This window comes from Nicotiana tomentosiformis, chromosome 7, assembly GCF_000390325.3.
Source record: "Nicotiana tomentosiformis chromosome 7, ASM39032v3, whole genome shotgun sequence".
NCBI classification, from domain to species: Eukaryota; Viridiplantae; Streptophyta; class Magnoliopsida; order Solanales; family Solanaceae; genus Nicotiana; species Nicotiana tomentosiformis.
Genome location: NC_090818.1, coordinates 16,018,194 through 16,089,316, shown reverse-complemented (window position 1 = coordinate 16,089,316; position 71,123 = coordinate 16,018,194). Strand labels below are relative to the sequence as shown.

At 40.1% G+C, this 71,123-nt stretch overlaps 5 protein-coding genes across 5 annotated transcripts; 4 read left to right on the top strand and 1 right to left on the bottom strand.

The window, feature by feature from the left end:
* The first annotated feature begins 31,069 nt into the window (after nt 1-31,069).
* Nucleotides 31,070-33,736, top strand: LOC138895291 (kinesin-like protein KIN-7O). The gene is made up of 4 exons (XM_070179967.1): nt 31,070-31,179; nt 31,799-31,944; nt 32,031-32,240; nt 32,817-33,736. The coding sequence occupies exons 1-4, from the start codon at nt 31,070-31,072 to the stop codon at nt 33,734-33,736; spliced, it is 1,386 nt and encodes a 461-aa protein (XP_070036068.1).
* A 4,401-nt stretch (nt 33,737-38,137) lies between these two features.
* LOC104086498 (peroxidase 3-like) lies at nt 38,138-39,720 on the top strand. The gene is made up of 4 exons (XM_009590772.4): nt 38,138-38,493; nt 38,590-38,787; nt 38,874-39,036; nt 39,150-39,720. The coding sequence occupies exons 1-4, from the start codon at nt 38,278-38,280 to the stop codon at nt 39,566-39,568; spliced, it is 996 nt and encodes a 331-aa protein (XP_009589067.2). The 5' UTR covers nt 38,138-38,277; the 3' UTR covers nt 39,569-39,720.
* Nucleotides 39,721-50,661: 10,941 nt separating this feature from the next.
* On the bottom strand, nt 50,662-52,075 carry LOC108943428 (ATP-dependent helicase rhp16-like). Its single transcript, XM_070179966.1, has 7 exons — nt 51,982-52,075; nt 51,758-51,862; nt 51,510-51,662; nt 51,253-51,341; nt 51,099-51,183; nt 50,851-50,854; nt 50,662-50,756 (listed from the first exon to the last, which is right to left on the bottom strand). Exons 2-7 carry the CDS (start codon nt 51,842-51,844, stop codon nt 50,662-50,664), a joined length of 513 nt encoding a protein of 170 aa, XP_070036067.1. The 5' UTR covers nt 51,845-51,862; nt 51,982-52,075.
* Nucleotides 52,076-53,118: 1,043 nt separating this feature from the next.
* On the top strand, nt 53,119-53,544 carry LOC138895290 (uncharacterized). The gene is made up of 2 exons (XM_070179965.1): nt 53,119-53,207; nt 53,268-53,544. The coding sequence occupies exons 1-2, from the start codon at nt 53,119-53,121 to the stop codon at nt 53,542-53,544; spliced, it is 366 nt and encodes a 121-aa protein (XP_070036066.1).
* A 3,912-nt stretch (nt 53,545-57,456) lies between these two features.
* On the top strand, nt 57,457-59,517 carry LOC138895289 (secreted RxLR effector protein 161-like). The gene is made up of 2 exons (XM_070179964.1): nt 57,457-57,799; nt 59,387-59,517. The coding sequence occupies exons 1-2, from the start codon at nt 57,457-57,459 to the stop codon at nt 59,515-59,517; spliced, it is 474 nt and encodes a 157-aa protein (XP_070036065.1).
* The last annotated feature ends 11,606 nt before the right edge of the window (nt 59,518-71,123 follow it).

The window sequence follows — 71,123 nt, the reverse complement described above, 5'->3', positions numbered from 1 at the left end:
TATAATTAAAAAAATAAAGCCTTCCTTTTTTCCTTTCTGATGAAGGGATCTCTTGTAAATATTGTTTCTTCGCATCATTATATCCTTTGCTTTGAGTCAGTCCTTGTCAAAACAAGTAAGAAAGGATTTCAAAATCTGCTACCAGCTTTTCAATTGCACAAAACTAATTCTGGCTAGAACATTCAAGATAACATTATCGGAGAATTAACATGCACACACAGTTGTTACAGTCGACAGGTCTTGAGGATTCGTATAATACAAAGGTTCCCCCAAAAGATATTTTTGTCTGCCTACTTGTCAAAAACAAGCAAAGAAAAGATCGCAAGATTGATTACGGATTCCCTGTAATACTGAACAGAAACTATGAAGTGTGCACATCATGCAAAAGGTGCATACCCTGTGGCGATTCTATGTGACAAACAAATTGCTCGAAAAGCAAGAAGCCATTCAAGATATCAGAAAAGGTCACCTAAGCAAAGATCTCCAGTTGGGATAAGGCTGATTGAGCCACAAACACAATCAGGGTTGGTACAGAGAGCAAAAGCCTCTTGAAAGCAACAACAGAGTCTACCAGCAGTGTAGCCAACTACCAATACAGTCGGTCTTCCTGAAGCGAATGCGCACAAAGCCAAGCTGCCAAAGATATCAAGGCCACAAACGGACCACCACTTTGAAAACTCACAAGTTTTCTTTATTTGAAGTAGGACCAAAGCAGTGCAGAGTGGCGATTATCAAAGGACGAATGACATCAAAGGTAAGTTCCTCAAAATATCCATTTTTCTTTTATTTTCAGCATGCGTCACTACTATTCATGCCTCTCATTTTCGTAGCTTAACCCAGGTAGAACCTTGTCGCCTAAGGGGATCCAACTCATATTTTCGGGTAGAAGTACTCTTCACTCAGGCTGTTTTACGTAGCTTAACTAGGGTAGAACCTTTTCGTCTAGGGGGATCCAACTCATAATTCCGGGTAGAAGTACTCTTCGCTCAGGTTGTTTTACGTATCTTAACCCAGATAGAACCTTTTCGCCTAGGGGGATCCAGCTCATAGTTCCGGGTAGAAGTACTCTTTGCTTAGGATGTTTTACGTAGCTTAACCCAGGTAGAACCTTTTCGCCTAGGGGGATCCAGCTCATAGTTCCGGGTAGAAGTACTCTTCGCTCAGGATGTTTTACCTAGCTTAACTTGGGTAGAACCTTTTCCCCTAGGGGGATGCAGCTCATAGTTCCGGGTAGAAGTACTCTTTACTCAGGGTATTTTTACGTAGCTTAACTCAGGTAGAACCATTTCGCCTAGAGGGATCCAGCTCATAGTTTCGGGGTGCAAGTACTCTTCGCTCATGATGTTATATGCAGCTTAACCTAGGTATAACCTTTTCGCCTAGGGGGATCCAGCTCATAGTTCCGGGTAGAAGTACTCTTCGCTCAGGATGTTTTACATAGCTTAACCTAGGTAGAACCTTTTTTCTTAGGGGGATCCAACTCATATTTTCGGGTAGAAATACTCTTTGCTCAGGATGTTTTACGTAGCTTAACCCAGATAGAACCTTTTTTGCTTAGGGGGATCCAACTCATAGTTCCGGGTAGAAGTACTCTACGCTCAGGATGTTTTACGTAGCTTAACCCAGGTAGAACCTTTTCGCCTAGGGGGATCTAGATCATAGTTCCGGGTAAAAGTACTCTTCACTCAGGATGTTTTACGTAGCTTAACCCAGGTAGAACCTTTTCCCTTAGGGGAACCAACTCATAGTTCTAGGTAGAAGTACTCTTCGCTCAGGATATTTTGCGAAGCTTAACTCCGGTAGAACCTTTTCGCCTAGTGGGATCCAGCTCATATTTTCGGGTAGAAGTACTTTTCGCTTAGGGTGTTTTACGTAGCTTAACCCAGGTAGAACCTTTTTGCCTAGGGGGATCCAACTCATAGTTCTGGGTAGAAGTACTCTTCGCTCAAGATGTTTACGTAGCTTAACCCATGTAGAACTTTGTTACACCCTATATTTTCGTACGTAAAAATGCGTCGTAAGCAAACTAATGTAGGACTAAAAATGAGTTAATATTTAAAAGTATATAAAGTAAGTTAATCATGTTACCTCTGAGGTTGCAAATATTGAAGATCATGAACAACAAGTACAAAGAGGGTTGGACAGTTTAGAAGCTAAAGCAATTGAATAAAACAATGTTTCGTCGAAAGTCGACAAGTTGGGAATGTTATAACATGTACCTTTGGGGTGAGACTAGGGTGATTAACATGATAAAGAGATTATGTTATGATTTATATTAGTCGTATGACATCCGTGTGTTATGTTTTGAAGTCAAGCGAGTTGTGGAACAAAAGTCGATGAAAGTCATCACAAGTTACATTCATAAGTTTTACTGAAACTTTGGGTCAAATATAACTGCAATTTTCTCCCAATATACTTAGAGTTATGGGGTGTTCCACCCATCAAATTAAAGATCTATGAGTCTATTTTCCAAAGCATTAAACTGTTTGTCAATACGATATTTGAGTAGAGAGATATGGGAATTTTTTCAATACTGCGCAAGCTGCTAGGTGACAAGTAGGTGTGTCACCTACTTGCTTAAATGAAAGCCCAAAAATGGGCCATTTCGGGTCGTCCAAAGAGGCCTTTTAAAGGATCATTTTCTTCATATATTAGACTTAAAATAGAGCATAATAACCAGACATAAGCTCTGCAAAGAACTCTCCCAAAAATTTCCCACAAACCCTAATTGATTTTCTCTCCCTTTCAAGTTCTAATTAGAGGTAAAACCTAAAGTTTGAAGAACCAAGATAGGAGCTGAGTTATCCAACAAATAAGGTGAGTTTACTGCTCTCTTTCATCCATTTGTTCTTCTATAAATTCATGGCAAGTCGTTCTATACTTGTAAGAACTCACGGGACGGTGATCGGAAGCCGTGAGTTCGAGTTATTCACTTGTAGCAGACTGTTTTGTGGACTGTTTTGTGTTGCTGTTGGGCTGCGTGTTTTGCTACTGTTTTGTGGAGTTTTGGAGGAGGAAGGAGGTGTAGAAACACCATATAAATGTAGGGTGGTTGGCTGGTCGTTCGTCATAACATTTTCGGGTCGTTTGACACTACTACGGTGGTCGTTTTGAGTATGAAGAGATTGGGGTATGTTGGGCTGTTTTGTAGTGTTTGATGGCGTATATATGGCTGGAAAATGATGTATTTATGTTGTTATTGTTCTGTTCTTGTATTGTTGGTGTTATCTTGAATTTGGAGGAAGTAAGGATTATAGGGGAGATGCTGCCCGTTTTAATACAAAATAAGTTTGTCGTTCGTTGTGCGATAGTTGTACCTTTCGTAACTTAACGATAGTATTATTATCATTCTTGTAGATTAAGGTGCAAAGAGGTGAGTTCAACTTGGTGATTGGAAAGATTGTGATAAGGTATGTTAAGGCTAAGCCCTTCCTTCATTTTGGCATGATCTCGTAGCTACATGTGTTAATAATGAGACATAAAGAGAAGTTCGTATTCATGAATTTATTCACATTATTCTAGTCTCATAAGTTACAATATTATTCCTTATCGAGACTTCATATTCAGTTTAGTTTTGTCTTTATTCAGTCAAGAGAGCAGAGGGTCTATATATATATACAGTATTACATATTTTCACCACCATCGAGCTATAATCGGTGGGCAGGCCCCTATTGGGCAACCTCTGATCAGATGGTAAGTTATATATACCGAGCCTACTGTGGCCGAACGCCTATGAGCGAGCCCGGGATGGCCGAGGTACAGATGCCCAGTATGGCCGAGCGCCTATGAGCGAGCCTACTACGGCCGAGCAGTTACCTTATGGGTATGTCGGGGCCCTGTTCCGGCAATGTTGTAGCACTTATGTTCTTTTAGAGGCTCATAGACAGGTGTCGACTCATGGTAGCTCGTACCTTATATATAGTTTCTTGACAGTCTTGTCGTCCCATGTTATGTATGTTCATGACATTATCTTTCATTGTTGGATGTTCATGATCCATGTCTACCATTTATATTGATCTTGTCGGCCCTTAAAGATAATAAGGAAGGTTAGATAAAATGTACGTTGGTGCTCGGCAAGTATGGCCCGGGTGCTAGTCATGACCCTCCAGTTGGGTCGTGACAAACTTGGTATCAGAGCAAGTCTGTCCTAGGGGTTGTCTATGAGCCGTGTCTAGTAGAGTTTTGATTATGGATGTGTAGCGCGCCACATTTATAATCAGGAGGCTACGTGACATCTAGGGTTGTTACCTTCTTCCTGAATCTAGATCGTGCGTAGAGTTGAGTCGTAAGTGTTCATATCTAATATTCACCTTGTTTTCTTTTAGCGATGCCTTCGACTAGGAAGCAAGCGATTAGTAAACGGCTTGATACAGCTGTAGGAGAGGGTAACATTCAGGTGCCTCCAGCCATAGCAGGCCAAAGTGAGCCTCAGAGTGAGATGCCGTCTCATACCTCTCTGTCTCCTCCAGAGGATATTAGGAGGCACCCAGTACATCCAGTTCCTCCGTCTGGCACTACAGACCACGATATGCGCAGTGCAGTGCAGTTGTTGAGTAGCTTAGTAGCTGCTCAGGCTCAGAGGCAGAATACCGGTGCTGCTGATAAACCGGTTAGTGCAGGAGTTCGTGATTTTATTAATCTAGACCCTCCAGTGTTTACCGGATCAAGCCCCAAGGAGGACCCGCAAACATTTATTGATCAGGTTCATTGTACATTGCGTGTTATGCATGCTAGTGATACAGAGGCAGTAGAGTTGGCTTCTTATCGGTTATGGGATTTAGCGATTTTATGGTATGATAGTTGGGAGAGATCTAGGGGTCCGAACGCTCCTCCAGCCGTGTGGAAGGAATTTTCTGAGGCCTTTCTTCATCACTACTTACCAGCTGAGATACGATGAGCTAGAGCTGATAAGTTCTTGAACCTTCGACAGGGTAATATGAGTGCATGAGAGTATAGTATATAGTTTGATTCTTTATCAAGGTATACTCCCCATATGGTGGCCGAGATGAGTGATAGGGTGACCACATCTGATAAATGAGTGCACAACAGCCTCCTTGGTAGAGGGCATGGATATTTCCCGTATTCAGGCTTATGCCCAGACCCTTCAGGATCATAAGTTATATGCTAAGCTCTCTAAATGTGAATTCTTGCTGAACTCAGTAGCATTCCTTGGCCATGTGATATTTGATGAGGGTATTAGTGTCAACACTCAGAAGATCGATGCAGTGAAGAATTGACCGAGACCTACAACACCGTCAGAAGTCCGCAGCTTCCTGGGGCTAGCAAGATATTATAGGCGGTTTGTAGAAGGGTTTTCCTCTATATCAGCACCATTGACTAAGTTAACACAGAAAACTAAGTTCCAGTGGTCTGATGCTTGTGAACATAGTTTTCAGGAGCTAAAGAATCGATTGACATCCGTGCTAGTGCTCACTCTCCCAGAAGGAACAGAAGGTTATGTGGTATATTGTGATGCCTCAGGTATAGGTTTGGGGTGCGTATTGATGCAACATGGGAAGGTGATTGCTTATGCATCAAGACAATTGAAGAAGCATGAAAAGAATTACCCGACTCATGATTTGGAATTGGCTGCAGTAATATATGCTTTGAAGATATGGCGGCACTACTTATACGGCGTCCATGTTGACATCTACACAGATCACAAGAGTTTACAATACATCTTCAAGCAGAAGGAGTTGAATTTGAGGCAGCGTAGGTGTCTTGAATTACTGAAAGACTACGACGTCGAGATATTGCACCATCCTGGTAAAGCCATTGTTGTGGCAGACGCTCTCAGCCGTAAGTCAATGGGAAGCTTAATACATATTGAGGCAGGTAGACAAGGGTTGACCAAAGAGCTTCACCAGCTGGCCAATATGAGAATCAGATTGTTGGACTCTGATGACAGAGGTGTTACTGTACAGAATACAGCAGAATCATCTTTGGTAGCCGAGGTAAAAGCACGGCAATATGAAGATCCTACCTTAGTAAGATTGAGAGAGGGAATTCAGCAGTGTAAGATTACAGCTTTCAAGATCGGAGGAGATGGGACACTGAGATACCAGGGCCGATTATGTGTACCTAGTGTGGCAGGGTTGCGAGAGAAGATTATGATTGAGATTCACCAGTCCCGATATTCTATCCATCCTGGCTCGACAAAGATGTATCATGACGTTAAGGAGCAATATTGGTGGGATAACATGAAGAAGTCTATTGCAGAATTTGTAGCCCAGTGTCCTAATTATCAACAAGTAAAGATCGAGCATCAGAAACCCAGTGGATTGATTCAGAATATAGAGATTCCGACCTACAAATGGGAGGTGATTAATATGGACTTCATTATTGGATTACCTCGCTCTTATCATAAGTTTGACTCCATCTGGGTGATAGTTGATCGACTTACAAAATTTGCCCATTTTCTACCAGTTAAGACAACTTACACGGCTGAAGATTATGCGAAGTTGTATATCAAGGAGATTGTTAGGCTTCATGGTGTGCCGGTATCTATTATATCAGACCGAGGAGCTCAATTTACGGCTAACTTTTGGAGGTCTTTTCAGAAGGGTTTAGGCACACAAGTAAATCTCAGCACTGCATTCCATCCGCAGACTGATGGACAGGCTGAACGTACCATCCAGATGCTTGAAGATATGCTACGAGCATGTGTTCTAGATTTCAAGGGGAATTGGGATGACCATCTGGCACTTATAGAATTGCCTACAATAATAGCTACCATTTCAGTATTAAAATGGCCCCGTATGAGGCACTGTATGGGAGGAGATGTAGATCACCAGTTGGATGGTTCGAAGTCGGTGAGACAGAATTATATGGGCCAGATTTGATTCACCAAGCCATTGAGAAGGTGAAAGTGATACAAGAGCGACTGAGGACGGCACAAAGCAGGAAAAAGTCTTATTCCGACGTCCGACGTCGTGATCTGGAATTTGAGGTTGGTGATTGGGTTTTCCTGAAGATCTCGCCGATGAAGGGTGTTATGCGTTTTGGGAAGAAGGGTAAGTTGAGTCCACGGTATATTGGGCCGTACAAAATTCTTCGACGAATTGGACAGGTTGCTTACGAGTTAGAATTGCCATCTGAATTGGAATTTGTCCACCCGGTATTCCATGTATCTATGTTGAGGAAATGTATTGGAGACCCTTCTCGGGTCGTCCCTATCAAAGATGTACAAGTTACAAAGGATCTATCATATGATGAACTGCCAGTGGCTATATTAGATCGACAAGTCCGCAAGCTGAGAACAAAGGATGTAGCTTCCGTGAAAGTATTATGGAGGAACAAGAATATAAAAGAAATGACATGGGAAGCAGAAGAGGAGATGAAGTCTAAATACCCTTACCTATTCCGGAGTGAAGATAACGAGGATGTCGGGGGAAAGAAGGACGCATTATAAGGTGAAACGGCTCTATGAGGTAAGCAATAGCTTGTGAATACTCTTTTTTAATACAAAATGGTGATATGCAGATAATGTACATATCCATAATGCTTTGTATAGTCTTGTAAGGCCATAGGTTGGGTTTAACTGCTTGCAAGTTTGGCTAGTGTCCATTTTATGGGGAAAACTCAGCCAGAAATCTCCGTCGGAATCCACGATGAGTTAGACACCCCATAAACCCTTACATTCGAGGATGAATGTTCCTAAGGGGGAGAGAGTGTTACAACCCAAATTCGCATACCATAGATCACGTCGTAAGTTAGTCGATGTAAATCCAAGAAGATATTATCTTTGAGATGATAAGAAGTTAATCCTATTGGTCTTAAACGATACAAGGGTGTATAAGAGTGGTTAACAAATATTAGAAGTTAAACGAATCAAGGATGTTGTAATCCGTATTTTCGGGTAACACTAGAGGTGATTAACTGTCCCAAGAGGTCTTGTTTTAATGTATTTGAATCATATAATATCCGCATCATAAGTCTTGAAGTCAAGCGAGTTATGAAACAAAAGTCGATAAAAGTTGTCGCAACTTAGGTTTATAATTTTACTTAAACTTTAGGTCAAATGTTACTGCATTTTTCTCCCAATGTGCTTGGAATTATGGGGTGATCTACCTATCAAATTGAATATCTATGAGTCTAGTTTCCAACGCATTAAACCGTTCATTGATACGATCTCGGAATAGAGAGATATTCGCATTTTCGCGAGAGTGCGCCAAGCTGCTCTCTATGGGGCCCACAAAGGCGGTTTAAGACATTTGGACATATATAAGATAACTCAACCCCGTTTTAAGTCATTATTTTTCAGTATATTCAGACCTTATAACCCTAAAAACATTCTCTCAAGGTTCTCTCATGATCCAAGACCCAAACAAAGGGCAAACAACACAAATCAAATGTCGGGAATCCCGTGGCGCTAGTAAGTTTCTTGTTCTTCTTGTTGTTGCTGATTTTTGTGTTGTTACAGCTCGTGTGGGAGGTTGTTTTAAGTGTTTTATGTCCTGTAAATATACCTTCAAGTTTTTAATATCAACCCTAGGTGATTTCAAGTCTTCTAAAGTAATTCTAGTGCCGAAAAACCCGAATTAATTGCTAGTTTCGCTTCCTTGTTCTTGTGGCAGAATTGAAGGGATATTTCGTGGAAAATTAAGGTCAAATTGGAGTTGTTCTTTCTGTTTAAAGGTGAGGAACCTCTTACTCTATATATATTTAAGATTATCCAAGTTGCAGCTAAGTCGTTGAAGCTAGAACTTGTGAAATATATATCGAAAAGCTTGGTAGTAATGTTGTTGGTTGGTGGACTGTTTTGGAGGCTCAATATGATTATTAATGATGTTGTTTGGGCTGTTTGGTGATTGTATTGACTTGTGGGAAGTCATATAAATAGGGGAGGTACTGTCCGTTTCATCGTAAAATAGGTTGTGGTCGATACATAATAGTTACGACGCTTAAACGATAATGATAGTGTCATTTATCTTATTGTAGACTAAGGAGTCGTGATATTTGCATAGCTTGAGGTTGGGAAGTATATACAAGGTATGTGAGTCTATCCCCTTCATTCTTTTGCACGACTCCAATTGTACATAATGTAATGAACGAGCTCCCAAAGATACTCTACTCTTAGAAGCTAGCAGTACTTACATTGCTGCCCTTCTTATGAAACGATTGATATTGATGTTACTTCTCTTATTCTTATATTATCAATGTTGTTGGTAGTTCCTGATTCTTATAAGATTCTTGATGAAGAGTTAATCCTAATAACGTGTACGAAGGATACCGACCTTACGTCACTCCGAAAGGTTCAAAATATGATTCCAACGAGTCCAGCATGCATCATATATATGTATCTATTTTACTCTACTGAGCCGCGCTATAGTCGGCCGGGTATGGCACCTATTGTGCAACCACTGATCAGTTGGGTTTTACCGAGCTCCACGTGGCCGGGTACGATTCTACCGAGCCCTATGATGGCCGGGTACGTTTTACCGAGCCTATTATGGCCGGGTACGATATGATGATGATGATGCCCACAAAGGCATATGTTTTAAACGTTTATGTATATATATATATGTATGTATCATGTATTTCATGTCAGTAGCCCTCAGAGGTACCCAGATGTCACAGGTTGTATATTCTCTATCCATGTTTACATTACTGTTCTTACTTATGCTTTCTTGCCTCACATACTCAGTACTTTATTCGTACTGACGTCCTTTTTATTTGTGGATGCTGCATGTCGTGCTGCAGGTCCTGATAGACAGGTAGACGTAGCTCCCCCACCACAGTAGGCTGTCCAGTTCAGCGGTTATTGGCGAGATCCCTTCTCCGGACTTGCCGTGGTCTTGGTATGCATTTTTGTTATAGACCTTATGGGTATGTCGGGGCCCTGTTCCGGCAATGTTGTAGCACTTATGTTCTTTTAGAGGCTCATAGACAGGTGTCGACTCATGGTAGCTCGTACCTTATATATAGTTTCTTGACAGTCTTGTCGTCCCATGTTATGTATGTTCATGACATTATCTTTCATTGTTGGATGTTCATGATCCATGTCTACCATTTATATTGATCTTGTCGGCCCTTAAAGATAATAAGGAAGGTTAGATAAAATGTACGTTGGTGCTCGGCAAGTATGGCCCGGGTGCTAGTCATGACCCTCCAGTTGGGTCGTGACAGGCTATTTGTTAAAAAACATATTTTTTTTACCGCTTAATAGCCTGTTTTTCATCTTATCTGAGTATACTAGCATGTGTAGTTATCCCGTTAGCCTAGAATAGCATGTCTACGTGTTCTAATTGCCTATTTGAACTTTTTGTACATCTTATGTATATCTGTATATATGTTATGGGTAGGTCAGGGCCCTGTTCCGATCACAATATATCTATCAGTAGAGGCTTGTAGACATATCCTGTTGGTTAGTGCAGTATGTCGGGTTTGTAGGCCTAGTATGTATATTTGATGGTTTGTCAGCTGTAGTAGTTATGACGGCCTTGTCGGCCTAGCTTTATATTCATGTTTAGTTAGCGCTAGTTTCCATTCAGTTTTATATTTTGCTTCGCAAATTGTCTTGCAAGGTGGCCCCATGGCCAAAGTATGACATTATATGTTCAGAGTCCCTTAGTTGCAATTTGGTACGCCAGGTTAGGTAGGGCACCGGGTGCTTGTCTCGCTCCTAGGTTCGGGGCGTGACAAACTTGGTATCAGAGCAGTTTTGTCCTAGGGAGTCTACAAGCCGTGTCTAGTAGGGTCTTGTTTATAGATGTGTTGTGCACCACATTATATAAGCAGGGAACTACAGGGCATTTAGGAGTTGGTTACCCTTCTTTGAAATCTAAATCGTGCTATAGAACTGAGTTATAGGAAATTTGAATTAAACTTATGTGTTGGTGTTTGCATGCACAGATGACGGTGACTAGGAAGACTACGGCTAGCCAGAGGAGAGATACAGCAGTAGGTGAGGGGACCAGCAGGGTACCCCCAGTAGATGGGGCCCAGTCTGAGGCTCAAGGTGAGACCCCTACTCAGCCATTACCGGTTCCTCCACCAACTGCAGAGATTCCTAGGGAAACCGCACATCCAGTTCCCCCTCCACTTCCATTAGATCAGGACTTGAGAAGTGCGGTGCATTTGTTGACACAGTTGGTAGCTACCCAGCAACAGGCTAGGGCATCAGCTAGTGCAGGAACTTCTGAGGGATCTGGGAGTTCAAGGGTCCGAGAGTTTATTGCTTTGAGTCCCCCAGAGTTCACAGGGACAGATCAGAGGGAGGACCCGCAGGATTTCATAGATCAACTTCACAGGATCTTTCGTGTTATGCATGCCACGGAGAAAGAGGCACTTGAGCTAGCAGCTTTTCGACTGCGAGATATAGCCATCCTTTGGTACGAGGGATGGGAGAGGTCCAGGGGACGTGATGCACCTCCAGCTATTTGGGAGAATTTTTCAGATGCCTTCCTTGACCAGTACTTACCGCGGGAGATCCGACAGGCTCGAGTCGATCAGTTTCTATCCCTCAAGCAGGGTAATATGAGTGTTCGAGAGTATAGTCTCCGTTTTGACTCATTGGCCAGATATGCACCATCCATTGTTGCTACTATGCGGGACAGGATTCACAGGTTTATAGCAGGGTTAGCCCCAGAGTTAACCGAGGCATGTGCCACCGCTGCATTGCAGGATAGTATGGATATCTCCCGGATTCAGGCATTCGCCCAGAATATAGAAAGGGGTAGGCGTCGGCAGCAGGGTACAGAGAGGGCTGAGCAAGGGCAACGTAAGAGGATGAGATTTCCCAGGTCTCAGGAGCAATCTCAGGGTAGTTATAGGACCCAGTACTTCGGACGGCCACCTAGGCCTCCGCCACCTCAGTTACAGGGTTACGGGTATGACCGCTATACTCAGTCAGGACCAGGTGAGAGCTCACGGGCGTCGGGTTTGCAGCGACAACGAGGTTCTGCGCAGACATGGTCATTTCCTCCGCGGTGTGACATCTGTGGTAGAGGACACTTGGGTCCAATGCCGAGCAGGTTCTGATGCTTGTTATACATGTGGGCGTCCGGGGCATATGATGCGAGATTGCCCAAATAGAGATTCTAGGGGAATGGCACAACCAGCGAGTTCAGCAACAGGATCATCTATGTCCGTGCATCCTTTAGGGCGCGAGTCTCAGTCTTCGGCTGGTAGAGGTCGAGGCAGAGGTAGAGGTTCCAGTTCAGGTGGTAATCAGAACCGTATCTATGCTTTAGCGGGTCGACATGACCAGGAGTCTTCACCAGACGTTGTGACAGGTATATTAACCATTTGCTCTCACGATGCTTATGCTTTGATAGACCCAGGATCTACTTTATCGTATATTACCCCATTTGTCGCGAGGAAGTTTGGTATAGTGCCTGAAATACTAAGTGATCCTTTTGCGGTATCTACACCGGTCGGAGAATCGATTATTGCTAGACGGATTTACCGAGGTTGTACGGTGACAATTTGTAGTCGTCAGACCTCAGCGGACCTAGTTGAGCTAGAGATGATGGATTTTGATGCTATCATGGGCATGGACTGGTTGGCAGCTTGCTATGCCACAGTTGATTGCCGAGCAAAGGCAGTCAAATTTCATTTTTCGGGTGAGCCAGTCCTTGAATGGGTAGGTAATACAGCAACACCCAGAGGTAGGTTTATTTCCTATCTGAAGGCGAGGAAAATGATCGCAAAAGGGTGCATTTATCATATTGTGCGAGTTAGAAATGCAGATGCTGAGATACCTATACTTCAGTCTATTCCCGTAGTCAAAGAGTATGCAGATGTGTTTCCAGATGAGCTTCCAGGTATTCCTCCAGAGCGAGAGATTGATTTTAGCATTGATTTGCTTCCAGGAACTCAACCAATATCCGTCCCTCCGTATAGAATGGCACCTGCCGAATTGAAGGAGTTGAAGGAGCAGTTAAAAGATTTGCTGGAGAAAGGTTACATTAGGCCCAGTACCTCACCTTGGGGTGCACCGGTACTATTTGTGCGGAAGAAAGACGGCTCGCTGAGGATGTGTATCGATTATAGGCAGTTGAACAAGGTAACTATTAAGAATAAGTATCCACTTCCAAGGATCGATGACTTGTTTGATCAGTTGCAGGGGCTAGATGCTTTTCAAAGATAGATTTGAGGTCGGGGTACCACCAGGTCAGAGTTCGGGAAAAAGATATTCCGAAGACAGCCTTCAGGACCCGATATGGCCACTTCGAGTTCCTTGTCATGTCCTTCGGGTTGACTAATGCACCCGCCATATTTATGGACTTGATGAATAGCCTATTCCGGCCATTTTTAGATCTGTTCGTGATAGTATTTATTGATGATATTCTGGTTTATTCCCGTTCAGAGGATGAGCATGCGGACCACTACGAGCGGTACTCCAAACCCTCCGTGATCGTAAGTTGTATGCTAAGTTTTCTAAATGTGAGTTCTGGTTAAAGTCTGTAGCATTCTTGGGGAATATTGTATCAGATGAAGGTATAAAAGTGGACACTCAGAAGATTGAGGCCGTGAAATCTTGGCCTAGACCTACCACTCCGACAGAGGTTCGTAGCTTTCTAGGCTTAGCAGGATACTATAGGAGGTTCGTAGAGGGTTTTTCTTCCCTTTCGGCACCATTGACGAGGTTGACACAGAAAGAAACTAAGTTTCAATGGACAGAGGCTTGCGAACGGAGTTTCCAAGAGCTTAAGAATATGTTGACCTCAGCTCCAGTTCTAACACTTCCAGAGGGTCTAGAGGGTTATGCCGTGTATTGTGATGCATCAGGTGTCGGGTTAGGATGTGTCCTGATGCAACATGGGAAGGTAATTGCGTATGCTTCAAGGCAGTTGAGGAAGCACGGGAGGAATTATCCGACCCACGACCTCGAGTTAGCTGCGGTTGTCCATGCACTTAAGATATGGTGGCATTATTTATATGGTGTTCATGTTGATGTATTTACTGATCATAAAAGCCTACAATATATTTTCAAGCAGAAAGAGTTGAATTTGCGACAGAGGCAATGGCTTGAGTTATTGAAAGATTACGATGTTAACATTCTCTACCATCCAGGGAAAGCTAATGTTGTAGCAGATGCTTTAAGTCGCCTATCTATGGGTAGCTTAGAACATGTAGAGCCCGAGAAAAGACAATTAGCTAGAGAGATTCATCAATTGGCTTCGTTGGGGGTTCGGTTAGTAGATTCTGAGGATGGTGGAGTTGTACTTCAAAACACTGCAAAATCATCCCTCATAGCTGAAGTCAAGGAAAGGCAGTACAAGGACCCAGAGTTGGTCGAGTTGAGAGAGCGAGTTCCGCAGCAGAGGAAGCCATTGTTAGAGCTCAAGGGAGATGGGGTTCTCAGATACAAGGGTCATTTGTGTGTTCCAGATGTAGCAGGGCTACGAGACAAGATTATGTCAGAGGCACATTATTCATGGTATTCCATCCATCATGGATCGACGAAGATATATCATGACATTAAGGATATGTACTGGTGGAATGATATGAAGAAGAACATTGCTGAGTTTGTTGCCCAATGTACTAGTTGCCAGCAAGTGAAGGTAGAGCACCAGAAGCCCGGAGGGCTAATGCAGACTATAGAGATCCCGACATGGAAATGGGAGGCGATAAACATGGACTTTATCACGGGTTTACCTCATTCTAATCGTAAGTTCGATTCCATATGGGTGATAGTCGATAGGCTCACGAAATCAGCTCACTTCCTACCGGTCAGATCTACATATACAGTAGAAGATTATGCAAAGTTATATATTAAGGAGATAGTGCGGCTACACGGAGTACCGGTTTCTATTATATCTGACCATGGGGCTCAGTTTACAGCACATTTTTGGAGGTCATTTCAGAGAGGTCTAGGGACTCAGGTGAATCTCAGCACAGCTTTTCATCCACAGACTGATGGACAAGCCGAGCGCACAATTCAGACGCTCGAGGATATGTTACGAGTATGTGTGTTGGATTTTAAAAGAAGTTGGGATGAACATCTACTTCTTATCGAGTTTGCATATAATAACAGTTACCACTCCAGTATCCAGATGGCTCCGTACGAGGCTTTGTATGGGCGTAAGTGCAGATCTCCTATAGGGTGGTTTGATGTTAGAGAATCTGGGTTACATGGGCCAGACCTGGTTCAGCAGGCCATAAAGAAAGTAAAGCTTATCCGGGAGCGACTGTTGACAGCTCAGAGTCATCAGAAGTCATATTCTGATGTGCGGCGACGAGACTTAGAGTTCAGGATTAATGATTGGGTATTCTTAAAGGTATCACCTATGAAGGGCGTGATGAGGTTTGGCAAGAAAGGCAAGCTTAGCCCACGGTATATTGGGCCTTATAGGATCATTCGGAGAGTGGGCCAAGTAGCTTATGAGTTAGAGTTGCCCTCAGAATTGGAGTCTGTCCATCCAGTTTTTCACGTATCTATGCTACGGAAGTGCATTGGCGATCCTACCCGAGTGGTGCCCACGGATGATGTACAGATTACAGAGGACTTGTCATACGAGGAAATTCCAGTTGCCATCCTAGACCGACAAATCCGCAAGCTACGAAATAAGGAGGTAGCTTCCGTGAAGGTTTTATGGAGGAGCAAGAATGTAGAAGAGATGACGTGGGAATCGGAGGGAGAAATGAAGTCTAAATACCCCCACCTATTTCAAACTGAAGATATGGTTTGAGATGAGACGCTACAACATAGCTCTATGTAGGCTAGCAGGTCATCAGGTAAGCTTTTATTTTTCACTTTCAATATATATGATTTACGGTCGGTGAGGCAAATTGCTGCTATTTATAAAGATTGGCCATGTATGGCATGTATAGTATGTTTTCTGGTTGCGTGCAGGTTGGTTTTAACCTAGTGTACGAAGGATACTCTGGCAAAATTTTCTAAAGTCTCTAAGAGTAAACATTCGAGGACGAATGTTCCCAAGGGGGGAGTATTGTTACACCCTATATTTTCGTACGTAAAAATGCGTCGTAAGCAAACTAATGTAGGATCAAAAATGAGTTAATATTTAAAAGTATATAAAGTAAGTTAATCATGTTACCTCTGAGGTTACAAATATTGAAGATCATGAACAACAACTACAAAGAGGGTTGGACAGTTCAGAAGCTAAAGCAATTGAATAAAACAATATTTCGTCGAAAGTCGACAAGTTGGGAATATTATAACATGTACCTTTGGGGTGAGACTAGGGTGATTAACATGATAAAGAGATTATTCTTTGATTTATATTAGTCATATGAAATCCGTGTGTTATGTTTTGAAGTCAAGCGAGTTGTGGAACAAAAGTCGATGAAAGTCATCACAAGATACATTCATAAGTTTTACTGAAACTTTGGGTCAAATGTAACTGCAATTTTCTCCTAATATACTTAGATTTATGGGGTGTTCCACCCATCAAATTAAAGATCTATGAGTCTATTTTCCAACGCATTAAACCGTTTGTCAATACGACATTGGAGTAGAGAGATATGGGAATTTTTGCAGTACTGCGCAAGCTGCTAGGTGACAAGTAGGTGTGTCACCTACTTGCTTAAATGAAAGCCCAAAAATGGGCCATTTCGGGTCGTCCAAAGAGGCCTTTTAAAGGCCCATTTTCTTCATATATTAGACTTAAAATAGAGCATAATAACCAGACATAAGCTCTGCAAAGAACCCTCCCAAAAATTTCCCACAAACCCTAATTGATTTTCTCTCCCTTTCAAGTTCTAATTAGAGGTAAAACCTAAAGTTTGAAGAACCAAGATAGGAGCTGAGTTATCCAACAAATAAGGTGAGTTTACTGCTCTCTTTCATCCATTTGTTCTTCTATAAATTCATGGCAAGTCGTTCTATACTTGTAAGAACTCACGGGATGGTGATCGGAAGCCGTGAGTTCGAGTTATTCACTTGTAGCGGACTATTTTGTGGACTGTTTTGTGTTGCTGTTGGGCTGCGTGTTTTGCTACTATTTTGTGGAGTTTTGGAGGAGGAAGGGGGTGTAGAAACACCATATAAATGTAGGGTGATTGGCTGGTCGTTCGTCATAACATTTCCGGGTCGTTTGACACTACTACGGTGGTCGTTTTGAGTATGAAGAGATTGGGGTGTGTTGGGCTGTTTTGTAGTGTTTGATGGCGTATATAGGGCTGGAAAATGATGTATTTATGTTGTTATTGTTCTGTTCTTGTATTGTTGGTGTTATCTTGAATTTGGAGGAATAAGGATTATAGGGGAGATGCTGCCCGTTTTAATACAAAATAAGTTTGTCGTTCGTTGTGCGATAGTTGTACCTTTCGTAACTTAACGATAGTATTATTATCATTCTTGTAGATTAAGGTGCGAAGAGGTGAGTTCAACTTGGTGATTAGAAAGATTGTGATAAGGTATGTTAAGGCTAAGCCCTTCCTTCATTTTGGCATGATCTCGTAGCTACATGTGTTAATAATGAGACATAAAGAGAAGTTCGTATTCATGAATTTATTCACATTATTCTAGTCTCATAAGTTACAATATTATTCCTTATCGAGACTTCATATTCAGTTTAGTTTTGTCTTTATTCAGTCAAGAGAGCAGAGGGTCTATATATATATATATATATACAGTATTACACTATTTTCACCACCATCGAGCTATAATCGGTGGGCAGGCCCCTATTGGGCAACCTCTGATCAGATGGTAAGTTATATATACCGAGCCTACTGTGGCCGAGCACCTATGAGCGAGCCCGGGATGGCCGAGGTACAGATGCCCAGTATGGCCGAGCGCCTATGAGCGAGCCTACTACGGCCGAGCAGTTACACGTACCGAGCCTTATAGGGCCGGACATTTATTTTACTTACTATATTGAAGGAGTTTAGTCACTATCAGTAGGTAAGTATATCTCCAGACCATCTTTGACTCCCAGTTAATTTCAGTTATCATATTATCAGTTCAGTTTTAGATTTCAGTTATTTTATTGCCTTACATACTCGGTACATTATTTCGTACTGACGTCCCTTTTCTGGGGGCGCTGCATTTCATGCGTGCAGGTTCAGACAGACAGACGGGTAGACCTCCTCAGTAGGTGTTTCCCGAGTTCAGTCTGATCGGTAAGCTCCACGTCTTTCGGAGTTGCCAGGTCTAGAGTTTTGTGTACATCTTATGTATATCTGTATATATGTTATGGGTAGGTCGGGGCCCTGTTCCGATCACAATATATCTATTAGTAGAGGCTTGTAGACATATCCTGTTGGTTAGTGCAGTATGTTGGGTTTGTAGGCCTGGTATGTATATTTGATGGTTTGTCAGCTGTAGTAGCTATGACGGCCTTGTCGGCCTAGCTTTATATTCATGTTTAGTTAGTGCTAGTTTCCATTCAGTTTTATATTTTGCTTTGCAAATTGGCTTGTAAGGTGGCCCCATGGCCAAAGTATGACATTATATGTTCAGAGTCCCTTAGTCGCAATTTGGTACACTAGGTTAGGTGAGGCACCGGGTGCTGGTCTCGCTCCTAGGTTCGGGGCGTGACAAACTTTTTCGCCTAGGGGGATCCATCTCATATTTCCAGGTAGAAGTACTCTTCGCTCAGGCTGGTTTACGTAGCTTAACTCAAGTAGAACCTTTTCGCCTAGGGGATCCAGCTCATATTTTCGGGTAGAAATACTCTTTGCTCAGGATGTTTTACGTAGCTTAACCTAGGTAGAATCTTTTCATCTAGGGAGATCCAGCTCACAGTTTCGTGTAGAAGTACTCTTCGCTCAGGATGTTTTATATAGCTTAACTCGGGTAGAACCTTTTCGCCTAGGGGGATCCAGCTCATAGTTCCGGGTAGAAGTACTCTTTGCTCAGGATGTTTTACGTAGCTTTACCCAGGTAGAACTTTTTCGCCTAGGGGATCCAGCTTATAGTTACGGGTAGAAGTACTCTTCGCTCAGGTTGTTTTACGTAGCTTAACCCAGGTAGAACGTTTTCACCTAGAGGGATCCAGCTCACAGTTCCGGGTAGAAGTACTCTTCGCTTGGGATGTTTTACCTAGCTTAACTCAGGTAGAACCTTTTCGCGTAGGGGGATCCAGCTCATAGTTCCGGGTAGAAGTACTCTTCGCTCAGGATGTTTTACGTAGCTTAACTTGGGTAGAACCTTTTCGCCTAGGGGGATCCAGCTCATAGTTCCGGGTAGAAGTACTCTTCGCTGAGGATGTTTTACATAGCTTAACTCGAGTAGAACCTTTTTACCTATGGGGGATCCATCTCATAGTTCCGGGTACAAGTACTCTTCGCTCAGGTTGTTTTACGTAGCTTAACTCGGGCAGAACCTTTTCGCCTAGGGGGATCCAGCTCATAGTTTCGGGTAGAAGTACTCTTTGCTCAGGATATTTTATGTAGCTTAACCCAGGTAGAACCTTTTCGCCTAGGGGGATCCAGCTCATAGTTCCTGGTAGAAGTACTCTTTGCTCAAGCTATTTTACGTAGTTTAACCCGGGTATAACTTTTTCGCCTAGGGGGATCTAGCTCATAATTCCGGGTAAAAGTACCCTTCGCTCAGGATGTTTTATGTAGCTTAACCCAGGTAGAACCTTTTCGCTTAGGGGGATCCAGCTCATAGTTCCGGGTAAAAGTACTCTTTGCTCAGGATGTTTTACGTAGCTTAAACCAGGTAGAATTTTTTTGCCTAGGGGGATCCAACTCATAGTTCCGGGTTGAAGTACTCTTCGCTCAGGATGTTTTACGTAGCTTAACCCAGGTAGAACCTTTTCGCCTAGGGGGATCCAGCTCATATTTCTGGGTAGAAGTACTTTTTGCTCATGCTGTTTTACGTAGCTTAACACAGGTAGAACCTTTTCGCCTAGGGGGATCCAGCTCTTATTTCTGGGTAGAAGTACTTTTCGCCCAGACTTGCTTTTGGTAGTTTAACCCAGGTAGAACCTTTTCACCCAAGGGATCCGGCATTTTATCAGTGATAAAAGGTACCAACCCCTGGTTACATTTTCCTTTTGAGTAATACTGGGTACCAACCCCTGGTTACATTTTCCTTTTGAGTAATACAGGGTACCAACCCCTTGTTACATTTTCCCTTCAATAATACAGGGCGCCAACCCTTGGTTACATTTCATTTCAGTAATACATGGTACCAATCCCTAGTTACATTTCATTTCAGTAATACAGGGTACCAATCCCTGATTACATTCTTTTTTTGTAATATAGGGTACCAACCCCTGGTTACCTTTCCTCACCAGTATTAGGGTACACCAATCCCTAGCTGTGTTTTCCGACATAGGGTCTCCACTCCTTAGTTGGTTTTTATTTTTTAGACATATGATCTCCACTCCTTAATCTCCTTACCAGTATCAGGGTACACTCTTCCCATCGCATTTTCCCAACATAAGGTACACCAATCTTTAGTTGAGACACCATTTAGACAATCAGGGTACACCATTCCAAAGAATCATATTTTCCCATGGTACACCAATCCCGACCTTTTAATGCTTTCAGTAATGAAGTAGTATAGAGTTTTGTTACAAATAACTCATGAAAGTTTCCTAGTGAAAACTGGGGCAGAAAAATTTCGTTTGTTTGTTTGTTTTGGTATCTGAGCAGGTTTTACCTTGAGGCACAAGTTCGAGATGAAAAATAGAAGAATTCTCAATGAAGAATAAAGAAAATAAAATAAAAAGAAGTGAATCCAGAATGCAGAAGCGGATGAAAAGATGTGAACTGCTCAAGACATGACTAAAGTCATGAGAATTGTATTTCCCGTCTTCATCGAAAGAGGCCATAGAAGAATGAATTGGCACCTGCAGCTAGCAAGCATCAAGGTTCGGATCAGAGTTTGCGTGAAGAACCGGTCAAGATTCAAGATCAAGTTTTAGAAGACTTATAAATAGGAATCTTGTAACTCATAGCTGATAGGCTTGTTTAGTATCTTTTGATTTTGATGTAATAACATGACCACAGATCGAAGCCTCGATGGAATCTCACTCGACTTTCCAACTCAGAATTCCATCCTTTTCCTTGAACTACACGCGACTTGATTTCCTTATAACCCGGGATATGTAGGCTGTCTAAAATCAGGACTCGGTTGCACTCTTTTCTCTTATCTTTTCCCTTTTGAATAATGGTATAGCCAAAGATTAGTCATATCTCTCATCTTTTCTTTGCCTGAAAATTCTTCATGTTTCCAAGCAAAGAGGGGCATGCTGCGAGCACCTAAATTTTGACTATGTGTGAATTGTTTTCCACTCATCTCACCAATACCTAACTTTCCACTTCCCCCACTCTTACTCTTTAACAATTCACACTCTCACTCTCTCTTACTAATATAAACACATACAACAAAAAGTCAAAAATTGGAGGAGGAAAATCAAAAAGGGGGAAGGAAAGTCAAAAAGGGGAAGAGAAAAGTCAAAAAGGGAGGAGAAAAATTTAAAAAGGGGAGGAGGAAAGTCAAAAAAGAGGGGAGATTATTTGCACAACAGAGAGAAATTTGGGAATATAGATAGAGAGAGACATTGAGAGGGGAGGGAAGATGAAGAAAAGAAGGCACAGATCTGCGAAAAAACAAAAATGCAGCCATACCTCCTCTCTTCTATTTCATCTTTTTCCTATCACCTAAGCACAAACTAGCCATTTTCTTTGATCCATTTTTAGCCATGTGAGATCATCTTTAGCCACTCAAACTCTAGCTGAAAATCAGCAGAAAACCCATTAGCAAAAACACACCAAAACCCATCCAAAACACCCCCAAATGCAGCTGAAAAGCACAACAATTAAAACCCCATTGAAGCCAGTTCTTCTCCTCCAAAAAACAAATCCAGTGAAAAACTCCATTAAAATGCTTCAAAACGCCCCCAAACTTCAGCTTTGAATCACCCCAAAACCACCTTTTACACAGCTGAAACGTCAACCTTTGTAACATCATTTTTTCAGCTGTAAAAACCAGCTTTGAAGTACTGCTTTCTTAACCATTTTTAGCCATCGAAGTAGCCAAAAAACAAAAATGACCCCAAAAGCTGCAAAAATGCAGCATCTCCACCAACAAAAAAGAAGCTCCGACCCTACTGAGACGAGGCTCTTTTTGAGGCCGCTAGTGAGATTTTCCGGTTAAGTCGAGATCGCCGGCGAGTTGCTTTTCCCGGTTCGCGATTCATGTTTCAGATTTTGTTCTTGCTCTTGGTCAACCATGGCTTGTGCACATATGCGATACTCGAAATTTCTCCTGCATTTGGAAGACGATTTGCTTTGCTTAAGGTTATACTCCAACTTTGTTCTTTTTTATTTTAGATCTTATTTCTTATTGGTGTGTGAATAATATCTATCTAGTTTAATTTACTCCATGCTAAATCGAGAATTTATCTTTGTCTGGTATTATGAAGACTAGCTCATGACCATTTTAATTTATTTATAACTTTTACGGCTGTACTTGTTTGGTAGTACACATTGTTTGAGTTGCTTTATTTAAACTAAAATGATAGTATTTAGTTTGAGCATATTTAAAATGTTAAGGAAGTGTGGCAGTGTTATCTTTACTAATTTTGGTGAGTGGTGGGGTTAATCACAATTGAAAGAAATTGGGCTTTACATGATGTCAAACTGAATTCTAATTTTTTTTATTAGACCTGAGCCAAATAATTTAACGTCGCCCAAGGTTTTAAGTAATATACATGTTGCTAGCCTATTTTCACGTCTTCCATACTTATCAATTCATACCATTTCTCCCACAATAATTTCATAATTAATTCAAGCCAAGTTGAGTCAATAAAGCGACCGTGCTAGAACCACGCGACCCAGGGAATGCCTTACACCTTCTCCCCGATCAACAGAATTTCTTACCCGGACATTATTTTCGCAGACCAATAATAAAAGAGTCAAATCTTCCTTTGAATAGAGGTTCAAATAATAGGTGACTTGGAACACCAAAAATCAATTCCAAGTGGAGACTTTGTAAATAAAGTAATCCCTACTCAAGTTTGTCACTTTAATTGAAAAATTTCTTTAACCCACAATCCACAACGATACATAACATACATATCGTTTCGGGGTAAAAAGGGGTGCGACAATGAGGTACGCAATTTTCGATTTATTATATTAGTAGGACCTTAGGTGAGGCCGAGACTAGGTACCCTTTCATAGAAAAACTGGCGCTCGCCTTGCTAAACGGCTCCAGGAAGCTAAAACCATACTTCCAATGTTACCCCATATGTGTTATAAAAACTTACCCATTAAGGAACGTAATGCATAAGCCCGGACTCTCGGGCCGATTGGCCAAATGGGTCATGGAAGTAAATGGTTACGATATTGAGTATTGACCTCGGACCGCCATTAAGTCCCAAATTTTGGCAGACTTTGTGGCCGACTTTACCCCAACGCTAATATCCGAGGTTGAAAGAGAGTTATTGATTAACTCGGGGAATTCCTGGGGAATCTGGACCCTCTTTACGGACGACGCCTCAAACGCAAAAGGGTCCGGACTTGGCATCGTACTAAAGCCACCAACAAGTAATATAATTAGGCAATCTATTAAGACTGTGAAATTGACTAATAACGAGGCCGAATATGGGGCCATGATTGCAGGCCTTGAATTAGCCAAAAGCTTGGGGGTAGAGGTGATCGAAGCTAAGTGTGACTCACTCCTTGTGGTAAACATAGTTAATTGGACATTCGAGGTCATGGAAGAACGAATGCAGAGATACTTGGAAAAGTTACAGGTGACATTACATCAGTTCAAAGAATGGACTTTGCAACATGTACCACGAGATCAAAACAATGAGGCCGATGCCCTCACTAACTTGGGATCGTCGGTCGAAGACAACGAGATCAACTCGGGAGAAGTCATACAGCTTATGAGATTGGTGGTGGAAGAAGGCCATGCCGAGATCAACTCAACGAGCCTAACTTGGGACTGAAGGAATAAGTACGTGGAATATCTCAGGACCGAAAAACTATCCTCGGACACGAAAAGATCGAGGGCCCTACGTACAAAGGTAACCCGATTTAGCCTGTCCGAAGACGGAACCCTATTCAGAAGGACATTCGATAGCCCACTTGCAATATGTCTAGGTCCGGGGGATACTGAGTACGCTTTGAGGGAAATCCACGAAGGTACCTGTGGAAATCATTCGGGCGCCAAATCACTGGTTCGAAAAATAATCAGAGCCGGTTACTACTGTATAGACATGGAAAAAGACGCAAAGGGGTTCGTTCAAAAATGTGATGAATGCCAAAGACACGCTCAGATGATTCATCAACCTGGGGAGCTGCTGCATTCAGTTTTGTCACCATGGGCATTCATGAGGTGGGGAATGGACATCGTCGGCCCCCTTCTATAGGCACCCGGTAAGGCTCGATTTATATTATTTCTGACTGATTACTTTTCTAAATGGGTAGAAGCCCAGACATACGAAAAGGTCAGAGAGAAGGAAGTTATCCATTTTATTTGAGACCACATCATATGCCAATTCTGGATGCCGACCGAGATTGTATGTGATAATGGGAAACAATTCATCAGAAGCAAAGTAACAAAATTCCTTGACGACCATAAGATCAAAAGGATTCTATCGACACCCTATCACCCTAGTAGGAATTGACAAGCTAAATCTACCAAAAAAACCATACTCCAAAGACTTAAATAAAGGTTTACCGACACCAAAGGAAAATGGAAGAAAATGCTACCTGAGGTCCTATGGGCGTACCGTACAACTTCGACGTCCAGTACTGGGGCCATCCCATTTTCTTTGGTTTATGGCACCAAAGCTTTAATACCAGTCGAGGTCGGAGAACCAAGCATCAGATTCTGATATGCAACAAAGGAATCGAACAATGAGGCTATGAGTACAGGTTTGGAGCCATTAGATGAAAGGCGCGAAGCCGCCCTCGTCCGGCTGGCCGCTCAAAAATAGCGGATTGAAAGATATTACAATTGAAGGGCCAACCTTCGACACTTAAATACAGGAGACTTGGTACTAAGAAAAGTTACACTGAGTACCCGAAACCCGAACGAAGGGAAATTAGGGCCGAATTGGGAAAGACCATACCAAATATTCGAGATCACCGGAAAAGGGTCCTACAAGCTCGGAACAATGAACGACGAGCAATTACCGAACAAATGGAATATAACTCACTTAAAGTGATATTATTGCTAAGGTAAGGCCCCGATTCTTTCTTTTATTTTTACATTTCAAACTAACACTAGAAGGTAACAAACAAGGGATGATACGAGATCCTAGGTCTGAAAGCACGCATTGCACTCTTTTTCCCTTAAACCGGCTTTGTCCCAAATGGGTTTTCCGGCAAGATTTTTAACGAGGTAACAAGTAAATCATGCTAACTTAGAATTAAAGGCCAACTACGAACCAGTGACAATGATCACAACATCATTCGAGGCCTCTCTTCGGTTAGCCCCGAACACTGGGGGGCAATACCCTCGGATATCGAATTTAACAAGGAAAGAAAACTTCGTGATTGAAGGGTCTCGATCAACAGGATTTATTGTAAGGGCCAAACAGTCAAATGAACTGTACCCACACAGACTGCTCGAGCCCTGGCACAAAATATGTATACATATACAACTATTGTGCACAAGAATAAAAAAGAAGACTCTTCCTTGCACATAAACATCTTTTCCTTTAAAATGTTTCTTGCATTTTTCAAGGAATTTCCTAAAGCTATCGAGCCCAAGGGCCACCTTAATCCGAGTTCGAACATTCACTCCCACTCGGGGAATGCCGACCGAAAATAATCTCGGGCGGTCCGAGCTATCAGATCTCAAGGGCACAAGACCAATTAGGCAATGCCTGAATTTCAAAGGCCAAGGCCACCCCCACTCGGGGACAGTTATATTAGGCATGCCCGGATAACTCAGAATAGCAAGCCCACTGGGCGACGCCTGAACTAAAAAGGATACGACCATATTAACACAGCTCGGAGACGTCCGAGACTCGTAACAAAAAAAGGCCTTCAAAAAATTCTTTTTTATAACCGGGTCTAAAGGCTACCCTCGACAAACCATAAACCTAAACTATTTTGGGAAAAAGTTTTTGGTAACACCGAATCCCTCCGATGCCTAAACACAAAAAATAATGTTAAAGGCAAGGTTTGTTCGAACCTTAGAATGCAACCTAGTTATTTCATGCTAAGGCATTTCGACCTTTGCGAATACAAATAAAAAAGCGAAGGAAAAATTCAAAAGCTGTGAAAGGGAAAAGCCTTAGATATATATCAAAATTTATTTTTACAAGAGCTGAATAGACCCGATATATATTTTTACAAAGGTCGAACGACCTCAACAAAAAGATAGTACAAAAAACAAAAGGCAAAAATGCCTAAAATGATCCTAAACGGCCTAATCTTCATCGGGGGCCACGTCAACACCTACGGGGTCTTCGCCACCATCAGACTCACCCGACTCTTTAGACCCCTCGGAATCTTCCTCGGGATAAGCCAACTTCCTGGTCTTGGCTATCTCGATTTCAGCCAATAAGTCAAAATTCTTAGCATGGACTCCCTCGAGGGCCTCCCTTCGGGATTGCCACCTCGCATGCTTCACCATGTTTCTTGCTTGGTCCTGAATCGCCTCGGCATCGGCCTTGTGCTAGGCCACCTTATCATCGGCCTCGGCCCTGACCACGGCAACCTCTGACTTGGTCACCTCAAACTCCTTGGCCAGATTCTCTTGACCGGAGACAGCCAAGTTCAGCTGAGACTGAAGCCCCTCGATCGTTTTGGCCTGCACCAAGTTTTCCTCCTTTGCAGCCCGAAGCTGAAAATCAGCCGAAGCCAACTGAGCCCGGCCAGTATCCTTCTTCGAGGCCAGGCGATCCATGTTTTTCCGCCATTCTTTAGCCTCGGCTTTGACCGTATCCACCTTCCCCCAGAGCTGCTCGATCTGGTCAAGCTTATTTTGAACTTGCGAGTTTGGATCGTTAGCCACTATGTCTGACTCATCATGACTAACTTCAAAAACTCTTCTTACCTACTTGACCAGGTCGGTATGCTCATTCCGAGCCACTTCTAGCTCAGCCTGGGATTTCTCACTAAGAAGCTTGTAAGCTTCCTTTTTCTCAGTAAGCTCCCGAGTCTCGACCTCGTGACATTTGAACTCTTCCTGGTATCGAAGAAAAGCCTTGCGATGAAGTACCGAGGCTTGCAAGCACAAAGGAAAATGTTACGATTATTTACGACCAAATCTAAGTATATAATAAAGGGACATTCAAAGTTACTCGATTCAACGCTTGTCGAGCTTCATTGAACATGAAAGGCGCTTCCACCTCATTTATTTTGGCCTGATCCTCTTCAGTCACCAATCACTGAAAGTAACTGGCAATTCCCACGGGGGCAGAGAGAACCCGAATAAACTCTGAAATTGACATAAAGATTGCTCGCTTCCGGGTAGGATCAACACTCGGAGCTGGGAACCGATTCATTAATTTTGGGCTTGAATAAGACCCGCCAGCTCCCGGAGACGGTATCTTCCTTGGTACCAGTAAGTCAACCAACCCGGTGACATCCTCCAAGGTGGTAGAATCTAAGCCATCGAAGAAGTTGTGAAAAGAATCTGTTGCTCCTTGGGGCCCCTCGCTGAGGTGACCTTTCAATGTATGAGCCTCGTTTATCATAGAATCAGTAAACGAAGGAGACCCGGAGCTATCTATCACTTCGAGTGCGTCGTTCGAAACATTATCTTCCTACCAAGAAGTATCGGCCACGGTTTATTTGTCTTCCTCCCCATCTCGGGGCAAAACGTCCTCAACCCTCCCTAGTTCGGGGGCCTCGGCCATTGCTTCTTCATTGGCCTCCCTAGTTTGAGGCAGTTCAGAACCGCTTCTCATGTGGGCCACCAATTCGAATTCTTCTTCTTCTTCTTCGGACTCATCCCTCAACCGGTAGACTGACTCCGATGGGAGTTCTTGGGCACTGGTATTTTCTTTAGGTTTGCACGCTAGCCGCTTCCTCGGTTTCTTTTTTTCGGGGCTCGAGGAGCTCGGAACTTTTCTTCTTTTCTTCTCTTTATCCTGCTTCGGACCAGGGGGATCGGTGAATATGTCATCATCGCCGTACGGATGCCTCATTTCGATACCTTTTGGTAAACCTGCAAAAGAGAAGTAACCAATTCAGAAATCGAGGGCGTAAAAGTAAGGTCGAATGTAACTTAAAGAAAAAAATCTCACCATGAGAATGGGCCTCCCATCGGCCCTTCGAAAGCTCATGCCATGAGCGCTCGAAATAAGATATCTGTGTTGTGATACCCTTGACCCATTCCTTGAGTCGAGGAACTACGTTCGGCATCTAAGCAACAGTTGTACCATCACAAAATATCAATGAAAATGGAGGAAAAAGAAAAGCAATAAAAGAAATCTTAAAGGCAAAGTTATACTTACGTTTAATGTTCCATTTCTCAAGAAATGGCATATCCTCGGCCGGGATTAAATCCGAGGTCTTCGCTCGAACAAAATGGCCCAACAAGCCTCGGTCCCGATCCTTATCGATGCTCGAGAATAGGGCCTTACCGGCCTGACGTGCAAGCTTGATTAATCCCCCTCAATAGAGTCGGGGGCTATACAGGTTCATAAGGTGGTCGATGGTAAAGGGACACCCCTCGAGTTTGCTCACGAAGAATCGAAGAAGAATTACTATCCTCCAAAATGAAGGATGAATCTACCCGAGAGTCACCTCATACCTTTTGCAAAAGGCTATGATAACTGGATCTAAAGGACCCAACGTGAAAGGGTAAATGTAAACACTTAAAAAAACCCTCCATGTGGGTGGTGATCGATTCCTCGGGGGAAGGGACCACTATAAGCTTATCGGCCCAGTTGCAGTCCTCTTTGACCTTCTCGACGACACTATCGGTGACTGAACATATGTACCTCGAGACCGGCTCGCACCGACCCGGTACCAAGGAGGTTTTCTCGACTTGGAAATCGGCTCCGGTTGGACAACCCGCAGGGACGGACATCTTTAGAGGGGGTTCTGGTGTCGGTTCTTCAGTGACAGCATGCGAAACGTTCTCAGACGATCTCGAGGAAGAAAGGTTTTCTTTTTTAGGGATAGATTTTGATGTCTTTACCATTGCTTCTAAATAGAGAAGAAAAGAAGGAGGTGTAATTAGCAGATAACTTATGAAAGCTTTCAGAAAACGAGAAGATGAGAGTGATGAAGTTTTCTTAAAACACAAGAGCAAATGTTTGAATGTAAAATTTCTAATGAATGGATGAAAATGGTATTTATAGTTTTCTCAAATGGCTGTTCGCATCCTGTAACGCCGACCATTAACTGACATATATTTAATGCCTTGAAGACTGGACCAACGGTACATTTTAACTATTCTTATCACTTACGTCATGAATTCATCGTCGTGATTTATCGGAGTGAGAATCGGAAGCTCGTATCATTTCTCATCATTTACTCTCCGAAAAATAAGGGGATTTGATGTCATGTTTTTATCACTTACGTCATGATATATCCAAGTGAGAATCTGAGGCTCATGTCGTTCCTCGTCATCTACTCTCCAAAAAATGAGGGGACTAATCTGTATATGGGTAAAATCGAGCTCAATATTCGATCGAACTTCCGAACTCCCTAATTAGGCCAGGGTCGGAATATCTGTGATCGGGTGGAGTCGAGCTCGAAGATCGATCTGGCGTCTAACACCATCAACCAAGATCGGCACATGGTGATTATGATCGAACCCAAAGAATTGTCAAAGTTAGCCATCGAAACTATCAGATTTGCCCTCGAGTTTACCAAAGGCGTAACCGGTCATGTTTCTAACGGTCTCGAAGAAAGGTTTGCCCACTCATCCGACAGGGGTCCATAATTCTCGCCATTAACCAACCATTATGGAAGAAATCACGGAACGAGTCAAAAAGGGACCAACGATCAGCAAATCATGGACTTTTGCCTTTTATAGAACAATAAGATAATATCTTAAAAGGTAGGTCTCTCCTAATATATAAAGGGGATTTAAAAATTCATGATACAAATTGTAACATACACGGATAAGCAATACATTCTCTGAGTTCTTACTCTTTGGTATCTTTGTCTCAACAAAAGTGCATTCATTTCAAGGGTGGCTTGCTTACCTGTTTACCCGAAAAATGGATAGAGTTGAATTTATACGTAATTCTAAGGATACGTGGTATAACTCGGCACAAATTGGAAAAATAAGTAGGTATATATTGAATATTGACTGTAAAAAAGAATGAATACAAACCCTAATTGAGTAGAGAGTGATTGATAAATGAACAAGATGAATCAATATCAAAAGCCCAAAAAAGGATAATATTTGCTAGATGTTATGTAAATCTCAATAACCTCTGAATGTGAGAATGTGTGAATGTATATCAATCTGCCCTTTACAAATGTTAGCCACTCCTAATATAGTGGAGGAATCCTACTTTGGATATAATTAAAAATATATAGTGGGGATCCCATGATAGATTAATTGGCTTTTCCTTGATTCAAGCCGTGATTTCAGCCGAGATTCTCTCCCCAAATGCGGCTATAATGGCTTTGTTGTTCCTTGGCTTGGTCTCGATCTTGGTCGGTCTCCGGATCTCGAGCTCGACCTTGACTCGATCTCGGTATTTTATAGGTCTCTGGGTCTCGAGCTCGACCTTGACTCGATCTCGGTACTGATTAGTCTCCGGGTCTCGAGCTCGACCTTCCAACTTCATATCACAGCTTGATATTATAATGACGAACCTCGGTCCATCATGCTCCAATCTTGATTAGTCGCACAAAGGGCAAACTCGATTTTGGCCGTATACAGATAGTCCCCTCGTTTCTCGGAAAGAAGGTGGCAAGAAACGATATGATTTTTCAACCTCTGACTAGATACATACTGACATCTGTGACGAGCCCGATTGTGACGTATGTGACAAATGTCCCGTCGGTCCAGTTACCAAGGCATTAAATGCGCGTCACCCAATGGTCAGCCACTGCCAATTTTGAACCATTACTGTGAAATCTATAAATAACCCCGTTCTTCATTATTTCAAACTTTTACCTTCAAATCTCTTTTCATTCCAATCTTCACAGTTCTTTGCCTTCTCCAAAGCTCTCTATTTCCAGGTTTTGGAATTTCTTCGCTTGTTCTTCTCAAAACACCAAATACTTCACTCTCCCTTCTTCTTTGTTTATAAAAGTTTAGATGGCAAAAATATCTAAAACTGTTCCGCAGAAAGAGGCTGCTTCCTCATCTGGGTCGGCCGGCGAGAAAATAGTGGTGGAGCCACGCCTTGAAAAGCTTGTTCCCGGGGGGTGCATTATTGATTCTGATTTTAAGGTCGAGAAACCCTCCTCGGTTGCTAGTCTATGCGAGCCGGTATCGAGATATATATGCTCGATACCAAAAAGCCTTTTTGACCTGGTGAAAAAAGACTACTATTGGGAAAATAAAGAGGTTGTGATACCGGCACCGGAGGAGGTGATCACTACCCACGTAGAAGGGTACCTGAGTGTTTACACTTATCCTTTCACGCTGGGTCCCCTCGATTTAGTCATCATTGATTTTTACAAGAAATACCAGGTGACCCTCGGTCAAATTCACCCTTCTTTCTAGAGGATTGTGATACTGCTTCGTTTCTTTGTGAGCAAAATCGACGAGCATCCCTTCACCCTCGACCACCTCGTAAGATTATATAGCCCTCGACTTTACCGAGGTGGTCTGATAAAGATTTAATGCCGGGCCACCAAGGCGTTTGCCTCGAGCATAGCTGAAGACAAAGATCGAGGTTGGATGGGCCGGTTCGTTTGAGTGAAGACCTCGGACCTAATACCGGCTGAGAGTATGCCATTTCTCGAGAAATGGAATATGAACCTTAAGTGTGATCCCGTTTTTAGTTTTTGTTGTTTTTACTTCTTTATCATTTCTTATTAGTGTTTTTCTTGACGCAGCCGTTGCTTGGATGTCGGGTGCGGTTCCCCATCTCGAGAACTGGGTCAGGAGCCTGGTTTCGACGTCAACATACGCCGAGCGCGCATGGCGCGATTTGTCAAAGGGCCGGTGGGAGGCTCGTACTCATGGTAAACCTTCTTCTTGGCTCACCGATTTGCTTACCGTTCAAGCATTTTTTCAGGCATAAGTTTTACTTACTTTTCTTTCTTTGTAGGTCTCGGAAAAGATGCGGTTATGAGACCCCCATCATGTGATAAAGAAGCTTTACCGCCTATCTCAAAACCGGAGAAGGTGATTAATAGAAAAAGGGCCTCGGACTCCAAGGGTCAAAAACCCAAGAAGAGAGTGGCTCGTAAACCCAAGGTGAACATAATCACTTTAACTATGGAGTCGGTCCTGAGTCTAAGGGATGAAGAAGAAGAAAGTGATTCTGGGCTGGTGGCCTGTGTACGGGCTGGACCCGATACTCAAAATACTTCGGTATCGGTGTGAGTTGATACTGCTCCGTCCAGGCTTGGTGAGGTCGAGGAGGAAACTTTGACAAAAGTTCCCGAGCCAAGGGGGACCGAGGATATTTTACCTTGGGGCAAAGAGACCGTTGAAGAAGCTATGGATGCCGGTGTGCAAACCGAGCTTGAGGCTCCCCAAGACGGAGGCGGTGCCCAAAAAGACCTACTCGGGGCAATAGAGATCGGGGATTCCCCCTCTTTTCCTTCATTTTCCCAGTCGATGATACGTGGCGTTCAAGCTGTGGAGACTTGTCATGGGGAGAGAGCCTATGTAGAGGAGGACCCTTTCCGTGGTTATTTTATCAGGGTAGAAGATATCACCGGTCCGAGTGACATGGAAACTCCGAAGAAGAGCTCGAGTGAGGTGGAAGCGCTTTGCATTTTCAACGAAGCCCAACATGCCCTGAATCGGGTAAGTTCATACTTTCTTTGCCAATTTTCATGCTTGTGTTTTTCTTTCCTTGTATAATCCCTTCTTTTTATTTTTTTAGGCTTCTGTGCTTCATTACGAGGCATTTTTTCAATCCTGAGGGGAGCTGAGCCGGTACGAAGCCGAAGTTTGAGGCTTACTGAGGAGAGAGATGCCTTCAAGCTTCTTAGTGAGCAGAGAGAAGGAGAAGTAAAAGGACTTCGGGCTGATCTAGAAGCATCTCGGAAAGAACAAGCTGAGCTTGCCGAGCAGGTAAAAAGAATCTTTGAATTTAATGATATTGACTCGGGAGTGATGGCTAACAGTTCGGTCCCGCAGGTCGAGAAAAAGTTCAATGTGATTAGGCAGCTTCGTGTTGAAGTGGACGTAGTGAAATCCGAGGCCGAGGAATGGAAAAAGAACATGGACCGCCTCGCCTCAGAAAAGGAGACTGCCCGAACTCAACTGGCTTTGGCTGAGGCCCAACTCCGAAGCTTGAAAGAGAAAGCCTTGGTGCAAGCCAAGAAAATCGAGGAGTTCCAGTCTCGGTTGAGCTCAGCAAATTCTGATCGAGAGAGACTGGCCACAAAACTTGCAGTGGCCAAATCGGAGGTCGAGAAAACCATGGCCAATGCTGATGCAATGGTGGCCGTTTATCGATCTGATGCGAAAGCTGCTCAGGTTCGAGCAAAGGAGGTTACCGAGGCTGCTCAGGCTCAAGAAAACTGGGTTGCCGAGCATGCTAAATGCCAGTCTCGAAGGGAGACTCTCGAAGAGATCCATGCTCGTGGCTTCGATCTTATAGCCGAGATCGAGAAAGCTAAGGAGCTTGAAGCCGAAACCAGAGGGTTGGCCTTTCCTGATGATGATGATACCGGGAGTACGAGCGGATCCTTAGCCCCACGGTGGGAGCCAAGCTGTTTACCCGAAAAAGGGATAGATTTGAATTTATACGTAGTTCTAAGGATACGTGGTATAACTCGGCACAAATTAAAAAAATAAGTAGGGATATATTGAATATTGACTGTAAAAAGGAATGAATACAAACCCTAATTGAGTAGAGAATGATTGATAAATGAACAAGATGAATCAATATCAAAAGCCCAGAAAAGGATAATATTTGCTAGATGTTATGTAAATCTCAATAATCTCTGAATGTGAGAATGTGTGAATGTATATCAACCTGCCCTTTACAAATGTTAGTCACTCCTAATATAGTGGAGGAATCCTACTTTGGATATAATTAAAAATATATAGTGGGGATCCCGTGATAGATTAATAAATTGGCTTTTCCTTGATTCAAGCCGTGATTTCAGCCGAGATTCTCTCCCCAAATGCGGCTATAACGGCTTTGTTGTTCCTTGGCTCGGTCTCGATCTTGGTCGGTCTCTGGATCTCTAGCTCGACCTTGACTCGATCTCGGTATTTGATCGGTCTCTGGGTCTCGAGTTCGACCTTGACTCGATCTCGGTACTGATCGGTCTCTGGGTCTCAAGTTCGACCTTCCAACTTCACATCACAACTCGATATTTTAATGACGAACCTCGGTCCATCATGCTCCAATCTTGATTAGTCGCACGAAGGGCAAACTCAGTTTTGACCGTATACATTACCTAAGCCAAAATCATCCAATTCATGTGGTTTACGGTTAATTTATCATTATTTATTTCAATTGCAATCTAATTTATCGCTTTGTATCAAGTTAATCCGCATATCCTTTCAACCACTAACAAATTCAATTGTTATCCGATTTTGAGGGTAAATACATATTAAAAAAAGCTTAGTATAACACTTTTTATGACCAAGCAAAAGGTTAGTATAATATCCTAATGTCCATATTCTCGTAAGAGAAATTTTCTCTGCCCTCTTCTGTATATTTTCATGATTTTATTATCAGAAAAGTACATTGAAATTGAAAATAACTATTTGCAAAAAAACATGATTAAAGAAAATCTTATTTGGAAGCTAGAAAATAAAGGGTAATAAGATCACACATAAAGAAGAAGAAACTAATATATATATATTTATATATATATATGAAAAAACTAAAACAAAAAACTAATTACGAGATATCAATCATCTTAATTGAAAAAGAAAAATCTTTCTAATTCTCATAATTATATAAAGAACAAAATACGTAAGTCATCTCTCAACTGACTGTTAAAATTAATTTATGAGGAGGCTATCCTGGACTGAAAATTCTCAAGCAAATGAGAGGTTGACTCACAGGAAAGCCGTTCATAGGACTCACATCGTGTTTATAATGGAAGCTTAATTTTTAATGGATTTCTCTTGAATTTGTGGGAATGAAATCGTAGACGTGTATAGCTAAGGGTCCAACTTTTTTGTCTTGTTGGTGATAATACAATATACTCATTAATAACATTAATATTAATATATATTAATAAACATCAATTGTGGGAAGGGGAAGAAAATCAAAATATTAAGACATTATAATGGAAAAATTTATGGAAGTGATTCGCGCATGATTGTCACGGGGAAAAAATAGGAATTTTTTCTAAATCCTGATTTACCTTTATCCCAAAGTCCATTACTCCTTAAATATATGTTCAGAACTATAAGCACATATCCGTCGATTTAATATAATGTTATTTCTTCTTTACTCTATCAAATTAAAAAGAACACATTCTGTACACCACCACCAAAATCTATCAAGAAAGTCTTCCTACACGCCAGAAGATTCAAAATATTATTTAACAAAAAAAATCACTACATACTATCTTTGGTGCACGAATTGGCATTTCATATATGAGCCTTTTTGTCTTTAATATAGGGTGTTTCTTCTGCATTAACAATGAGAAAGTTTCACTAATAATTATGAATACCCCTAAATAACGTTACTGTCTTAGATTAGATAAAAAGCATCTATTTTTCAAGGATAGAAGGAAAATGATGTGCAGGCAACAAATTTCATTCCAAGAACGTTTTATTTTAAAAATCTTCACTAACCAGGTTATTCTACCTAATTGTACTTTATTGAAGGAAGATTTTCAAAGAGGAAAAAAAAAGGAAGATTCTCCAACGCCATGAGGTTTCTTGCGATTAACTAAAAAATCGACCGAAATAACGAACCTTGGCACATCTGAATATTATCATATTTCTTGCACAGATCAAAGACTCTCCTGGTGTATTTGGTACGAAGAAAAATATTTTTTGGAAAATATTTTTTAATTTTTTCATGTTTGGTTGGTTTATATGTTTTGGAAAACAATTTACTCATGAACTCATAATCCTCCAATTTTTTCTAACCTTTCCCCATTTTCTATCCCCACCAACCCCTACCAACCCACCTATTCACCCCTGCCCCACCCCCAACTCCACCCACCCCACTCCCGCCCCTACCTAAAGAGAAATATTATTAATAGTACTTTCTTTTCATGTTATAAATAGAGTATTTTTTTTATTTCAACAAACGAGTATTTTCTTTTCACGATATAAAAAAGTTTTTTTTTTTCATGATGTAGAAAAAGTATTTTCTTTCATTTCAATAAAATGAGTACTTTATTTTTATGTCGTTGTAGAAATAGTACTTTTTTTCAACCAAAAAAATAGTTTTTTTTTTTATAGTTATGAAGCATAAATTTTAATGTTGTTTTTGCGTAAAAGAAAATAAAGCACACTACTAAAAAATTACGTTTTTCCGACCGAAAATTTCCGACGGAACACTGTTGTCGGAAATTTCCGACCGAAACGGTCAGAAAATTAAAAACAATTAGTTACATTTTTATTATATAACTTCGACTATGTTTCCGACAAAAGTGGTCGCACAGCTTGGCGTACAAAATTGAGTTGCTTCATTTTGCTTTTTGAGTCGGAGGCAATTATCTTTTACCATATACGTTCATAGGCTGAAAAGTTACATCTCTTCGAGTGTTCCTTATCTTTCTTTCTAAATGTATTATAGTTCTTTCACATGAAAAATGTTACAATTTGACAATATATTTTCTCGAAACAGTTTGATTGGTAGTAATATTGAGACGAAGAAACGGAGTTCATGTCGGAAATTTTCCGACCGATCGCAAATTTTTTGCGATCATGTGTTTTCCGATCGATCTTTTTCGGTCGAAAAATACTTCGAAAAATGCGATTTTCGACCGATTTGACGGTCCGAAATTAGCCTTTTTCTAGTAGTGGCAACACGTTAGTTCCTTTGGGTTTGTGTGAATTTTAAAAAGAATAATTAAATTTTTGAAAAAAATAAAGTCATGAAAATATTAGGTATTTTTTTTTGGGGGTAGGGGCACAGGAAACATAGGACTTTGGGGAAGGGGAGTGAGGAGAGTAGCATAAATTTTTTTTTTTTCTAAAATATATTTTATACTCTCTAATCAAACACTAAAAAATATTTTGCGGAAAAAGAATTTCACTCACCAACCAAACAAGAGAAAATAAGTGATAAAACCACTCATTTTTCATGATTTTCTAATATTTTTCATGGAAAACATTTTCGTTCGTACCAAACACACCCTCAGTCTCTCTCTCATCCTCCCTTTCGGCAGTTTAAGAGTATTTTAATAGTATAAAATTACTCAGTCTTTGATTGTATTTATTACAAAAATGCTTTGCCCCTTATTAAAATGGAAGAAGAAATCGTTATGCTTCTAAAATAAGTGGGCATGCCTTTTGAATGAAACATTTAGCTCAGTAATTCAGTTAATGGGTGTGCCTTTTGAATGAAAGGCTTGGCTCAGTTAATGAGCGTATTTTTTCAATCAAATATTTGGTTTAAATGATTAAAAAAAAAAGAAGAGGAAACACCCCCCAAAAAAAAGAGAAAAAAAAATAGATGAAATTTCTAGCTTTCGAGAGATGCCACGTCAACTTTTTCATTCCCTGAATTATATATATATAGAGAGAAATTAATGTAATGCCTACTTTAATTTTTTCCTCCACCAATCAATTAGACGTGTTAAACTTCAATTATTCTGGAATTAATCTCTTCATTCTTTGTAATCTGGAACGTAAATCAAGCCACTTTGCAAGCAGAAACATATATTTGTATAAAGAACATGTGGGAAATATTTCAGGTGCCTAATATTCTTTTCCACGTATATATAAATTAAACGTTATTTTTGTAGAATGAACTTATAGGAAATGTTTCAAGCACCTAACATTCAATATTAGATCAAATGAAACTGCTAACATGAAATTGAAAATTAGTTGGCTAATGAACAAACTATGCTAAAATATTATCCCCAAGTACATTAAGAGGTTGGTGGTTTAATTTCTGGTGAAGTTGTTAGCTACTAATACCAAATGCCTTATATCTCTTAATACACAGAACAAAAACAATAAGCAAATGTCCTCTACTTCGATTAATTTAACAAGATTATCCAAAGCTCATCAGCTTGTATATATGTCAACAAATATAGCAGGTATTTTATAACAGACTAACGCAAGTTAGCTAAAGCAATGCATGTGCCTATAAATGCTCTCTGATTTCTTTGGAGTGGATATGTGTAGCAACTCAAACAAAGAAAGAGACCTCCTTCAAAAGTTGCAAAAAGAAGTACTTAATTAAAATGGCTAAATTTGGCTGTTTGGGTAATTTTCTAGTGTTGTGCATTCTACTAGGAGTATTGGGTTCTAGCCATGCTCAGTTACAGCTCAACTTTTATGCAAAGAGCTGTCCAAAAGCAGAGAAGATAATTCAAGATTATGTCCAAAAGCATATCCCAAATGCTCCATCTCTTGCAGCAGCCTTGCTCAGACTGCATTTCCACGATTGCTTTGTCAGGGTAAGTGTGTCACATATTTGCAGCTATATATTCACTTAGTGCCATTCTTGAAGTATTGTAACTTAATTTTCTCATTTTTCTTCTGAGTATTTGTAGGGTTGTGATGGTTCTGTACTTCTGAATTTCACGTCGAGCACAAAAAATCAAACGGAAAAAGTGGCTGTCCCTAATCAAACATTGAGAGGCTTCTCATTCATTGATGGTGTAAAGAAAATAGTTGAAGCTGAATGCCCTGGTGTAGTCTCTTGTGCAGATATTGTTGCATTGGTTGCTAGAGACTCTCTTGTGGTGACTGTAAGTATAAAACTTCAACTAACAATTGTAAACTAGTTGGTATTCTCTCATTATCTTATTGTCCATTTATCTTCTTTGTATGATAGGGAGCCCCTTTCTGGAATGTACCAACTGGTAGAAGAGATGGAACAATATCAAATGCCTCTGAAGCCTCGGCAAACATCCCTCCTCCAACTAGTAACTTTTCCAGTCTTCAGACATCTTTTGCTAGCAAAGGTCTTGACCTAAAAGACTTGGTCCTATTGACTGGTAAGTTTAAAATAGTACAAATTTCTACTTAGTTCTTCTATATTGAGATTTTCCATAAATTTAGTTTTTCTACAAAAAAAAAAACATTATTACTATGAATAATATGTTATTAGGTGCACATACTATTGGAATCTCTCATTGCTCGTCATTTTCAACACGTTTATACAATTTTACTGGAGTTTTGGGAACACAAGATCCATCTCTAGACAGTGAATATGCAGCTAATCTTAAGGCGAAGAAATGCAAATCAATCAATGACAATACCACAATTGTTGAAATGGATCCTGGCAGTTTCAGGACATTTGATCTTAGCTACTTTAAGCTTCTGCTCAAGAGAAGAGGGCTATTCCAATCTGATGCAGCCTTGACTACAAGTGCGACAACAAAGTTATATATCAACCAGCTAGTACAAGGATCGCTCAAACAATTCTATGCTGAATTTGCTCAGGCAATGGAGAAAATGGGCAGAATTGAAATCAAGACTGGCTCTGCTGGTGAAATTAGGAAGCAATGTGCAGTTGTGAATAGTTAAGAGCAATGGTTTTGTGTTTGTATGTGTGGGTACCTTGGTGTGAATGATTTGCTAACATGAATATCATGTTCTTTTTTGTAGTTATTCCAATTGCTTTTGTATATTGATGGTTTTCTTGAAATAAAACTAAGATCAAATCTGATGCTTTTGAATTTGCTTTAGAGCATAGACATTATTTTGCTAGAAATGAACCTTTGTCTTTATATTCTTTCATAATGCAGCTGAGATTCAGAACTGTAAAATAGTCTTCAATACTGATTGGATGTCGTTGTCCTGAGTGATAGGCTATATGTATATCCCTGTTATGTTTTGATGATCTAACAAACTTACTGTCAAGAACCAGATAAGCAACCTGTTACACATTCTTAAGACCTTAAAATCAAAAGGTTCTAGCTTGAGATAAGGTTCAACTTTTCAGAGTCAAAAGAACAACAGAGAGAACAGATAGCTACCATTTTCCGAGGAAACTGCACAAGTCAACTGCCTCAGCTGTAAAGTTGCTGCCTGTACATGCTACAGTGCAGAAACAGTACAACAGTCAACTTTATGGGGAGTGTCTTTTACCTACCTTGCTTACATCATACTAGTGATGTCACAAATGCATTATTAACATCAAGGAAGGTAAAACAAATTACTTGTTCACTTAGAGAATTCATTCAAGCTCTCACACGGTCATTGGTCATCAAGCAATCAATTCTCAAGTGCATCAAGAACAAAGAACAATACTACTACGGACCAGTTCCCCACAGCAAGTCATTGAATATCCTTAGTTGAGTTGTAACTTTATAATAGTTCTTCAATTGTAATTCTTACTTAGCTTGTTTAGAAATATTCTGTAGAAAACCCTTTGTAAACCTTAAACTTTTGTATTTGAGTCTTGGCTAGAGTTAGTCGAGTTGTAAAGTCTTTGTAATAGAGGTATTACAAAGTGGCTTGTAATAGAGTATTACAAGTTAGTGAGGGATTAAGAAGTTAATTCCTAGGTTGCAGATGTTGTAGTCTAAAAGTTGCTCAGTAGTGAAGTTGAAATCCTACAAGGGTAGGTCATGATTTTTAATCCCGTTGAGCTGGAAATTTTCCACATAAAAATTCTCTTATCATTTACTTACTGCAGTGTGCGTGTGTTCTAGTGGAACTGATAGAGAACCTGGTTCTTTATAGAGTTTGGTGGACCCTTATATTGTATCAATTGGTATCAGAGCGGATTCTTTCTATCAGGTTAACACCTAGAAAGGATCCTCATGGCTACTCCTCCAAACTTCGAAGAAGGCCAGTCAACTTACAGACCGCCTAGGTTCAATGGACAGTATTATGGATGGTGGAAAACTAGGATGCACGACTTCATCATGGCTGAAGATTCTGAGTTATGGGATGTCATATGTGACGGACCCTTTGTTCCCACCAAGAATCTTGGCGACCCAGCTGTAGCCATTCCCAAGACGAGGAAGGAATTCAATGACTCTGATCAAAAGGCCATAGAAAAGAACTTTCGTGCAAAGAAAATTCTTATTTGTGGCATTGGTCCTGATGAATATAACAGGATATCGGCATGCCAATCAGCAAAAGAAATCTGGGAGGCTCTTCAGACAGCTCACGAAGGAACAACACAGGTTAAGCAATCCAAGATCGACATGCTCACAACTGAATACGAGCTCTTCAAGATGAAAGATGATGAATCCATCCAAGATATGCATACTCGCTTCACCTCCATCATTAATGAGCTTCACTCTCTTAGTGAAACCATTCCAAGAAATAAGTTTGTTAGGAAAATCCTTAGTGTACTGCCCAGTTCTTGGGAAAGCAAAGTGAACGCCATTACAGAGGCGAAGGACTTGCAGACACTGACCATAGATGAACTTGTTGGCAATCTAAAAACATATGAAATGATGAAGAAGAAGAAGAAGAAGGACAATGAAAGAAGAGAACCCAAAAGAGAGAAGAACCTGGTCCTCTAGACAGACAACAACGATTCAAGTGGTGAGGATGGTGATATGGCTTACTTGACAAGAAGATTCTAGAAGATGGTTCGCAGAAATGGAGGCATTCCAAAAAGGAGAAGTTCTAGCAAGCCAAAAAATTAGGACCTCTGTCATAAATGTGGCAAGCCAGGACACTTCATCAAGGAGTGCCCTCTCCTAAAGCAAGATCAGTACAAAAATAACTTTGACAAAGCAGCCAAGAGGAACTCGGTTCCTGACAAACGCTTCAAGAAAAAGAATGACACTGACAATGTTGTAAAGCAAGCTCTTACTGCATGGGGAGACTCCTCCAGCGAATCTGAAGAAGAAAATGATCATGGTGATATTCAATGATGGAAGTGGAAAGTAAAGCAACTAAATATGACTCAATCTTTGCCTTGATGGCTCAGTCTGATGATGATGAAGATGACAACGATGATGAGGTAAATTTTCTGGATGTTCAGAGAAATCTGAAATCTTATTCTCCTAAAACACTTATGTCTTTGGCAAATGTGTTCATTGATGCTTATCACAGTCTTATAAATGATAAAGATGCTTTAACTGTGGAGGTAGGAGAAGTAGAACAAACCAGAGATGACTTAGTAATCGTTGTTATTGATTTAAAGGAGACAATTGAGAACCTGAAGAAAGAGAAGGATGCCTTAGATGAAAAAATTACACATGTAGAACATGAAAGAGATGATCTAATGGTCACTGTGGTAGATCTAAAAGAGACCCTTGAGTGTGTAAGAAAGGAAAAAGAAGTCTTAGTTGAGAGAGTTGCTTACATTGAGCATGAGAGAGATGACCTATTAGTAGTGGTAGTGGACTTGAAAGAAATAATTGGGGCACCTAAAATAGAAAGTAAGCCTAAAAATTCTCAAAAGGGAAATGAAGTTGCAAGTGGGGCACACATTAAGCTTGAAAGTGAGTTAAATTCAGTGAAGTCTAGTCTGTATGCTGAGCTTGAGAAAAACAAACAACTTCATGAAGAACTAGGAAGAGTGAAGAGTGACCTTGAAAAATCACTCAAGTGGATGTGGTCCTCTGATGCTATCATTGCCATGTACACCAACAATGGGGGAAACATGCAGGGGATTGAGTTCCAAAGGGAAAAGATTCCCTACAACCCTCATAGCAAGTACGTTACTGTACCTGATAACTGGCTTTGCATTCACCGTGGCAACACTGGGCACTTTAAAGAAAACTGTAAGGCCAGATTTCAGTCACAGCAGAAAAACAAAGTTTTCGCTGAAAAAGTAACTACTGGTAGAGAACCTGGTCCCTCATATAAGAAATGCATGATGCCTGCTTGGACAAAAAAATCCCTCATTCACCACCTTTCCTTATTACAAGGGACCCAAACTCGTTTGGGTTCCTAAGTCTAACTCTTGATTTTCTTGTGCAGGGAACAGTGAAAATAAGCAGCCTACAAATGGTACATGGATAGTGGCTACTCAAAGCACATGACTGGAACTACAAATAATTTCCTTTCACTTAAAGCCCTGCAAGGAGGGAGTGCATCCTTTGGAAATGGAAAAAAGGATACATTCTGAGAGTTGGAAGGATTGGGAAGTCTCTCTCACACTCAATCGAAAATGGGTACTACGTGAACGGGTTGAAGTACAGCTTGCTAAGTATTTTCCAGATCTTTGATAAGGGAAACAAGGTGGAATTTGTGTCAAAAATATGTACAGTCACAAACCTAGTGACTGGTGAGGTGGTGCTAGTAGCAAAAAGATACAAAAATATCTATGTTGCTGATTTTGAGTCTCTGCAGAATGGTGATCTCAACTGTCTAACTGCTATTGATGATGATGCTGAATTATGGCATAGGAGGCTGGGTCATGCAAGCTTCACGTTGCTGAACAAATTGGTCAGGAAGGACCTGGTTCGTAGTCTGCCCAAATTAAGTTTCAAGGATCACAAAGTGTGTGATGCATGTGTAAAAGGCAAGCAAGTCAAATCCTCATTCAAGCCCAAGAAGGAAGTCAGTACCTCAAGGCCACTTGATCTCCTTCACATGGATCTATGTGGATCCATGAGGGTGGCAAGCAGGGGAGGAAAGAAATATATCTTCGTTATAGTTGATGATTACTCCAGATTCACCTGGACTCTGTTTCTCAGAACCAAGGATGAAACCTTTGAAGTATTTGTTGCCTTCGTTAAAAGGATTCAAGTAAAGATGGGTAATAATGTAGCTTGCAGCAGGTCTAATCACTGGACATAGTTCGACAATGCCAAATTTGATGAGTTCTGTACTGAAAATGGTATCACTCACAATTTTTCAGCTCCAAGAACACCTCAACAAAATGGTGTTATGGAGAGGAAGAATAGAACTCTTGAAGACATGGCAAGGACACTGCTTGCTACTTGGTGAACAGGTGCATGATCAGGTCTCTTCTGAACAAGACTCCATGTGAACTGCTGAATGGAAGGAAGCCCAAACTGACACATCTAAGGACTTTTGGGTGTAAATGTTTTGTCCTCAACAATGGAAAGGAAGCTCTTGGAAACTTCGATGCCAAAAGTGATGAAGGAATCTTTCTATGATACTCATCCCAAAGCAAAGCTTACAAAGTATATAACAAAAGGACTCAATGTGTTGAAGAGAGTATACATGTGATTTTTGATGAATCTCACCTCTCGTGTGAGAAGGACAGATGTGTTGACCAAGATGGAGAACATTTATCTGTTCTAGGTGAAGTTATTGACATGGAAAATGGAAAGGCAGACATGATGAGACATGTAAAGGAATCCAGTGAAGATGATGCGAGTACACCTCCATCTATTGGAGAGGAACCTGGTCCTTTGATCACACCAACTGAAGCTGAATAGTTGTTGATGCAGTCCAAGGTACTCTACTTGCTGAAGTAAGAAGCGCCCAAGAACCTCAGTCAGACATACTTGGGTCCTCTGCCAATGAGATTCAGGCACCAAATTGGAAGCACAAAAGCTCACATCCTCTTGGCAACATAATCACCCCTCTTGACTCAGGAATTCAAACCAAATCAAAAGCAAGAAACTCACTTTCCTTTTCAGCCTTTCTTTCCCAAATAGAGCCCAAAAATATCAAAGAAGCGTTGAAAGATGCAGACTGGATCATAGCCATACAAGAGGAGTTGCATCAATTTGAAAGAAACAAGGTATGGCACCTGGTTCCTCAACCTGCAAATCGAACTATCATAGGGACCGGGTGGGTATTCAGGAACAAACTTGATGAGTTTGGAAATACAACAAGGAGTAAGGCAAGGCTTGTAGTTCAAGGCTACAATCAGGAAGAAGGGATTGATTATGATGAAACATTTGCTCCAGTTGCTCGAATGGAAGCTATTAGAATTCTTATTGTCTTTGCATCTCATATGGAGTTGACATTGTTCCAAATGGATGTCAAAAGTGTATTTCTAAATGGCTACCTGAAAGAAGAAGTTTACGTCAAGAAGCCTCCTAGATTTGAGTGTCACGAGCATCCTCAGCATGTATTCAAGCTGGACAAGGCATTGTATGGGCTAAAGCAGGCTCCCCGGGCTTGGTATGAAAGGTTATCAAAGTTTCTTCTAGAAAATGGCTTTACAAGAGGGAAAATTGACAACACTCTTTTTCTGAAGAAAACGAGGGAGGAACCTGCTCAGTGTTCAGGTATATGTTGATGATATCATTTTTGGAGCCACAGCTGACTCTCTTTGTGAAGAGTTTGCAAAACTCATGGGGAGTGAGTTTGAGAGAGGGTGAGTTTGAGATGAGTATGATGGGAGAATTAAATTTCTTCTTGGGACTTCAAATGAAGCAATCTCAAAAGGGAACAATGATAAGTGAGTAGAAGTACATCAAGGAGCTGCTAAAAAGGTTTGACATGGAAACATTAAAGGTTATTGACACTCCTATTGCCACAACTACTCGTCTAGACATGGATGAACCCGGTTCTCTTGTAAATCAAACCATGTATAGAGGGATCATAAGATCACTCTTGTATCTCACTGCAAGCAGACCAAATATTGTGTTCAGCGTGGGCCTTTGTGCAAGGTTTCAATCCAATCCAAAGGAATCTCATCTGAAGGCTGCCAAGAGAATATTGAGATATTTCAAAGGAACGCAGGACCTGGTTCTCTACTATCCCTCAGGTGATAGCTTTGATCTTATTGGGTATGCTGACGTTGATTATACAGGATATCTGGTGGACAGGAAAAGCACGTATTGTGGCACTCACAACTATAGAAGCAGAATATGTAGTAGCTGCCTCTTGTTATGCTCAATTGCTGTGGATCAAACAGCAGTTGGAAGACTTTAGAGTATTCTATGATTGTGTGCCTCTCTTGTGCGACAATACAAGTGCACTCAATATGGCCAAAAATACAGTCCAACATAAGAGGACCAAGCACATTGATGTACGTTATCACTTCCTCAGAGACAATGTTGAAAAAGGGCTCATCTGTATGAAGTTTTGCAGCACTGAAGATCAGATTGCAGACATCTTCACCAAAGCTCTGAGCAGAGAACATTTTGAAAGAAATCGTCTAGCACTGGGGTTGATAAAACCCAACTGAGAACCTGGTCCCTCGATGATTGGTTATGAAAGAAATGTAGAGGTAAAATTAGCTAAAAGTGTTTTCTGGCAAAGTCTAACTCATTTTTATACTGTTACAAGTAAACACGCATGATGATTACAGAGCAGCTGATGTAGTGCATGTCGGTAAAAGGGGTTAAGCTTACATTTGCAAGACCTGTCAGGGAACCTGGTTCTCTTGACACAGGTTAGTAGCTTCTTTATTCTCTCATGCACAATTTTGAACGGTTAAAACAAGTGCCACATCATCAATATGTCAGCTTCTTTTTCTTTGCGTCCTTTGAACCCAAACATCTCACCCATTGAGAATCGACCCAACTCCCAAAACTGCCGCCCTTTCTTAACCGGTCCCTTATCCATCATAAATACATCTATCACTTTCACAACTCCTCCCATCAAATTTCAAAACCCCATTCTTCTGCCTCTCTTAAAACTGCCAAATCCCTTCTCTTCTTCTCACCATGGTTGAAAATCAAACAACCTCGAGTGTTCCAAGTGACATCCCCATTGAATCCTCACCTGTTGAAACATCGATATTAGACTCCTCACCCCACACCACTACTAACCAAAATCCTAGGACAGAGTCACCCCCATATTCCATCTCCTCTCCAACCCACTCGAGTTCTGGTTCTCATAGGAGTCACAAAATCTTGACTCCCAAAAGATTTGTAGCCCAGAGCCCTTCTCCTACTTCGCCGGAAAAAAGGGGATGAATAGAGTACAAAGAAGAAAATCAGGAAATTTCAAGTTCGCCTATGAAAAAGGAGCCAAAGGTAGATCAGACCGATAGTTCTGAGAAGTTTGACTCAACAAAGACTGCTCCTGATCTTGTGTCCATAGGTAACACTCCTTCCTCTACTGAGTTTTTCATGGATGTACAAGAGAAAGAAGCAATAGAGAATATGCTATCTATAGCTAATGAAGGGGTTGTTATAGAAAGAAGTGCGGATGGGTCTGAGGCTCAGGGGGAAGAGTCTAAAACTATGGTAGAGGGTAGAGAGCTTGTGCCTGTTGAACAGTCAGCACAGGACAATACTACTGGGGTAACAACTGAGGGATCTGATCCCTCCTCAAGGGATCCAACTCAGGGATCCTCTCAAGAACCCCAGGTTAGTATTGATCCTGCTCCCTTCCCTCATTTCGATGCTGAGCCTTTGTCTGTGATTGTGTCTGAGATGAGATATGATTCTAAAGAAGTAGTTTGGGAAAGTGAAAAGGATTCTGATGACATGCCAATTGCTAGCTTGACTAGGCATAGACCAATGGTTGCTCAAGAGTCTACTCCTAAGCGACCTACTACAAGGTTGCAAAGGAAGGAGGCTCTTGAGTCTACACTTAAGAATAGCCAAGCTAAGTCAAGGAGAAGAAAATTAGTGAAAGATGGGAAATTTGTAAGCGAGAAGACAGTGCCAGTTGTGTATGTGGATGATGAAATAGAAGAGGAACCTGGTTCCTTGACTATAAAGCACTCACAAAAGCATGGTCTCCCCAAGCCTAAAGGGGGATCTTCTGTGTCTGCTAAAAGTCTGAACAAGTTTGATGATGCTGTCGCTAGTGAAAATGTGATGAAAGAATCTGGTGATAAGTTGGTAGAAGAGTCTGCTGCCAGGGTGATAGAAGAATTGGGTGAAAAGTCTGTGAAGTCTGATGAAAAAGGAAAGAATGTTTGCAAGTCTACTAAGAGAAAAGTTGATACGGATGAGGAACCTGGTTCCTCAAAGAAGGCCAGAGTGGGTAATCCAAGGAGTGCTGGGAAAGAGAGGTTAAGAAGTCAAAAGATGCTGTGGGGCCGCACATTTACCCCTGAAATCTTGGAGGAGGCTGGTATGAGACAATTGGTTGAGATCTGTGAGTTCCAACAGTGGACACATTTGTTCACAAGTGATGCTTCAAAGGTGTATGAGTAGGAAGTTCAAAGTTTCTATACTAACCTCTTCAAAGTTGAGGATGATCACATCTGCGTGCTGGTGAATGGAGTTGACATGGTAATGGACTCTGCTTTGCTGGGATCTATTTTGGGTGTGCCTGTTGAAGGGCTGTCTAGTGTTCAGGGATCTTGTTCTCAAAGTTTCAGAAACGCCACCCTGAAGGACAGAGCAATTCACCAAGGGGAACGGGTATAGAAGAAGGCCCTCCTTCCAGTGTTCCAACTGTTATTTGAGATGGTAAACAAGGTCTTGCTCCCTCATGCTGAGAGAAGATCTATTACTTCTCGTGCAGACCTGTTCCTCATGGAAGCACTGGACAACTTCACTACCATCAACCTGCCTGGGATCATGATAGAGCACATGCAAAAAGTGGCAGATTTTAAAGATGGTAACCATGGGCTGCCTTATGGGTTCCTTCTCACCAAGTTCTTTGAGTACTTTAAGGTTCCTATGGGACAAGCTAAAGTGGGCACTAAGAAGCAAACTTTCTCCAAGTCCACTCTGGAAGAATGTGAGTGCATTGATAGGGCTGGAGGAGTTGGAAGCACTTCTACCATTTCTCAGTTGATCAACGCTCAGAACAGTGCTACTGCTGAGATAAGGCAGTTGAAAGCAAGGAATGCTATTCTTGAGAGTTAGTTGAGTCAGCTTCAGGAGGCACCTGGTTCCAGTATCTCTCAAACTGAAGAGGTTGCCCATCTGACCAAGGAAATGCTAAGCTCAAGAAACAGCTGGAGGACCTGAAAGAGAAACTGTTCAATGAGCAAATATCGGTGAATGCTCGAATGGATCTCGTCCTCCAAACCCTTGCCTCTGCCTCTAAGACCTCTCCTTCCAGTGCTCCCTAAATAATGTCCCCTCAGTGTCAAGCCTTAAGTATTAGTTTTCCAATGATTAGTTTTTTTTATGATGTTTATGGTATTTGTTTTTGTTGTTCTGAATTGTGGATGGTTGTCAGTAACAGTGACTCTGCTCCCTGTTTTCAAATCCAAATTGTTTAATGGAAGCTTTTCCATTTTTGCTGTGTATGTCTTGCTCTTTATGCTCTATTTTTAGTCATGTTGTGTGTACACAAGTGGCATGAGTTAACTCAATCTAGACTTCTTTATGCTATAAGCCTATTACTAATCTTTTTATGATGTCAAAAGGGGGAAAATAATTCAGGGGGAACAGGATGGGAAATAGATTAAGGGGGAATTCAGGAAATGCTGGTTCTTATGGGGAACTTGATTATAAATTTGTCACCATCAAAAAGGGAGAAATTAATAGGCTATATGTATATCCCTGTTATATTTTTATGATCTAACAAACTTACTGTCAAGAACCAGATAAGGAACCTGTTACACATTCTTAAGACCTTAAGATCAAAAGGTTCTAGCTTGGGATATGGTTCAACTCTTCAGAGTCAAAGGAACAACAGAGGGAACAGATAGCTACCATTTCCCAAGGAAACTGCACAAGTCAACTGCCCCAGCTGTAAAACTGCTGCCTGCACACGCTATAGTGCAAAAACAGTACAACAGTCAACTTTATGGGGAGTGTGTTTTACCTACCTTGCTTACATCATACTAGTGATGTCACAAATGCATTATTAACATCAAAGAAGGTAAAACAAATTACTTGTTCACTTAGAGAATTCATTCAAGCTCTCACACAGTCATTGATCATCAAGCAATCAATTCTCAAGTGCATCAAGAACAAAGAACAACACTACTACGGACCAGTTCCCCATAGCAAGTCATTGTATGTCCTTAGTTGAGTTGTAACTTTATAATAGTTCTTCAATTGTAATTCTCACTTAGCTTGTTTAGAAGTATTCTGTAGGAAACCCTTTGTAAACCTTAAACCTTTGCGTTTGAGTCTTGGCTAGAGTTAGTCGAGTTGTAAAGTCTTTGTAATAGAGTTATTACAAAGTGGCTTGTAATAGAGTATTACAAGTTAGTGAGGGATTAAGAGGTTAATTCCTAGGTTGCAGAGGTTGTAATCTAAAAGTTGCTCAGTAGTGAAGTTGAAATCCTATAAGGGTAGGTCGTGGTTTTTAATCCCGTTGAGCTAGGAATTTTCCACGTAAATATTCTCTTATCATTTACTTACTGTAGTGTGCGTGTGTTCTAGTGGAACTGATAGAGAACCTGGTTCTCTATAGAGTTTGGTGGACCCTTATATTCTATTACGAAGTAACTCAAGAATTCCATCAAAACCTTAGCAGATAGATAAGTTGTTTCCACGTTGGACTACTGAACGACAGGTTCAAACATCGCATCCTTCATTTGCATGTAAATCTTTCTTTAGTCCGGGATTTTCAAGAAAAGTTCAGTAACGATTATTTATAGTATGAGAAATAGATGAGAAGTCAAAGATTCTAACAAAGAATAGGCCTATCTGCACCAAATTTGCGAAAAAATTGAAAGGGGCCTAAAGTTGGAAACTATCATTGTATATGTAATAGTAACAGACCAAAAGAAAATAGAGAAGCACATTTCCATGACCTTGCCTTGAGGTATGCATTCAGATACACTTTTTATCATGCACAAAGTTAAAATGGTTAAATGGAAGGCCACCTTTGGAAACAACTAGAACAATTTACAATTGATAAAGCTAATCACTGTGATTCAGAAGCAACAGAAACTCGCTCTGGATAGATCAAACACCAGATAGCCTAAGGGCAAATGTCAGAACACTAGGTACAATTTTTTTGCTAGAAGCTATGCAAAGCATATGAGAATTTGTTTGCCAAACTGAAGAAAAAGAAAACATTTAAAAGTGACTATAAAATAGGAATTCCAAGTCTGACTTTGTTAGCTTTCCTAATGCATTTGAAGAACCACCGACTGTCCTGCAATCAAAAAACTTGGAAATTTCAGTTTGTCAGAGGAAAAACAAACAGTTATGGAAAAATAGTTTTCTAAAAGAAAAAAAGCGGAGAAGGGAGAGGATAGGAGCAAAGAAATGAACTAGAAAGCAAAATGCAACAAAAAGGTTGTCAATAACAAAATTTCAGCGGAAAAATCATCAAATGCTTTATCCTTTAGTCAAATACATATGCAACCATATAAACGACTGTAAGAAAAAGAAAGTACTTGCCCTTCAAAATATAGTTTCCTATTCTCTTGTAACTCTAACATCGTTTCTTCAATTGTATCCTCAATTACAAATCTCACAATCCTGCAAAATTAGAAAACAACAATCAGCTCCATTTAATAGCATCCAGAGTAGATGTAATGCAAAACACACCTGACTGGTTTATGTTGCCCTACTCGATGGATTCTATCTTGGGCTTGCCGCTCCACTGCAGGATTCCACCAAGGATCCATCAAGAAAACCTAGCATAGATCAAGAGATGAGCCACCTAACATGACATGTATCATCTTCTTATTCAACAGATAATCTGAACAGTAATAGGAATGCAACACTAGATATGCACAAGCCTTTTAGAATTTGGAATGGTTACGGGAGACGGCGTACACAAAGTAAGAACGTAGACCCCTTACATGTGATGCAACTGTAAGATTGATGGCAACACCTCCATCTTTCAAGCTTTTAAGAAGTATCCTGCATTCTGGATCCGCAGTAAATGTAGTAACTACAACATGTCTTTCAGCCATAGACATGGATCCAACTAGTGGAACACAATTGATGTCCGACTACAAATACATACAAGATAAGCTTCTTTTTGTTACAGATAGAAAAAAGGAGCTAGGGGAAAGTAGGAAGGGAGAAAAGTATCTTTATATCTTACCTTCTGAAGAGAATAGTGTATCAAGTCCAAAAACGATGTGAACTGGCTAAAAACTATTCCTTTTGCAGAATCGTCTCTTTCAACCATGAACCTAATTTCTTCCCTCTACATTCAATAAAAGTAGAAATGAACATCAAACTTGTATTGTGCAGACCCCCTCAGTTTTCGAAGAAGAAAAGCAAACTAAGGAGCATATGATGATAAAGTATAAGGTAATTGCATACCAAAACTTCTATTTTAGTGCTTGTCTGGAATTCATCGAGCTGGATTTTGTTCAATATACTTGAGGACCTAAACCCTTTGACAGTAGGCTTAAAAATAAAAAAAGGCTGAAAATGTGGCACTTAGATAATGGTTCAGATCCAAAACTTTTAGATTCACTCGCCTCTTTTATGTGTAAAACAGGTGCACGCCATGTGTCAAAAGTGGTGTGTTTCAGCTATGTTGGCCCAAGTGAAGGTTAGTTTTGAATAGTGACAAAGGAAGCTCAGGCATGAACCAGGTCCATCCCTTGTATATATAGATACGGGCAGATTCGAGCATGTGGGATGCACGCGAAGGAGATAAGCTTAACTTGGTATAATTTATATCTCTTGATCGAAAAGGTTGCATAATTGATAAGGAGAAGGACTCCTTACTCAAAGAGAACACTATCCAAGATAAGGGAGGAGTTAGAAGTTGAGATCAACTAGAACTCTTCTACCAAGGAAGAGAAGCATTAGAACTCTAGTTATTTCTTCATCTACTAACTCTATATATTGCAGGATGTTCTCATGCTACAGCGATGCACAAAAGCAGAAGTTAAACATGAATTAAGAGCAAAATAGCAAGGCATTTTGCAAGCAATTCGTGTGTGATTCAAGTGTGCAAACCTGAAGCTACATGAACTAGATAGAACAACTAGTTCCAAGTGTCTGTCTTTTATTCTAGTTCAATTGTAGTAGGTGTTTTCATATTGTACCTTTCAGCTTTATCTAGAGGCAATTGTAATAGGTACTCAGAGTATTCAAGTTAGAGTTAACTTGAAGTTGTCGCAGCAGTTAGAGGCTGGTTGCCACAACGGGGTTAGAGTTAATCCTAGGTTTACAAAAGTGTTTTGTAAATGCAGTTTTTGGCTCAGTGATTTATTGAAGAGTTTGGAAAAATCCTAGTGAGAAGTAGGTCGTGGTTTTTTTACCTTTTGAGCCAGGTGTTTTTCACGTAAAATACTTGTGTTCTTTACTTTTAGCATTTACTATTTCAGCAATAGTATGTTAAGGAACACTTAGAAGAACCATGTCCTTCCATAATCAGTTTAAGTAAAAAATTGGACACCACACAAATCACCCCCCCCCCCCCCCGTGTGGTATTGAAGTTAAAACATGAATTGGTATCAAATAAGGTTATCCTTGAAGAGGCTAACACCTTTGGAAAAGATCAAGATGATTGCACCACCTGGAAAATGGGAAAGGCAATCCATTGCTAGGACACCACTCTTCAATGACTAGTATTACTCTTGGTGGGAAAACAGGATGAGAGATCATATCATAGGAGAAGACTATAAACTATGGGACATTGTCACAGATGGCCCACTGGCTACCATGAAGATAAATGCCGAAGGAGAAGAGGTGGCAAAGACAAGAGCTGACTGCACTCCTGACGACTTGAGAAAATGGGAGAAGAATGCTAAAGACAAGAAATGGCTTGTTTGTGGACTCGGTCCAGATGAGTACAGTAGAATCCAAAGCTATACCACTGCTAAGAAAATCTGGGATACTTTGCAAATGGCCCATGAAGGAACACCTTAAGTGAAGAGGTCCAGAGGAACACTACTATATTCTCAATATAAGAATTTCACCGTGAAGGAAGGGAAAACCATCCAAGAGATGTATACAAGGTTCACCATACTGACAAATGAACTTAAGTCTCTTGGAAGGATTATTTCTGAAGAAGACAAAGTTGAGAAAATTTTGACAAGGGTTCTGCCAGTTACTTGGGAGAGCAAAATCACTGCCATTGAGGAATCAAAGAACATTGACACTCTTAATTTGGATGAGCTAATTGGAAATCTCACTACTTATGAACTTAGAAGGCAAACCATGAAGATGGACGTACCCAAGCAGGAAAAGGAGCCTGGTACTCAAAATCACTGAAGGTTCTGATCTAGAAGATGATGAAATGGCTATGATCACAAAAGACTTCAAGAAGTACCTAAAGAGAGGAAAGGGTCCTTCAAGAAGTGGAAGCTACAGCAAACCAAAAACTCCTGAAAGGCAAACTAATGAGGGATGCTACAAGTGTGGTAACACTGATCATCACATCAAGAACTGCCCTCAATGGGAAATTGAATGGAAGAAGGAAAGAGCTGAACGAAGAAACAGGAAGAAGGAACAGGTTCAACCCAAGAAGAACAAAGGATCAACAAAGGCTATGGTTGCTGCTTGGGGAGAAAGCTCAGATGATGAAGATGGAGATGAACAAGCACTTATGGCCATTGGAGAATCTGATGAGGAATCTAAGGTAAGTGTAATTCATCTCAAAGACAAGATTAAATTTTTGTCTAAAGAAAGGCTATCTGAATTACTTCTAGATTTCATTGATGAATCTGAGGATGTAAACAATGAAAACGAACAGCTGTCTAAGGAATGTGTAATTTTGAAAGCAAAGTGTAAGAACCTGAAACTTAGGGTTAGTGAGACTATAAGTGAAAATACTGCATTAAAGAACCAGTTTCATGCATTTGAATCAAATGTCCTAGAACTTAGATCTGAAAATTTAAAACTGAAATTAGGAACAAGTAAGAAGACAACTGATTGCACACAACTCACTCTAGAAGAAAATGTAGGTAAACTAAAAGATGAGTTGTATAAGAAGTATGAGCAGGTTAGAATTTTGAAAGAGGATCTAGGCAAAGTCAAGCATGAACTAGACAGAACTTGTAAATGGAACAGGTCCTCTGATGCACTTTCATGGCTACAGGAATATCATAGTAGCAATAGAAGAGGACTTGGCTTTGGGAATATGCCACCTAAATGGGATCCCAAAAGCAAGTACCTTACACTTTCTGAGAACAAGATTTGTACTCACTGTGGTAAAACAGGTCACTATAAAAGTGAATGCAATTCAAAAGAAAAGGAAAGCCAAAAGAACAAAGAATTTGTTCGATGGAGGAATAGGCTACCAAGTTGGGCTAAAAGGAATCTGATTCATTCTTTTGCCTACATAAAGGGACCCAAACTAGTTTGGGTTCCTAAGTCTAACCCCTGATTTTCTTTTGCAGGTCCAAGTGAAGAGGAGCAACCAAATATGGTACATCGATAGTGGTTGCTCAAAGCATATGACAGGAAGCAAGAACTAGTTCATTTCACTTGAGGACCTCAAATGAGGTAATGTCTCCTTTGGAAATGGGAAGAAAGGTGAGATCATTGGGGTTAGAAAGGTAGGTAAGACTCATTCTCACTCTATTGAGAATGTCTACTTGATAGATGGCCTAAATACAGTCTAATCAATGTATCACAACTGTATGATAGAGGTAACTTGGTAGAATTCACCTCTACCAAATGTTTTGTGATTAATCTTACTACTGACAAGATTGTTTTGCAGGGAAAAAGAGTGAAAAATATATATATTATAGATCTGTCCACACTTTCAGAAAACGAACTCACTTGCTTAAGTGTGTTGGACAATGATCCCCTCCTTTGGCACAAGAGACTTGGACATGCAAGTCTGAGTCAACTCAACAAATTAGTCTCTAAGGACCTGGTGATAGGGTTGCCTAACATCAAGTTCAAGGAAGACAAAGTGTGTGAGGCTTGTTCAAGGGGGAAGCAGGTAAGATCCTCTTTTAAATGCAAGAAAGTGGTAAGCACCACCAGGACGATGGAACTGGTCCATATAGATCTCTGTGGTCAAATGAGAACATTCAGAAGAGGTGGTAAAAGATATGTAATGGTGCTTGTTGATGATTACTCTAGGTTTACTTGGACATTATTTTTAACATCTAAAGATGAAGCATTTGACATGTTCACTTCTTTTGTTAGAAAAACTGAGAAACAACTAGGTATTCAACTTGCATCAATTAGGTCTGATCATGGCACTGAATTTGAGAATGCTAAATTTGCTGAATTTTGTGATGAGCATGGCATAGATCATAATTTCTCTGCTCCTAGGACTACACAACAAAATGGAGTAGTTGAAAGAAATAATAGGGCACTTGAAGATATGGCTAGGACTATGCTTCTTTCTGGTAAACCGCCTCATAGCTTCTGGGTAAAAGCTGTAAATACTGCATGCTACATCATAAATAGGTGCATGACTAGACCTCTTGTAGAGTAGACTCCCTATGAGTTACTTAAAGGTAGAAAACCAAATATATCCCATCTTAGGACATTTGGATGCAAGTGCTTTGTGCACAACAATGGTAAAGACTCTCTAGGCAAGTTTGATACCAGAAGTGATGAGGGAGTATTCTTGGGATATTCTTCACATAGCAAAGCTTACAAGGTCTATAACAAAAGAACTATGTGTGTTGAAGAAAGTGTTCATGTGATTTTTGATGAAACTAATATTTTTCTGAGAGACAGGAACATGATGATGAGGCAATTGGGCTGGTAAGAAATTTAAATGAAACCACAGCCCAGACTGAAGCTGCACTGGAAGAAGGAACAGGTGATGGAACAACTTCTTCCTCCTGGAGCAACATGACAAGGGGAAGAGAACTAAGAGGAAATGATCCCCAAACCTCAATGGAACCTGTCCATGAACCTGTTCCACAACAACAAAACACTAAAGGAACATCAAGGGGAAACTAGTTGGTTGTAAAATCTTACAAGTATCAGAGTTCTTATCCCATTAAGAACATAATTACTAATCCAACCTCTAAAATCAAAACCAGATCTTCATTAAAGAATCTTTGTGCTTTTGATGCTTTTTTATCTCTTATTGAACCTAAAAACGTTACCGAGGCTTTGTAGGATGCAGACTGGGTAAATGCAATGCAAGATGAACTCAACTAATTTGAAAGGAGTCAAGTTTGGCATCTGGTATCAAGGCCTAAGGACAGATCAGTAATTGGCACAAAATAGGTCTTCAGAAACAAACTTGATGAAGATGGAACAATTACAAGGAACAAGGCAAGATTGATGGTTCAAGGATATAGCCAAGAGGAGGGCATAGACTATGATGAAACTTTTGCTCCAGTTGCAAGGTTGGAAGCAATAAGACTCCTCTTAGCCTTTGCTGCTTACATGGAATTCACCCTTCACCAGATGGATGTCAAGAGTGCCTTCCTCAATGGCTATCTAAAGGAAGAAGTGTTTGTCAAGCAACCTCCGGGGTTTGAAAGCAAGGAGAGTCCTGATCATGTGTACAAACTTGACAAAGCACTTTATGGGCTCAAGCAGGCTCCAAGAGCATGGTATGAATGATTATTAAAGTTTTTGCTTGAGCATGACTACAAGAGAGGTAAAATTGACAATACTTTATTCTTAAAAGAAAAAGGTAAAGATCTCTTGGTAGTTCAGATATATGTTGATGATATAATATTTGGAGCAACTACTGATAAGTTAAGTAAAGAATTTGCTAAACTAATGGGGAGTGAATTTGAAATGAGCATGATGGGTTAGCTTAATTTCTTTTTAGGATTAAAAATTAAATAAAATTCAAATGGAACTATGATCCATCAGCAGAAGTATGTAAAAGCGTTGCTTAAAATGTTTAAAATGGAAGATTCCAAAGAAATTGACACTCCTATTGCAACAGCTACAAAGTTGGATATAGATGAACCCGATTCATCTGTTGATCAAAAGTTGTATAGGGAAATGATTGGCTCATTGTTGTATCTCACTGCTAGTAGACCTAACATTATTTTCAGTGTAGCCCTTTGTGTAAGATTTCAGGCAAATCCGAAGGAGTCTCACTTGACTACTGTCAAGAGAATTTTGAGATATCTAAAAGGCACCACTGATCTTTGTCTATGGAATCCAAAAGGTGGTAATTTCAATCTAGTGGGATATGCGGATGCTGATTATGCAGGTTTTCTTGTGGATAGAAAGAGCACCTCAGGTATGGCACACTTTCTTGGCTCATGTCTTGTGTCTTGGACTACCAAAAAGCAAAATTTAGTGGCCTTATCTACTGCTGAAGTTGAGTATGTTGCTGCTGCTTCATGTTGTGCTCAATTGTTGTGGATCAAACAGTAATTAATGGACTTTAGAATTGATGTTGGTTGTATCCCCATTTTTGTGATAACATTAGTGCTATTAGTATGACCAAGAACATGGTTCATCACAAGTGAACTAAGCACATAGATGTTAGGCATCACTCTTTTAGGGATAACTATGAAAAGGGTTTGATAACTGTGGAATTTTGTACTACTGACAAGCAAATAGCTGACATCTTCACAAAAGCTCTAAGTAGAGATCACTTCGAAAGGAACATGTTAGAATTAGGGATGATTACGATCACCTAAAAGGACCAGTTCAAAAATTCACATTGAAAAAAAAAATTGGTTAGAAAATCTGTAAATTGCTCAGTCTCATACTTTCAATAGTATACTCTTGTGCCATGTGCTAAAATGATTCATTAATCTCTAATGTTATTTTTTCTATTTTGGAAAATTTAAACTTGCACAAGACAATTCTCAGTGAAGAACCTGGTTCATCAAGATTACTCGGTATGTTTTCTACACTCTACATAATTTGAAATAATAATATTTGGATCATGAGTAGAGTCCTACTTAATTCCAAACTCTTTTAGACTTATCTGTTACAAATGAACCAGTTTCATTCAAAAGACTCCTAACCGAATTGAAGTACCTAGATTCTAGGGATACACTCCAAAGTCTTTTCAAAGCTGAAATTTAGTTTGATTAGACTTCTAAAAGTTTGAAAAGCTACTGTTACCCCATTAATTAATCCTCTTTAAATTGATCAGCATTATTGTTTTCTTCACTCCTTCTTTTTCAAGACGTCAAATACTCTCCATCTTCTCTCATCTTCCAAACACAATCCAATTCTCTTCTCTCCCATACCCAAGCATATAAATGGCTAACACTCCTGAAAATCCTTCATCCCCACCCAAGGAAATCACACCCACACCATCTATCACACATTCAACCACACCTCTGTCTAAAAAAGGAAGAACTAAGATGCTTGCTCGCAAGACTGTAGCAGGGAGTGCATTATCTAAGAAATTAGATAAACAATAGGATAGCCAGGTCCAAGAATCTCAGAAATCTGAAGACTCATTTAAATCTGCTACTAAGGGGGAAGAAACGATTTCTTCTGAAACTGAACATGTATCTTCTGGCCCTAAATCTACTCCTGAGACAATTTCTGAAGTTGATACAAATTTGAAAAATAGGTTTGTGCTGGTAGGGTCTATAGCAGGTGTTAAAACTACAGAGTCTAGAGAAGTTGGTAGTAAAAATAAAAAGGAAAAATAAAAAAAGAGCAAGGGAGTTAGGAGTGTTGTGAGGGGAAAGGGTAAAAGAGTGGTTGATTCTTACTTCCTACTGTATTTCATTTATTGGACCACTAGGAGGTGTCGATGTAGACCCCTCGTCACTACTTCTCCGGGGTTAGGCTAGATACTTACTTGGTACGCATTGATTTACGTACTCATGCTGCACTTGCTGCACTTATTGTGCAGATACATATATCTCTGGTGGTCTTATGGGTGTGAAGGCGCAGCTATTACGGGGAGTTTATAGTGAGTTGCAATCTATTATGATTCGCAGCATACAGAGTCTCCATCAGCATTATTTATATTCTCCTGTCTAACTTGTATTCCGGACAAATGCCACCCACTCCTATTAGTTTAACCAAAGATACATGTGCAATGGTTGTTTGGGGAGAAATATTTGCTGGAGTAGAGAAGAGTGTAAAAACAACAGGAGGAAGTGGGTCTGGCAAAGCTGCTGAAGGGCTGGTTCAACTTGGGAAAAATAGAGATGAACCTATTTCATCTGAATAGGAAACCCCCGCAGACCTACTGAGAAGAGTGACTGAGAGTTATAATCCAAAGAAGAAAGGAAGTTCAAAGGCTAAAACCCCTAGCACTACTAGCGCTAACAAGAAAAGGAATGCTGCTCCTTCTGTTACTATTAAAATTCCTCCCACAAGAGGAAGAGCCACAAGAAGTCAGCTAAAGCAGAATGAGGCAGAACTACAGAAATCCTTAGAAGAAAGTAGAAGAAAAGCAGTTGCTAAGGGAAAGAAAAAGGTGGATGAGCCTGTTGAGGCTATTGACATTGATGAGATGGACCTGGTCCTTCGAGATGAAGATGAGACTGAAGAAGTGGAGGTTCTGACTCCCAAAGCCAAGAAAGCCAAGACGTCCACTAAGAAGTCTGTTTTAGAGTCAAAGTCTGCTGAACCATCCACATTGGCAAAAAGAACAAGGTCTGCTGTGAAGTCAAAACAAGTGAACAATGTTGAAGAAAAGGAATGGATTGGAGAGGAAGAAGATGATTCTAACACTGAGAAAGACAAGATGACCAAGTTTGGCAAGAGGACAATTTTGAAAGGCAGACTCCTCAGGACTTAGAGGAGCAAGGAATGGTGTTGCTTTTGGAGAAGTTAGAGTTGCAAGGCTGGAAGGACATGGTCCTTCAGATGGATGGCAAGTTGGCCAGGAATGAAATTGTTGAGTTTATGGCAAATGGCGAGGTGAATGATGGAAGGGTTACCAGTATAGTGAAACAAGTGCAAGTCTCCTTCGATGTGAAAGAGTTGGGAGAAATTATGGGTGTACCTGCTGAGGGGTACAATGACTATACAAAGCTTAAGTGGCCAAGCCTAGAAAATCTTCCTACTGCCCTTACCATTACCAGGAAATTCAGTGACAATGAGGAGGAAGTTGAGCTCAAGGCTGTGTACAAGAGTGAGATGAAGCCACCCCACAAGGTGTTGTTCGAATTTGTCAACACATGTGTTCTGCCAAGGCAGGAAAGGAGGCACATTGCAAACTTCATGGACTTGGTCCTTATGGAGTGTTTAGATAGTGGGAGGCATATTAATTGGCCTGGATTTATAATCCAACTTCTTGATAGGGTTCTAAATGGCACCAAGACTCATCCCATTCCCTATGGCTTCATTCTCACAGTTATGCTTGCACATTTCAAGGTACCTATGAAGAAGTGGGAGGTTGGTACAAGTAAGGATCATTGTGGGGAAAATACTCTGATTGTTTGTGACTATGAAGTCCATGCCACTCCTAAAAAACCTAGTTCATCCAAGAAGGTACTAGTGAATAGCAAGGTGCGAGCCTTGGTGCATGAAAGTGGGGCGAAGGATGCTGAATTGAGAGGCTGAAGAATAGGTTGGCAACAGTGGAGACTGAGAGAGATGCTCTCAGAACTGAGTTGGCAAGAGAAAAGGAGAAGAATGATGGCATTCTTCAAGATGTGCTGAAACTCCTCCAAACCAAAAACCAAGCACCTAGTTCTTCCCACCCTTAAGCCTCCTAGCCTAGTGTAGATCAACCAGTGACCCAGTTCGGGATTTTTTTGTTTCTTTTGCTCATGTTTCCAGTATTTTTATTTCTTTCTTATGCTTTGTGGTAGAATCTTATCAATCATCAATGAAATTCACTATCTTTTGCTCTAACTGTTTGTTTATATTTCTTTGATGGTTAAAATTCATAGCTTGATCTATGATGATTAACCTATGATTGCATTTGAAGTAGCCCCAGTGGCCATGAGTAAGTTTTAAAATCTAGGTATTGTACATTTTTTATGTAACTTTTTGATGATGCCAAAAGGGGAAAAAAGGTTGTGCTTTACACTTTGAACAATGATGTTTATAACCTAATGAACCTGGTCCTTGATGATAAGTGATAAAAAGGAAAAATATTTCTAACATTGTGTTGATGTTGAGCTAAGTTGAAACCGTGTCTAAGCTTATGAAAAATACAGAGTTTGTCATCATCAAAAAGGAAGAATTTGATGGCCTAAGTGAAGGATAGTTTTGAATATTGACAAAGGAGGCTTAGGCATGAACCAGGTCGATCCCTTATGTGCATAGACGGGCAGATTCGAGCATGTGGGATACACATGATGAAGATAAGCTTAACTTGGTATAATTGATATCTCCTAATCGAAAAGGTTGCATAATTGATAATGAGAATGACTCCTTACTCAAAGAGAACACTATCCAAGATAAGGGAGGAGTTAGAAGTTGAGATCAACAAGAACTCTTCCACCAAGGAAGAGTAGCATTAGAACTCTAGTTATTTCTTCATCTACTAACTCTATATATTGCAGGACATTCTCATTCTACAGCGATGCACAAAAGCAGAAGTTAAACGTGAATTGAAAGAAAAATAGCAAGGCATTTTACAAGTAATTCGTGTGTGATTCAAGTATGCAAACCTGAAGCTACATGAACCATATAGAAGAATCAGTTCCAAGTGTCTGTCTTTTATTCTAGTTCAATTGTAGTAGGTGTTTTCATATTGTACCTTTCAGCTTTATCTAGAGTCAATTGTAATAGGTACTCAGAGTATTCAAGTTAGAGTTAACTTGAAGTTGTCGCAGCAGTTAGAGATTGGTTACCACAACGGGGTTAGAGTTAATCCTAGGTTTACAAAAATATTTTGTAAATACAGTTTTTGGCTCAGTGATTTAGTGGAGAGTTTGGGAAAATCCTAGTGAGAAGTAGGTCTTGGTTTTTTTTACCTTTTGAGCTAGGTGTTTTCTACGTAAAATACTTGTATTCTTTACTTTCCGCATTTACTATTTCAGCAATAGTAGGTTAAGGAACACTTAGAAGAACGAGGTCCTTCCATAATCAGTTTAAGCGAAAAATTAGACACCACACAAATCATTCTCCCCCTCCCCTCCCCCCTCCCCAACCCCCCCTCCCCCCCCTGTGTGGTATTGAAGTTAAAACATCAAGCTACACTTTAAAAAGGTTGAGTGTGTAAGGTAATTTTCGTTAGCAAAAAATGTGTAACAGGGATTTGGTCCATAGTTTAGGGGTAACTTATGTATTTAAATTAGATACTACCATCATTTGACCTTGAAAGTCAATTAAGTTGTGACAAAGGTGATGAACTAATAGTGACGGTTCCTCTTTTTCATTAGAACCAGCTGCTAAACTACTACAACTACTGAAATAAGAAAAACATGTATACTTTAATCGTGAATATCTCTTGGAGATACGTGTAAGAGTACTATCTACGAGATATACATGGCCTCAAGAAATCAAGAAATCAATTTTAATAATTAAAGAATGAAAATTTTCACAAGAGATAAGCTGGAATTGATCTTGAGTATTCTTCTTCTTTTGATATATATATATATATATATATATATATATATATATATATATATCTAGTGATGGTCGTAGTTGATTTTAGTTTTCTCCCGTGGGAGTGACAATAGTTGAACGTCTCTTGAAATGGGTAGGTGCAGGCCTTAACCAACTTCGCCCTCCGATCATATTCTTGGTCAGAAATGGTGCAGCTTCCTCGCTCGATAAGCTACGTGACCAACCCACCCTCTTTGATCTATTAGCCCCTGCTCCTTAACACTTGTATTCACCATAGTATGTAGTGCTGCCACAAAGCAAAATAGACCATAGAAATTTGATTAGGATATGAATACTTCTAAAGTATAACGGATGGTAAAATTAAGAGCGATAAATTTGAACCTTTTATTCAATGTGACTAAGTTTCTATGAATGTTACCTTTGCTTGCTAGAATCTCCCGTCATTCCATCCCTCAGGCTGTATGATAGAGGACAGAAATGTGTAAGAAGGACATTGGTCAAACACATGTATATCGTAACAAGTCAAATTGCATATTTCAATTGTTTAAACTGTTACTTTCTCCTAAGCATATCATTTCGAGAGGCAAGATGACATGAAGTAAAAGAAAAGTCAATGTTTGTATTTGAGCTCATGTAATAGAGGACCAAATATTGCATAATACTTTGGTCAAGCATTAGAAGGACACGAAAACTGAAAGCAGTCACTTCAAAAAAGACTAACACAAAAGATTTAGCTTTGACATGAGAACAATTTAAGCAAACAACCATGTTTAATAAACTTTAGCAGTTGTTTGATAAGCTGGACTGCACATCAAATAAGTCTTCCATAGTCCAATATTTCCACCGATTTTACATATTTTCTCCATACCATATTAATTGATGTGGTCTCATTATTCCCTTGGCCAAACTCTTGATAAATCCCTTGATCAAACTGTGGTAACTATCCGTTATTATCTTCCAAATACCTAACCATCCAAGTTATGAATCCAAGACTTTAATAAAACTAAAACAATGTCATACTATAGTGATGAAATTATAAGAGGAAAATATTTGTATAAAAACTACAGCAGAAAATGGGATGTGAAATAGAAGATGAAAATATAAGAAGCTGTTGAACATTATATTTCTATGCACACATAAGAAATGTATTGACGTTCAACCAAAGGACTATGGCGAAGAGGCAGATAATGAATCTCTAATGCTCATTCATATAATGACTCTTATCCGGCCCCGTTTGAAAGTTTAATTCTGTTATTCACTCTGTATTACTGTAATAAACAATAAAAACCATTAAACTTTCTGAAATAGAAATAGAAACAGAAAGTTAGTAGAACCAGTTGCACGAAATAAATTCTGGAAAAACAATATTGGAATAAATCGAGCATACTGAATGCACAGTGTGTCCTTAAGGAAATTATTCCTCTCAAGTACCTGAGGTGTCTGAATATTATCCTCCCAGGATAAAACGATTTAACTCACTAGCGTATTGGTACCAAAAAATCTGGTGAACTTCGAACCACTCAATGGTCGCAAAACACATTGAAAAATGGTGTGAAGAAGAAGAAGAAGATAATCAGAAAATTTAGTTAGTAAAGATCCTGGGATTCAAGGCATATTTATAGACCATTTGGCACTATTTCTGAAAAGTTTTGCAACCTTTCAGAAACAGCCATAGCTGTTGGAACAGGAACATGTGAGAATATTTCTGTTGAAATATTGAGGGAAAAACAGAAAAACGGATTTAAAATAATCCGGGAAAGAAAACGGGCCGGATCAGACCGGGTCGCGGGTCATGGGTTATTCCGGATTGAATTTTCGTTAATTAATTTAATTATTTAATTAATTAATTGAAAGAAATTTTGTCCAAAAAGATTAATCAATCAATCGATCTTAGACCAAATCCAAATCCAAATCCGAAACCGAAACCGAGCCGAACGAGCGACGACAACGACAATGTGAGGCTTGCCTTCTTCTTAACTCTTTAAGAGCTAGAAGAAGAGCAATTGTATATATACCCATCAAAAGCCTTTTCTTCCTCCAATATAGGACTATGTCCCTTTGCCAATGAGGGAAACTCAAATATTTCATTTTTCCTCTATTTTTCATTCACCCTCTTTAAGCTACATCAAGCTTAAAATTAAGCTAAACCAAACTTAAAAGCCCAACAACTCCCCACATGAATGGGGAATGGCTACAAAATAAAGGAATGCACGGGCGCGTGTGTGTTTTATATGCAAGAATTAATTGCATCTCGATAAGTAGGTTTCCCTTTGAACTTTCCGTAGTGAACTTATATCAGATATACTCGGTCAATCAGTAGATTTGATATCGTTGAACCGTCGAGCTTTATTGTATACCTAGACAACGTAAGTCACATAATTAACCCTTAACCATCTATGGTTCTCACGGTTGGGTTCGTTTCAGCCATGAACACCGCCTAGTTTCATGAGTGCTTAGAGAATGGGCCTATACTTTCATTCCCCTTGAAGTGGCTTACACTTCACACTCACATAGGTGATTTCTAAACGTGTAATCCTATAGACACACTATCTGGTCATATCCTGCCAGACTTAGCAAATCATTAAAAAGCTTTAAGCTTTATTGACTCATCAAAAAATCTTAATATTGTACCTCGATTTCTGAACATTGTCTTCATCGCGAGAATATGTTGAGTTATTTGACAATGTTGTACCGTCATTCATAACTTTGTTTGATCTCTTTGAACCTAGCTATAGGGATCTCCAGTCTGCTAGGTAGAGTTACCACCATGATGACTTGTCCTAGGCCTTAACCCCATTCCCTTTGATGATCTTTCAACTGCCTCTCTAGATAGGACTTTTGTAAGTGGATCTGACACGTTATCTCTTGACTTTATGTAGTCAATCATGATAACACCACTAGAGAGTAGTTGTTTAACGGTATTGTGTCTCCGTCGTATATGACGCGATTTTCCGTTATACATAACGCACCCTTCCATGCCTATTGCCGTTTGACTATCACAATGTATACATTTTGGTGCCAAAGGTTTGGGCCAAAATGGAATATCTTCCACGAAATTTTGGAGCCATTCAGCTTCTTCACCGGTCTTATCTAAAGCTATGAAGTCAGATTCCATTGTAGAACGGGCGATGCACGTTTGTTTGGAAGATTTCCAAGACACTGCTTCACCTCCAATTGTGAAAACATATCCACTCGTGAATTTAACTTCAGATGATCCGGTGATCCAATTTGCATCACTATATCCCTCGATCACGGAGGGATATTTGTTGTAATGCAAAGCATAATTTGGATATGTTTCAGATACCCCAAAACTTGTTTCATTGCCATCCAATGTATTTGATTGGGATTACTTGTAAATCGACTCAGTTTTCTAATAGCACATGTTATATCTGGTCGCGTACAATTCATGATATACATCAAACTTCCCAATATTCTTGCATAGTCCAGTTGTGAGTCACTTTCACCTTCATTCTTTTGAAGTGCATAACTCACGTCAATTGGAGTCTTTGCAATTTTGAAATCCAAATATTTGAACTTGTCAAGTACCTTTTCAATGTAGTGAGACTGTGATAATGCTAGACCTTGTGGAGTCTTATGAATTCTGATTCCTAAGATCACATCAGCAACTCCTAAGTCTTTCATGTCGAATTTGCTAGCCAACATGCGCTTAGTAGCATTTATATCTGCCATATTTTTGCTCATTATAAGCATGTCATCAACACATAAACAAACAATGACTTCATGATTTGGAGTATTTTTAATGTAAACACATTTGTCACACTCGTTAATTTTAAACCCACTTGCCAATATTGTTTGGTCAAATTTGGCATGCCATTGTTTGGGTGCTTGTTTACGTCCATAAAGCGACTTAACAAGTTTTCATACTTTCTTTTCTCTACCAGGAATCACAAAACCTTCAGGTTATTCTATGTAAATCTCTTCCTCCAATTCTCCATTTAAGAAAGTTGTTTTAACATCCATTTGATGGATTTTAAGACCATACACGGCCGCTAGTGCCACTAAGTGTCAAAGTAGTCAAGGCCTTCTTTTTGTCTATAACCTTTGACAACAAGTCTTGCCTTATATTTTTCAATAGTGCCATCAGCTTTCATTTTCCATTTAAATTTCTATTTCGAACCTAAAGGCTTATTTCCCGGAGGAAGATCAACCAATTTCCATGTATGGTTATCCAAAATTGATTGAATCTCATTATTGACTGCCTCTTTCCAAAATGCTGAATCAGAAGATGACATAGCTGCTTTAAAAGTTTGAAGCTCATTTTCAAGCAAGAATGTCATAAAATCTGGTCCAAAGGAAGTAGATGTTCTTTGACGTTTGCTACGCCTTGGATCTTCTACACTTGGAGTATTTTCCTTTGGTTCTTCCCCATGTCGTTTAGGTCTTTTACTTAACGACTGACATTCAGTTTTATACGGATAGATGCTTTCAAAGAATTCAGCATTATCTGATTCCATTACCGTATTAACATGAATTTCGGGATTATCGGATTTATGCACTAAAAACCGACATGCTTTACTGTTTGTAGCATATCCAATGAAAACGCAATCTATAGTTTTTGGTCCGATTTTAACCTTTTTAGGTTAAGGAACTTGTACCTTTGCTAGACACCCCCACACTTTGAAATATTTCAAGTTGGGTTTTCTTCCTTTCCATTTTTCATTTGGAATAGATTACGTTTTGCTGTGTGGTACTCTATTGAGTATTCGGTTAGCTGTAAGGATAGCTTCCCCCCACAAACTCTGCGGTAACCCGGAACTTATTAATAAAAAATTCATCATTTCCTTTAATGTTCGATTTTTTCTTTCCGTAATTCCATTGGATTGAGGTGTGTAAGGTGCAGTAGTTTGATAGATAATTCCATATTCCGAACATATTTCTGCAAACGGAGATTCATATTCTCCACCCCTATCACTTCTAATCATTTTGATCTTTTTATTCAATTGATTCTCCATTTCATTCTTGTATTGCTTAAATACTTCAATTGCTTCATCCTTACTATTAAGTAAATAAACATAACAATATCGAGTGTAATCGTCAATAAAAGTAATAAAATATTTTTCCCACCTCGAGATGGTGTCGACCTCATATCACAAATATCAGTATGAATTAAGTCTAAAGGATTTGAATTTCTTTCAATAGACTTATAAGGATGTTTTACAAACTTAGATTTAACACATATTTGACATTTTGATTTATTACATTCGAATTTAGGCAATACTTCTAAATTAATTAACTTCTGCAAGGTTTTGTAATTGACATGTCCTAAACGAATATGCCACAAATCATTTGACTCCAATAAATAAGAAGAAGCTGAAATTTTATTCATACTGTCAACAACCATTACATTTAGTTTGAAAAGGCCCTCTGTGAGGTTGCCCTTTCCAACATACATTTCATTCTTGCTTACAACAACCTTATCAGAAATAAATACATATTTGAATCCATTATTAACAAGTAAAGAAGTGGAAACTAAATTCTTCCTAATAGTAGGTACATGAAGAACGTTGTTGAGCGTTAACACCTTGCCGGAAGTCATCTTCAGGAATATCTTCCCATAACCTTCAATTTTGGCCGTTGTAGTATTTTCCATAGAAAGCTCTTCTTCGGGACTAGCAGTAGAGTAAGTCGCAAATGCTTCTTTGACAGCACAAATATGTCGAGTGGCTCCAGAGTCAATCCACCACTCCTTCGGATTTCCAACTAGGTTGCATTCCGAAAGCATTGCACACAGATCATCAATATCATCATTCTTCTCCACTATGTTGGCCTGTCCCTTCTTCTTATCCTTTTTCAGGAGACGACAATCAGGGGCTTTGTGAGCAGCTTTTCCACAACTGTAGCAGCTGCCCTTGAATTTCTATTTGTTCTGTCCTTACTCCTTAGTCTGTCCAGAAGATCTCTTTCTCTACTTACTTTTTGGAGCAGTCTCCTCAACGATATTAGCTCTCATGATTGTTGAATTTCCACGAGACTTCTTCTCGGCTATTTTGTTGTCTTCCTCAATCTTCAGACGAATCACAAGATCTTCCAACTTCATTTCTTTGCGCTTGTGCTTAAGATAGTTCTAGAAATCTCTCCATGAAGGAGGCAATTTTTCGATCATTGCAGCCACTTAAAATGCTTCATTCACAGCCATACCTTCAGCAATAAGGTCATGAAAAATAAGTTGAAGCTCTTGAACTTGGGTTCCAATAGTTTTGTTGTCTATCATTTTATAGTCTAGAAACTTGGCAACTACGAACTTCTTCAAGCATGCATCTTCAGTCTTGTACATCTTTTCAAGTGCGTCCCATAATTCTTTCGAAGTATTCATCGCACTGTACACATTGTACAAGTCATCCTCTAAAGCGCTTAAGATATAGCCTTTGCAAAGAAAATCTGCCTATTTCTACGCCTCAACAATCATGAATTTTTCGTTGTCCGGCATGTCCGAAGCAGGCGCTGGAGGTTCTTCACTAGTGAATTTTTGAATACCAAGTGTGGTAAGCCAAAAGAACACCCTTTGGTGCCATCCTTTGAAGTTGGCTCGAGAAACTTTCCCTGATTTCTCGGCCGGTGGAACAGCAGTTCGGCTTGACGAGGCTATCGTCGTTGCTGCAATAGTCGCAGAAGGATTTCCGTTATTAATTGCCATTTCTCACTATCAATAACATAAGAGTTTAATTAATGGCAAAAAATATAATGGTAAACAATACTATAACTAACAATAACCAGTACGTTTAATAAATAAAAAACCAAAGTTTTTTATATTTGTTTCACAGAAAACGATGAAGTTTTTATGTTCGTCAAATCGTTTCTGAATTTCAATACTCTGATGAAGTTTTTATATCTTCAAGTCAGAATAGTAAAATTGAGAAGGAGTATAAACCACACTGGTTTTATCTCCTCAAACAGAATACAGAATACAATAAAATAATTTTCTTAAGATTGTTATTCACTCTGTATTACTGTAATAAACAATAAAAACCATTAAACTTTCTGAAATAGAAACAGAAACAGAAAGTTAGTAGAACCAATTGCACGAAATAAATTCTGAAAAAATAATATTGAAATAAATCGAGTCCACTGAATGCACAATGTGTCCTTAAGGAAATTATTTCCCTCAAGTACCCGAGATGTTGGAATATTATCCTCCCAGGATAGAACGATTTAACTCACCAGCGTATTGGTATCAAAAAATTCAGTGAACTTTGAACCACCCAATGGTTGCAAAACACACTGAAAAATATTGTGCAGAAGAAGAAGAAGATAATCAGAAATTTTAGTTAGTAAAGATCTTGGGATTCAAGGCATATTTATAGACCATTTGGCACTGTTTCTGAAAAGGTTTACAACCTTTCAGAAACAGCCATAGCTGTTAGAATGGGTGGGAATATTTCTGTTGAAATATTGTGGAAAAAATAGAAAAATGGATTTAAATTAATCCGGGAAAGAAAACGGGTCAGGCCGGACCAGGTCGCGGGTCATGGGTTATTTCGGATTAAATTTTCATTAATTAATTTAATTAATTAATTAATTAAGTAAATGAAAAAAAATTTGTTCAAAAAGATTAATCAATCAATCTTTGACTGAATCTGAATCCGAAGCCGAAGCCGAAGCCAAAGTCGAGCGAGCGACGACGACGATAGCGCGAGGTTTGCCTTCTTCTTAACACTTTAAGAGCTAGAAGAAGAGCAATTATATATATACCCATCAAAAGCCTTTTCTTACTCCAATATTGGACAATGTTCCTTTGCTAAGGAAGGAAAACTCAAATATTTTATTTTTCCTCCATTTCCCATTCACCCTCTTTAAGCTACACCAAGCTTAAAATTAAGCTAAACCAAGCTTAAAAGCCCAACAATCCCCCACATGAATGAGGAATGGCTATAAAATAAAGGAATGCACGGACGCGTGTGTGTTTTGCATACAAGAATTAATTGCATCTGGATAAGTAGGTTTCTCTTTGAACTTTCCGTACTGAACTTATATCGGATATACTCGGTCAATCGGTAGATTTGATATCGTCGAACCATCGAGATTTTTTGTATACCTAGACAACATAAGTCACACAATTAACCCTCAACCATCTATGGTTCTCACGGTTGTCTTCG

What these genes read in the sequence shown, in the direction of transcription:
- LOC138895291 (XM_070179967.1), top strand. Translation starts at nt 31,070, where the DNA reads ATGGCAAAAATATCTAAAACTGTTCCGCAGAAAGAGGCTGCTTCCTCA. An exon ending in GAAAAGCTTGTTCCCGGGGG is followed by an intron (nt 31,180 to 31,798) that starts GTGCATTATTGA and finishes ATTTCTTATTAG; the next exon opens with TGTTTTTCTTGACGCAGCCG. An exon ending in GTGGGAGGCTCGTACTCATG is followed by an intron (nt 31,945 to 32,030) that starts GTAAACCTTCTT and finishes CTTTCTTTGTAG; the next exon opens with GTCTCGGAAAAGATGCGGTT.
- LOC104086498 (XM_009590772.4), top strand. Translation starts at nt 38,278, where the DNA reads ATGGCTAAATTTGGCTGTTTGGGTAATTTTCTAGTGTTGTGCATTCTA. An exon ending in TCCACGATTGCTTTGTCAGG is followed by an intron (nt 38,494 to 38,589) that starts GTAAGTGTGTCA and finishes GAGTATTTGTAG; the next exon opens with GGTTGTGATGGTTCTGTACT. An exon ending in AGACTTGGTCCTATTGACTG is followed by an intron (nt 39,037 to 39,149) that starts GTAAGTTTAAAA and finishes ATATGTTATTAG; the next exon opens with GTGCACATACTATTGGAATC.
- LOC108943428 (XM_070179966.1), bottom strand. Translation starts at nt 51,844, where the DNA reads ATGGTTGAAAGAGACGATTCTGCAAAAGGAATAGTTTTTAGCCAGTTC. An exon ending in ATCTTACAGTTGCATCACAT is followed by an intron (nt 51,342 to 51,509) that starts GTAAGGGGTCTA and finishes GATCTATGCTAG; the next exon opens with GTTTTCTTGATGGATCCTTG. An exon ending in GGGCAACATAAACCAGTCAG is followed by an intron (nt 51,184 to 51,252) that starts GTGTGTTTTGCA and finishes CTAATTTTGCAG; the next exon opens with GATTGTGAGATTTGTAATTG.
- LOC138895290 (XM_070179965.1), top strand. Translation starts at nt 53,119, where the DNA reads ATGAATTGGTATCAAATAAGGTTATCCTTGAAGAGGCTAACACCTTTG. An exon ending in CCACCTGGAAAATGGGAAAG is followed by an intron (nt 53,208 to 53,267) that starts GCAATCCATTGC and finishes GTGGGAAAACAG; the next exon opens with GATGAGAGATCATATCATAG.
- LOC138895289 (XM_070179964.1), top strand. Translation starts at nt 57,457, where the DNA reads ATGGAAGATTCCAAAGAAATTGACACTCCTATTGCAACAGCTACAAAG. An exon ending in GGATAGAAAGAGCACCTCAG is followed by an intron (nt 57,800 to 59,386) that starts GTATGGCACACT and finishes CTTATTGTGCAG; the next exon opens with ATACATATATCTCTGGTGGT.